The sequence below is a fragment of the Dipteris shenzhenensis genome, chromosome 4, assembly GCF_047967505.1.
Source record: "Dipteris shenzhenensis isolate YYH24624 ecotype China chromosome 4, Dip_SZ_1.0, whole genome shotgun sequence".
Classification (NCBI taxonomy): domain Eukaryota; kingdom Viridiplantae; phylum Streptophyta; class Polypodiopsida; order Gleicheniales; family Dipteridaceae; genus Dipteris; species Dipteris shenzhenensis.
This window is the reverse complement of record NC_141599.1, coordinates 6779404-6851492: the sequence shown is the minus strand read 5'-3', so window position 1 is coordinate 6851492 and position 72089 is coordinate 6779404. Positions and strand designations below refer to the sequence as shown.

At 42.1% G+C, this 72089-nt stretch overlaps 1 pseudogene across 1 annotated transcript; it reads right to left on the bottom strand.

The window, feature by feature from the left end:
* Positions 1-22491: 22491 nt before the first annotated feature.
* Positions 22492-62490, bottom strand: LOC147902396 (uncharacterized; annotated as a pseudogene). Its single transcript, XR_015540893.1, has 7 exons — positions 62099-62490; positions 61860-62005; positions 61639-61781; positions 24028-24207; positions 23591-23922; positions 23256-23498; positions 22492-22989 (listed from the first exon to the last, which is right to left on the bottom strand). The product of XR_015540893.1 is annotated as an uncharacterized LOC147902396 (transcript).
* Between the last annotated feature and the right edge of the window lie 9599 nt (positions 62491-72089).

Genomic DNA, 72089 nt, shown 5'->3' with positions numbered 1-72089 from the left:
TGCCATTCTTCCCCTCTAGAAGGACATGTTTGATGGTCTTATGAAATTCTTTGGTTGTAATTTGTTCATAATTAATTCTCCGTAATCGTAATGACAGGGGATGGCTATCAGAAGCGGGGAGAAGGTCATGATGATGGTGGGGAATGAAGTGGTTGGAATTGGTGGAGTGTGTGCAATAGATCCGGAGGCCTACTGTAGTGGTGTGAAGATTGGGACAGAAAATGTATCGGTGGTAGTGGAGAAGTCTATCAATAGTGAAATGCTCTTGCCATTTCCCACTATGGATGTAGTGCTTGTTGGTGAGGCAATTTGGAGCATTGTCAAGTGGCCTAAGGGCTCTCTAAAACATGTTGGTGATTCTTTAGATGATGCGGTAACTGAAGAAGCTGCACAAAGTGAGCCTGAGCGACCTTATGTTGAGGCAATGCCAGTTTCTTCATTGGAAACTGTCAATTTCATTCGTGAATCTTGGAAAGAGAAAAAGGTTGTCTTATGGGATGAGAGCAAAACAAAGACCGTGGGGGAAGGTGTGATCTTATATGTTTTCCCGGGAGACTCTATAAACTTTGACCTATTGGGTAACGATTGCATTGGTGTGGGTATTGAAAAGAAAGAACAAATTAGAGGAAGTGACTCAGGGTCTTCTATGCAAGATGTCGGCTCTCTCAGCCTAGGAAAGTGGCCCATCAAGCAGATTACCTTACTTGAAGGAAGCTTATTGCAACAATATGTGCCCATGGACCACATTGCTGGTATAGATGAGTTGGTCAATGATCAAATGTTGAAAAGGGATGATCCAACATCAAAGAAAAGAAGGTACACTTTCATTAACAGGGTGCCTAAACAAAGAGAGCCTCCAACAGCAATGTACAAAATGTCACTAGATTCGGTGCAGCAGGTTTCTTCCATCGATTGTTGTGGGAGTAGGTGTTGCCAACATGCAGAGCAAGATCTCTTAATGAATCTAAGGAAGAACTTTTGGGCAGCTCCTTGGAGTCTCATACAAACTTTATATACGATGTGTTGTCAACGGCTTGGCATCATGACTACACAGGGAAGATATGCTACAACTTCAGGATAAATGGTCGGGATGTCTGTTGTAGAGCATGGTATGAGATGCATGGAATTCCAAGGACATCATTTTATCAATACAGGGAGCAATTTGAGAGTGGTGTGCAGCGATATGTGCATGGCAATTCAGGGATTATGAGGAGGAGCAGGGAGCACATAGGTATGGGAAGGGCTCTCATTCAACACTTTGTGGATAATAGCACAGAGCATATGCCTCACAAGAGTAGAACCATGCAGGATGGTTCTAGAGAGACACAGCAAGTGATACCTGAAGTGTATAAGAAGATAGACGTCCTACGTGAGGTCAACACTTCACTTAATCAACGTGGTTATCAGAGCCTATCCACATCCACATTTGGCAGGATTTGGAAATCAGACTTAAAAAATGTAGCCCTTGCTAAGACGAGCGAATTCTCTAAATGTAGCTTGTGTAGCTGGATCAAGGCTCAATTGGCAGCCACAAAAAGTCAAGATGAGCGCAATTCGCTGATGGAAGAGAGAAAGATGCATATGATACAGCAACAAAGTTGTAGGAACTTATACTATGCATGGCGTAGGTACTCCGAGATGGATCCAAAAAAGTATGTATGCATAATCCATGATAAGATGGACCAAAAAAAGATGGCAATTCCAAGACTTCGGGTGAGGTCCAAGGACACCGATTCTGCATGGCAATTACAGGTTTCACTCATTGGAATGATTACCCATGGGCATGGAAACGGTCATTATGGACACTTCACCCTCAATGGTTTGTGGCCATCTGATCCCAACCTGACGATTGGATCGCTCTCTATTTGTTTGCGCAACCTCGAGAGGATGGATATGCATGACCTTGGAGACCTTGCTACCAATGGGATTCCTAGAAGCAATGCTCGCCTTTTGAATGCTCTATGTTTAAGAAACGCTTTGGACTCCCATTACAGTTCTAAAGGTGCACATGTTTCCACAAGTGGAGCTAGCTTGTCTGAAAATGTAGATGTCACGATCACAAATGCAAATCTAGAAATTGTATCGAAAAGTGACCCGAAGTCTATCACGGAGGCCATGACAACTTCCATTGCAAGGGCTACAGACACGTGTGAATTTTTTTCCGTCAAATACAAGAGAAAACCCACCCTCTTTAGAGGGGAGTGTTGCTATTGAGCCACCATTCCAAAAGTTGCCAGGGAAATCTTTCACGGACAGCAATGGATGTCCGGAACTGTGCATAATCCTTTCCTAGACCATTCAAGGTCACAAAAACTAAATCATCATCTTCCACTGGCGACCCAACGGAAGCAAGTGCATCTGCAATTTTCTTCACCTTCATGTGGTAGTCATTGATGCTCATATTTTCTCTCTGCACATTGTGCAACTCCTGCTTGAGCTGCATTTTCCTGGCTTGCATATTTGTGCTGTACATTTTTGCCAAAGTATCCCATGCCTCCTTTGGCATATTTGCATCTTGAATATGCACAATCATAGAATCTGAAATACTGATAGACAGCCAGTACATAACTTTTCTGGCTCTCTCATGCCATCCTTTAAATGCCTGCATTTCTTGTTGATTGGGAACATTAGGAAGAACTGGTTCTTCTTCATTTCCTGTAATGAACTCCCAATAGCCTTTTTCCATAAGGAAATTTGTCATTCTAAACTTCCATGCTTGGAAGTTGTTCTTGTCAAGCTTTTTAGTGACAATTTGTGAAAGAGAATCAGATGCCATTACAAAACACTATAAAATATTTTGTCACTGCAAAAAACACAGCTTCTGCCTCACAAGGGCAAATCTACAAAACTGACGAAAGTGGTATTTGACCACACATTCACTTCCTAAGTGGTGATTTTGCATGAATAGGCAATAAGGATGATTTTGCAACTCCCAATATCTCTGCGCACAAGCATACGATGCAATTTCTGTGGCAACTTTTCACCGACCTACAGAGTAGTGGTCGCACATCAAAAACAGGGCCTCTTTCTCAGTGCTTGCGGAGAACTTCCGCCTCCAAAACAGGGGCCTCGAAATGGCCTAGAATCAGAAAAAATAAAGTCACCAAGGGATTTTCCCTTTCCCGTGGCATATACTGCCCTCTCGTCACAGCGCGATGGGCGTCTCAATCTGAGACAATGCACTCTTGCACTTTCCGGTTATGCTACCTGCAGAGATTTGCTCCCAAACTCGAAAAAGGAAAGCAGCACTGGTCCTCTTACCAGGACACCACGAACTGGGTTTGCTTTCTTGAGCTCCTTACCACGAATCAGGGTCTAATACCATGTAAAGATAGTGGGAGAGAAGGAAGGAGTCTGTTGACTCTGTGCCAACATGAACTTATGAAGAAAGAGAAGGTGTTACAACTTTGTGTAACAACTTTGTGTTACAACTTCTACATGTAGAGAGAGAATGTGTTACAACTATGTGTAACAACTTCAAATGTTGGCTCCTTCCTACTGCTATCATAGGAAGAGGTGGGTATTCTTTGTTTGCAGGCTTCCGAGGCTTTTTGTCACGTACAGATATATTGGGATTGTCGGTTGTAGTATATGTGTAGCTTAGGACCTCGAGTCGTGTTCTGGTGAGAGACGTAGGCTTAAGTGTGGTAAGCAAACAAAGTGCATGCATGTGTAAAAGGAACGTAAATCATCTTTGTTGAAGTAATGAAGGCTTTCGCCTTCATTAGGGGTTGTAGGGTTTAGGAGGAGTTTAAGGGTTAGGAGGTTCCAGGGTTAGAAGGAGGTTCCAGGGTTTAGAAGGAGGTTTCAGGGTTCAGAAGGAGGTTCCAGGGTTCAGAAAGAGTTCCAAGGTTTAGAAGGAGGTTCCAAGGTTTAGAAGGAGTCCAGGGTTAGAAGGAGGATCCAAGGTTCAAAGTAGAGTACATGGTGGAGAACTCGTCTCCCTCGTAGATCATCGAGTTTAAGGGTTGAGGAACAAAGGGTTTAGGGGAGCATAGGAGTGGGAGAGGAAGAAGGTGTAAGAGCATGGGGGAAAGAAGAGAGAGGAGGGAGGAGGAGGAGAGAGGAGGAGGAGGAGGAGGAGGGAGGAGGAGGAGGAGGAGAAAGGAGGAGGAGGGAGGAGGAGAGGGAGAGGGTGGGTTGCAAGGTTGGAGGAGAGGGGAGGAGTTGCAAGGTTAGGACATGCTTTTGGACGTGCAGTGCAAGGAAGCATGGACACTTGAGACAAATGCTTGGAATACCAAAGTAGACTCAACACAATGCCCCAAAGAGTGTGGGCTTCATTCCATTATGGGGTATTTATACAAGTTGGAGAGCTTCTCTCTATGCATGTAACACAAAGTCGTATCACAAAGTTGTAGGAATCCAAATCCACGACCGTATCAAGAGCACCAAATCCAGCTCCTCAAGCAGTTCCAATACATCAATTACAAGCCGAGGAAGTAGACTCGCTATTTGAGTATGAAGCAGAGTACCCAGTGTACTATGTAGAAGGTGCAGAGGGTCTAATAGTAGTCTATGCAAATCAAGTGCGACCAAACACATTTCGAGCACCAATCAAGTGTTACGGTTGTGGAGAAAATCATCGAATCGCAGAGTGCCCTCATCGTGAGTTGATGTGGATGAGCTCGGGAGTTGATGTGGATAGGCTCGGGAGTTGATGTGGATGAGCTCAGCTGCTCATTGCTTGGCGGAGGTGGAGGCACTTGTGCTTTCTTTTTCAGAAGTCGCTTCGGTTGGATTGGAATAATAGGGTCCTTCGTGGCCGCTTTCTATTGGTGTGTAATTACATTGATAGGTTGTGACCTTAGACTTGCCGGACCCAAACTTTGATGGTCCACCCCAATGATGCCGATGGGGACGTCAAGCTTAGCCTCTGTTTGTTCTGGGACCTTATTTTTCATGGGACAATCCATACAGGCATGTCCTATGCCACAATCTCTGCAGAGTGGTTGGAAAGTAGCGGGGCTACCACGATGAGGGCACTCTGCAATCCGATGATTTTCTCCACAACCGTAACACTTGATTGGTGTTTGAAATGTGTTGGGTCGCACTTGATTTGCATAGACTACTATTAGACCCTCTGCACCTTCTACATAGTACACTGGGTACTCTGCTTCATACTCAAATAGCGAGTCTACTTCCTCGGCTTGTAATTGATGTATTGGAACTGCCTGAGGAGCTGGATTTGGTGCTCTTGGATACGGTCGTGGATTCGGATTCCTACAACTTTGTGATACGACTTTGTGTTACATGCAGAGAGAGAAGCTCTCCAACTTGCATAAATACCCCATAATGGAATGAAGCCCACACTCTTTGGGGCATTGTGTTGAGTCTACTTTGGTATTCCAAGCATTTGTCTCAAGTGTCCATGCTTCCTTGCACTGCACGTCCAAAAGCATATCCTAACCTTGCAACTCCTCCCCTCTCCTCCAACCTTGCAGCCCACCCTCTCCCTCTCCTCCTCCCTCCTCCTCCTTTCTCCTCCTCCTCCTCCTCCCTCCTCCTCCTCCTCCTCTCTCCTCCTCCTCCCTCCTCTCTCTTCTTTCCCCCATGCTCTTACACCTTCTTCCTCTCCCACTCCTATGCTTCCCTAAACCCTTTGTTCCTCAACCCTTAAACTCGATGATCTACGAGGGAGACGAGTTCTCCACCATGTACTCTACTCTGAACCTTGGATCCTCCTTCTAACCCTGGACTCCTTCTAAACCTTGGAACCTCCTTCTAAACCCAGGAACTCTTTCTGAACCCTGGAACCTCCTTCTGAACCCTGGAACCTCCTTCTAAACCCTGGAACTCCTTCTAAACCTGGGAACCTCCTTCTAAACCCTGGAACCTCCTTCTAACCCTTAAACTCCTCCTAAACCCTACAACCCCCAATGAAGGCGAAAGCCTTCATTACTTCAACAAAGATGATTTACGTTCCTTTTACACATGCATGCACTTTGTTTGCTTACCACACTTAAGCCTACGTCTCTCACCGGAACACGACTCGAGGTCCTAAGCTACACATATACTACAACCGACAATCCCAATATATCTGTAGGTGACAAAAAGCCTCGGAACCGTGCAAACAAAGAATACCCAGCTCTTCCTACGATAGCAGTAGGAAGGAGCCAATAGAGTCTCACTTGCAGCTTTCTCACATACACAATGGGGGAATACACACAAAGGTGGAGGCTGAAAACAGTTTTCCTCTTCTTAGTTGTGAAAGCCAAAAGAACTCTAGTACAAAGAAATAGAAGAACCCTATATGTGGGTCTCAAACCAAACTCAACTAACTAAGGTGGCATACTAACTGAGCCACGAACTAGAGTACATAAGGATAGCTGTCATCTAGCTATTATTCATGGGCGGTGTACCAACCGCATCTACAGCTAACAAGTCGGTGACATAATTGCACAACGGTCACCCTGACATATCAGGAGTGGAGCTCAATATCTCAACAGGAAGGACGCTTGTATAGAATGCTAGTAGGAAAAGGTGTCAAGGAAGGACGCTTGTACAAAATGCTAGCTACAGTACCAGATTTGCATGTCATGTCATCTCAACCGCAACAGATGCCACTATCCACAAAATGGCACAAGAGATATGGTCATGTTAATTTCAAGAGCCTGTTAGATCTCACGAATCAAAATATGGCAATTGGGATTCCAAAGCTACAGTTTCTTGGAAGCTATTGCGAAGCAAGTTGCTTCGGCAAACAAAAGCAAACCAACTTTGGTAGAAGTACCTCTTGAGCACGAGGTATTCTGGATTTGATACATACAGATGTATGGGGTTATGTGTAGACTCATAGCATCAATAGTTCACTTTACTACTTGACTTTCATCGACGACTACAAAAGATATTGTTGGGTCTAATTTTTTGAAAGAGAAATCTAAAGTCTTTTCTAGATTTCAAGAATTCAAAGCCATGGTAGAGAAAACCAGACAGGCAGAAAGATCAAAGTTATGAGATCACACAGAGGAGCTGAATACATGTCTTCATCATTCATGAACTTTTGCAAAAGTTACAACATTCGAAGACAGTTCACTTGTGCAGATACTCCTCAGCAGAATGCAAGAGCTAAAAGGAAGAATGGTACTTTAACAAACAGTGCTAGAGCAATGCTTAGTGAAAAGCATTTTCTGAATCAATATTGGGCAGAAGCAATAGTCACTACAAACTACTTGCTTAATCGGCTTTCTACCAAAACGATACAGGGTATGACACCTTATGAAGCATTCTGTTCAAAGTGTCTTCAGACAAGTGAAAAACACAAACACATCTCCACCATTCGGAGTATAGTAGACTATAAAAGACTATCACAAGATGTAAAAAGGATAGAGAGGAAATCTTGCAAAAGGTAGTATGCTTCTTGTATATTATGTTTTGACAGAGAGTACATTAACTCCACAACTCAAACTCTCAACAAGAGCTGATACAAGTTTTTATAGCTATCTGATATCAGTCTGACTGTTGTAAGGCAACAATAAGTTACAAAATGTAACAATCCTAGTCAAAAACATTATGTGGTGGATCAGGCCACTAAGGAGTGCTGTTACGGATAGTTACAACTATCCCTTCAGTTACAAAATGATCCCCACTACCTTGTTCTAATGACTTCCTCTTACTAGAGGTGTATTTAACCTATCCCATTGTTAGTGTTCATGTGGGTGGAGGCCATACAAAACATGCCACTTGCCCATTGATTGAGCTTGAATTTTTTGGCCAATTTTTGTGGTGTTTGCTGAGGGGGCATGTCTTCCTTTGCCAGTGGCATGTCCCACAGTGTTTCTGCTAATGACTTACCGTATATGTTATTGCATAACCATGCGAGTTAGCAGCAGTGACCTAGAGGGGTGTGCGAGGGTAGGTTAGTCACAAGGGTTGACGATTCAGATCTCCAAGCGGTTGTAGTTCTCAATGGTTGCTTCTCTAACGGCCAAACAGTTCTGTACACATGCTATTACTAGCATTCCAAGATCATTGTGTACGTAGATGTGGTGCGAGCTATTGCTCCAGAATATAGTGTTCTTCAGTGTTCTATCTCTTGCATATTTGTCTTCCATTCTGTATTCTGTTCTTATGGATGTTGCGCATATCGTTTGTCTATTGCTTCCCGTAGCGTTTGCGTGCATTTATGATGCTACACATTGGCGATCACGATGTGCATTCTTACCATCATGCAAGGAATTCATGATCGGGCAATTGAGCGTTCATGTCATCCATTGCTTGTCATCTTTGCAGAGGCACTTCACATGGAGGTTTGCACGGAATTGCGCTCACTCCAAAGGAGATGCCTCGTTGGAACGTCTGTTGCTATGGCTTGAACGCTTGTTGCTACAGCTCTTCTTGCACAAAAGATGCAGCCGCATCTTGCCTGCTACTGACCAACCACTCTCTAGCCATGCCCATTGTAATGGCATGCCACCATGTTGTGTATTAGTCAAGCAAATCGCACACCAATTCGCATTAAGAGCACACTCGGACTGTAGAGTGACCAAGATTGCGGCAGTGAGTACACCATATCCCCTTCAAGCCTTTAGGTACAGATCCTTCTCCAGAATCCACTGGCGCACCCTTACTTCCTTTGCAGGCTCTCCAGGTCTTCGTCTTAGCTTCTGAGTCAAAATTCGCCGAACTGGTGCTTAGACCTACCATCCGAACTGGTTGCATCTGAATCATCTTCACTATCATTCGACTTCTTGGATTTGCCCTTCTTGGATTTGCAATTTCTAGACGTCCTCTCGTGCAGCAATTCCCTTTCTAGTGTCACTCACATCCGTAAAAAAACACACTACTAGGTGTGTTATCCGATCAAGCACTTATGTGATGGGAATGCCATCTCACAGATACAGACGTGGAGGCAGGAGAGGTGGTCAAAATCGTTCAAAGACCTGTTTGTTTTGTTTGGGCAAAGGCCATTGGGGGAACGAATGCCTGGAGGCTCAGGAATGGGATCAGCAACGTGTAGAGTGGCAAAAGATGGTTGGGAAATGCCCAGCACTTTGATGGTACACATTTTTGATGATGATCTGCTGGTGTGCCCAGAGATTAGCATAATTACCCATGCTGGTACCAAGCTGCGAGGATCGACTCTCCGAAATGGTGACAAGATGCTAGATTGGTCAGCTCAAGAACACGTGCGTCGCCAAGTCTACGAGTTGGTGACAAAGGAGCCCCCATTGATGTCCCTGCCAAAGTCCACAATTCATTTTGGAGGACTATCCAGGCTGAGTACCTTGACATAAAAAGAGAGATCTGGAGCATACATAGAGATGTTTTAAAATGCATAATCTTCAAACGATGCCTCATCTTGTGGAGGCTCATCAACTGAAAGTAGATTTGCATTTTCTGTCTTTGCTTTGGCTCTGCAAAACTTCTCATTATGGTTGTTCTTGCCACAGTGCTTGCATGGATTAATTTTGAAGCAGTCCTTTGAAAGGTGATTTGTCTTTCCACAGTGATTGCAAGGGGTATATTTGCCCTTCTGGACTTTTACAGCATAAACAGTGTCATTGCCTTTCCTTAGCTCCATATGCCTTTCTTCTTCTTGGAGGGCAGAGATAATACCTTCAAGATTAGGATTAGGAAGATTTTTCAAAGTGGTAACTATGTGATCATATTCTTCAGGCATACTCTTAAGTAACACTGCCATAGCATCATCTGGAGTAATAGGAGAGTTGATAGAAGCTCATTGAGTCATAAGACTCCACATATAGTTGACATGAGCTACTAAAGTAGTACCACTAGCCATCTTCAATTCAAAGAAAGAGATTTTAAGTGATAGTTTAGAGATGTGAGAGCTAGCACCAAAAATCATGTCAAGCTTCTGCCAAGCTTCTGAAGGAGACTCCAAGTCAGAGATATGGTGAATATAATCATCTCCTAAAGCAAGAGCAATGATACCATATGCTTTTTCTTCTCTAGCTGGATCCCTTGCCGGTCGTGTCGGAGTTGAGGATTCTCCAGCATTGGAGGCCATAGAAGAAGCGGTAGGAGTAGGTTTGACAAGTCCCCATAGGTTCTCCCTCATCAATGCAAATTTCACCTTCATCTGCCATGTGTGGAAGCCCTTTCCATTGAATTTCTCTAGATTCAATAGGGTACCCATGAGAGGGTCTAACCCAGATATTGGGCAGTGTCTATCTCTCTTACAAGGCAAAAAATAACTGAAAGACTTCCAAAATATGAGCACTTGATGTAGCAAAGACTAGTGACCAATATTCAATCAATGATGCTTCTGCTTACATGCTTCATAGAAGTGGCTAAAATGAATACTTTCCAGTCAAAACCAGGTCTAGCAATTCAAAACAAAACTGAAGCCACACTTGTACTGAAGTTATTGAAAGTTTCAAAAAACCAGAAATGCTAGAGTAGCATTTTATGTAGCATCATCTTCAAAAACTTGTCCAAAACTGTCAAAACCAAAAGGCTGAACTTGGAGGGCTTGTAGCTCACTCTTCAAAGCAAGGAAAAGAGGGCTTTTTGAAGCAAAAGAAAGCTCATATACTAGAGAGGGTCCAGCACAGAGGTTGGACGAAATGCTGTGTGCTTTTGCTCAGGGGAGTTGCTATAGGCTGAACCTGAGTTTTGACGATTTCTCCTTCGTTACTAAACCAAATGAGCTGAAAAATGACTCAAAATCTTCGTCTTAAGGTCGCCCATCCACTCCTAAGAGGGCTCAAGCAATGGCGGAGCAGGCAGGGAGTATTGAGTAATAGAAGAATGGCAAAAAAATGCGTTGTTTGGAGAATGGCAGCCAACAGAGACTTTTTTTTTCAATTGCTTGCATGTGGAAGTTCGCCCATACTAGAGGAGTTTCTAGCTCAGAGGGTTTGGGCAATGGTCGTTTGTAAGCGGAGAACCAAGCTCTCAAAGATTTTGGGAAGAAGGAGGAAAATGGAGAAGATGATGATGAAGAAGAAGAAGGTGATGTGGCAAAAATGGGCCTAAGGGGGATCAAAGGGCTCTGATACCATGTTGGTAAACTGAAAGGAAAGGAAAGAGTGGACACAAACTCAGAATACTTGTATTATGGAATGAAGAAGAGTGAGGTCCTTAAGTAGGCACCTCATACATGCTCACTGACATCACTGATGACTTCAGAGCTCCACAATCATCTCCTCAATCTACTCCTAGATTCTCTCAATCATCCTATGTGGCTCTCCACCACCTAACTGTGCTTGTAGGCACCTAACTGTGCCTCTAGCACTCACACATAGAAACCAAGGTGTGCCTGAGGCATACACCTTGAGATATCCCATCATTATTGATGCAGTATAAATATATTTTTGCATGGCACTACACTAATATGAAAAGGGTAGATCCTAAATTATGTCAACATAGAATCAATCTGAAGACTGATGTAGTACCAATCATACAAAGAAGATATAGGATGAATCCAAATTATGCCAAGCTGGTCAAAGAAGAGATTAACAAGTTATTAAGAGTTGGTTTCATATATCCTCTACAACATGTCACATGGTTATCTCCTATTGTCATTGTTCCAAAGAAAAATGGGAAACTGAGAATCTGTGTAGACTATAGAAAGTTAGATGCAACCACCATTACTGATCCATTTCCATTACCATTTTGTGATTCATTACTTTTGATGTTGTAGCTGGACATGAAATTTATAGCTTTTTGGATGGTTTCAGTGGGTAAAACCAAATCAGAATGGCTCCAAAAGATAGAGATAAAACTACTTTTGTCACATAATGGGGTGTGTTTGCATCAAATGTGATGACTTTTGGACTGAAGAATGCCCCACCTACTTTTCAAAAATATATACAAGAAGTATTTGAAGAGTACCTCACATCCTTCATGAAGATTTTTTTGGATGATTTCTCATTTTTTGGGAAAATGGTGGAACACTTAAATCACTTAGGACTATGCTTTGCTAGATGCAAATTTGCTGTTCTTTGTTTAAATCCAGCAAAGTGTGCTTTTGCTGTAGTAGAGGAATTCTGTTAGGACATATTATCTCACAACAAGGAATGGAGATTGATCCTAACAAGGTTTTAGCAATTCAAAATGCTAAAGCCCAAAAAAACATCAAACAACTTCAAAGATTTTTAGGCCAAATCAAATGGCATTGCAGATTTCTGAGATACCCTGCAGATATTTGTTGTTATCCTCTCATAAAGCTGACTAGAGATATAGAACCATTCATTTGGGGAAGCCCTCAAGAAGATGCATTCAGCATTTTGAAAAAGATGCTGATAGAGGCACCTATCCTACAACCCCTTGATTGGTATCTTCCTCTTGAAGTATTTGTGGATGCCTCAGATTCAGTAGTTGGTGTAGTACTAATGCAATAGAAAACACCAAAATGGTTCCGACCTGTGTACTATGCAAGCAGGATCTTAAGCAAACATGAAAGAAACCATGCAGTTATAGAAATAGAGGCACTTGGTATGATTTATGCATTGCATAAGTTTAGACATTACTTGCTTTCTAACAAGGTGAATTTTCATGTTGACCACTAGGCTTTGATTTATTTGGTAAATAAGCAGTAACTAATAGGAAGACTTGCAAGATGGATGCTTTTGCTACAAGAGTTTGATTACACTATGGTGCATAGACCAAGTAAACAACATACCATAGCTGATTATTTAAGAAGACCAGTCAGGAGAAGCTCCAACTGGCATCCTAGATGAACTCCGTGATGCAGGTATATTTATGGTAAGGATCGAAGAAACACCAAACTGGTATGACAAGATGTTATTTTTCCTTACTGATGGACTGATTCCAGATACATTGAATAGGGATCAAAGAAAAAAGTTAGTATTGCAAAGCAGACCTTTCCTTGTCATTGTGCTAGAGTATTGTACAGAAGAGGTATTGACCAAGTCATCAAAAGGTGTGTCCAAGACCATGAGCAAAAAGCTGTACTAGCCGAGGCACATGGAGTCCCAACAGGAGGCTGCTTCTTAGGTGATATCACAGGAAAGAAAATCTTACAAGCTGGATTATGGTGGCCCACAGTATTAAAAGATGCACACAATTATGCCAAATCATGCTTGTCATGTCAAAGGGATGACAAACCAATGGATAGTGACAAAATGCCACATCAACCCATTCTTCCATTAGGACCTTTTCAAAAGTGGGTATTGGACTTTATTGGACCAATCAAACCTCCAACCAAATTCTCAAGTAATCAATATATCCTTGGTGCTACTGATTATTGCACTAAATGGGTTGAGGCTATAGCATTAAAGACATGCAAAGCTAGAACAATTGCACATTTTTTGTATCACAATATTGTAACCAGATTTGGTGTTCCAATTGAGATTGTATCTGATAGAGGAACCCATTTCATTAACAAAACCATCAAAAAAATGACCAAGATGCACATGATGCTGCACAAAAAATCCACAGCATATTACCCACAAGCCAATGGATTGGCTGAAAGCTCCAACAAGCTCATGAGAAAAGTTTACAGAAGAACAATTGCTGATCACCCACAAGATTGGGATCAGCGTTGAGATTCAATGCTTTGGGCTCTCAGGACAGCACACAAGGTGGCCACAGGGTTAACACCTTTCAAGCTAGTGTATGAAGCAGTGGTACGCATGGAGTTTGTTGTAGGACGTCTTAGAGTAGCAATTGACAACAAACTTTCACCAGAAAACTCCATAAATGCTAGGTTGGAGCAACTTTTACAATTGGCTGAAGATAAATTGGCTAGCTCTCATACAGCTGACATTATTCAAAGAAGAAGAGTAGCCTGAATCAACGGAAATATTAAATTCAAGCTTTTCAAAAAAGGAGACTTAGTGTTGATGTTCAACACTAAACTGGGCAAAATGCCATGTAAATTCAAATTAAGGTATGATGGTCCATTCAGAGTGATTTTGATACCTATGAGCAAGGAACATTTTTGTTGGCAGACCTACATGGCAACTCCTTTGAAAAACTAGTCAATGGTTTTTGAATAAAGCCTTACATTGGCCCTGATCCAACATAGGCAAAGATTAACACAATTTCACTGCAGAACCAGTCTGAGGTACACGATTATTCGATCCTTGTTTCAACCTATCTGCTCACTAATATGGTATCATGCAGCTTTCCAATGAAGCCTTCAAAGATAAATACAGAATAGTTGTCTGACAGCTCTGAGAACGATCCTAGCCAACAATCACATGAACAGCAACTACCAGTACAGTTTGACCCAATTCCACCAACAATGCAACAAAGATATGGCCACACTTTGAATACAGTTCAAGTATACTCACATTACCCTACAATAAACAAAAGTGATGTTGCTGGTGAGAAGATCCTGCCACAAGATTAAGACGTGATGAGCTATGCTCCGAGGATGTTCCAACGTGTTTCCAACCGAAGTCTGAGAAAACCAATAGAGAACTTCTCCACAGTTCTGACGGGGACCACACTATGCCAATCCGTCGACTCTGATCCATCGCACACGCACTGCACGTATCTTTTCTACCTTTTTGAAGTCCGACTGAGGCCTGATGCCTTGTTTGTGTGTTTAGTCTTGCATCCAATCTGCCCACCCTAGTCTGACATCCATCCGACCATTGTGTCCACCCCTATCCGACCCTACAACCCACCAACTTCGATTCTCCACAGGCATCGTAGCAAAGTTCGACTACACTTTGCCTATCCAACGTCACTCCGCCCTCCATCTGCCCATTCACAAAAGACACTGCTCTAGCCGTACCCACTCGACAGCATCCGTATCTACATAGCATCAATGGTATAAAAATCGACAAGGTAGCTCACACAAATGACGCCCTCACCACAAGGAGGAGCATCATTGCCAACCCAAGCCTTACCAACTCCATGATGCATGCTCATATAAACATGGAGGATGGGGTGGATTATACACACACCCAATCGCCACTTCATTCTACCAGTCCAACACATGCAAAAATCCTAGTGAATCTCCAGGGCAGCCCAGTTCCGCACTCAAGCTTCCCTTCAAATGGCTCCCAAACACAGTTTGCACCTTACAACTCCCAAACTCACCTGCCTATCCCATTCCACCTGCACATCACCCTAAAGAGCTTCCAAGAGTGAGCCCATCTGCTCCATGTTAACACTCATGTTTCTTGAAAGAGCCCGCAAATACTCTGCCAATGCATCAGTCGTACGTCGACGTAGCAACTCCTCAATGCGCTCGACACATACTCTGCATGCAATTGATGTGTGGCCTCCAAATGTAGTCTCCTTGTTTTTGAAAGCAATCGTGTATTTGCATGTAGGAATATTTAGTATGCCCTTTTTTTTAAATCATTCATGGCATGTTGTGCTAATACATGCGATGAGGGCCCCTTCGTTCAATTCTACATGGCCTCCCCATCCTCACCTGCTCAACCTCCCCAAGTTCTTCTTCCTCTAATCCACGCAAGCTCCACCCTCTTCCTCTAACCTCTACAAGCTCCACTCTCTTCCACGGCCTCCCCACCCTCACTTTTGTGCCCTCCCCAACCTCTTCCTCAAACTTGTGCTAGCTTCACCCTCTTTCTTTGACCCTCTAAAAGTCCAACTACTCTCTCGGGCCTCTGCTACCTCCACCTCCTTCAATTTTTCTTCCAACATGTTATTCTTCTGATTTTCATGTTGCATTTTTCTTATTCCTTTTGTCGTTCAGATCACTACAATGTGATTAGGACCCATCCATTGATTCTGGACTTTGTTATGACATTGCATTAGGGGAATTTTGATCTCAAAAAGGGCCTCATAAGGGAGAGATTAGGAAAGTGGATTGATTCCTTAATTCTAGGTAAAGAGCTCATGGTAAGGAGGGATTTTGATGCCTTTTAAAGAGGACGCGAGGCATTAAATACATGTTGCGGCACTTTGGAGGCTTCGATGCATTCCAACTCCCATCCAATAGTGCATAATAAGAGGCCCATTATGACCATTGATCTTTGATCTTTGATCTTGATCCTATGGTGGAATTTTGCTATGTTTTCTTATCCATTGGATGAGCAAGTGGATCCAATGGCCATAAATGGAGGCATTTAAGGCTTGATATGTGAGAGGGGTACATCTAAGGGCATGCAACGGGCACCTATTGCATAGCTTAGGATTAAAGTAAGATCTAATGGTGCACGATTGGCACCGAATGCACACCATTAGATTGTCAATACAAGGTCATAAGTACTTTTGGGCAACCGTGTGCCAAGTCGGGTGGCAAGCATGCCATGTGTCTCCTTGTCTACATACAGCTCGCCACAATCATTAGATCTATATTGATCTAATGGCCCAAAGCCAGCAGCCATGCACCTAAAATACCATGTGCATCGTCAAATCAAATCCCCATCGGAGTCACGCCATGTGTCCCTTGCTCACTGTACAGCCTACCATAGCCATTAGATCTACATTGATCTAATATAGCCATTAGATCTACATTGATCTAATGGCCCAAAGCCAACCGCCAGGAACAACAATGATGTGCACGCCATCAAATATGAGCCATCAGATCCTCTGAGATCAACGACGATGATGAATATGTATTTTAGGCCCTTGATGCTCTTCATTGATCCAATGGCCACAATTGTGAGCCTAGATTTTAAATTCCCCTTTAGTGTGGTGAAAGGGGGGAAATATCTAACAAGCCCTTTTGTACACCAATGAGGAGAAGTTTAGAATCCTCGATAATTTAAATGCGTGAGGCTCCTCATTGGCCAACCCTCTAATCAAGTTTCTTAAGGGCCTAATGCAAGAGGCCCTGTTTGAGCTCAAAACTCCCTTATTGTGATGATTGAGAATCTTATTAGGTTTGTCTTATTCTATTTCTTGTTTAGATCACTAAAATGTGATTAGGGCCCCTCTATCCATCCTAACCTTCCTTATCGCAATGTCATAATTTTGAACTTCTTTATTGCATTTAAATCACTACAAGGTGATTATGGCAGGTGATTATGGCCATGATTTCAAGACCGAGTGGGTTTCTAATCACCACAATGCAAATACAGATGCTTCATCAAATCTGAACTCCCTGATCACATTGTGATGATTCCAAGGCATGTCTGGTCTTTAAATTTTTCTTTTGGTTCATATTAATAGAATGATATTAGGGTCCCTCTATCAATTCTAAACTCCCTTACCATATGTTGGTGATTTCAAGTCCTTGTCGGGTTGTTCCTCCTATTATGTCTCTTGGCCTGTGGTCCTTAGCTACCTCGGTTTGCTCTCATGCATACACGCCCAGTGGCTGTAATTATTCATGTTTTTCTAATTTGGCAATTTCAATTAGTTGAATAGGCATCACATCATGCAGCCCATATGCTATAGTTGTCACTGGACTTGACATGTCAAGCATGCTAGAAGGAGATCTAAGCAAAATCAAGAATATTCTAAAATGCACTCTCTTGCAAATTTGCAAAATTTTCCATTATTTTTATAAAATACATTATGAGTATTCATAGAGTATTGCATGGAAATTTTGTAAAACCATTAACACAAAGGTAGCTAGATTTAAACCATAATATAATACATGATTTCCTGAGCTCTTGCAAGAACATTATAGCATAATAAATTTGTGTTGCATAGACAATTATATATGTGTAGATGGATCTTAATTATCATGATCCTCTAACAACACATCCAAACTATCATGTTCATCATGTGCTAAGTCTTCAATGCCACAACAAAGCCTATATCCGCCCACCTAGGTTTGAGTAATGATTCCAAGAGCTTACATTGTTAGTATCTTATGGAGATTAGATAGCAGTTGGATCATGACGTAGGGTAGGGGCATGGGATGTGCTTGCTTCCATTGCATCTAACATGCATTTCGCATCTCTTCGTTGATGTCTTCACCTTTAAAGACACATTGCTTCCTTTGTAGAACTCAAATCACATACCACCATTTTGTGTCCAAATGATTTGATTGAAAAATAACCTAAGAATAACTTATGTTATTAGATATATCAAAAACTGCAAAATATATATTCCAAACTATGCAAGAAGAATAGTACAAAAATGTATCTACCTATTCACAATGATGAGGTAGAACAAATGTAGCTGTAAGGTCATCCCAAATTTGGATAAGTCAATGGCAAAAAAAGCATTCAAATCTTTTCTCACATGTTCTTGAATTCCTCTACAAACAACTTTGAACCATTTCCCATTTCATGTCCAATATGTTGCATTCTTGAAATCTCACTTTCATGATATTTTGTATTATTTCAATGTAATTTAGCTCACTTTCCCCTATTAACATTCATGATATCTTGTATCATTTCGATGTAATTCAGCTCACTTTCCCCTATTAACATTCATGATAGCTTGTATCATTTCAATGTAATCTAGCGCACTTTCACCTATTTGGTTATCGCTTGAACCAACTCGACTCTCTTAGGAGAAATTTTTCATGACTCCCCCATGACCGAATGTATTACGATTCACATCAACCTGCTCTATAGTGATGCCCATGTGACCACAGTGCATTGAACAAAAATGACTAGACTTGAAATCAAAGAAAAATTAGTATTTTAAAGAAATCACAACTTCTCATACATCTCCGCAAGCGAGATGCCTTATCCTTTGCCTATGAAGGAAACGTTCTAGAAATTATCAAAATCTCAAAGAGAATGTGTGTCAATAAATAGAAGATAAACCACAAAACAAAGTGAAGAGTTAAACTGGATATATCTATTGACCTATACCTCAATGCATCTCCTATGTCTCGCAACGATCATAGAATGTACAATCAACAAACTAAGTGGAAGGGATGTGGGATCTATGTCTCAAAACACATGCTCTCTTGTTGTCAATGCATGACCTCTACCGAAAATAAACCCTTGGTATCTATTGGTCACCAATCCCCTAGACCTATCATTGCAAACTCCTCTAGTTGGATGATCTACAAGGACGGACATCTCTACCACGCGTATGATAATTGAGATCGATGAGGAAGAGATACGTACACTAGTTTATATCGGCCATTGGTCCATGGGATCTACTGGATGATCAAGCCCTCACCATCCTACTTTCATCCCTCTCTTCATAATCCTCCCACAAGGAGGGTGATTTGTTTATGTGTGATATCCAGCAATAGGTGGTCTATATGTTTCCTTATCTCAAAAATGAAAAGAGCAAAGTATCTCTATTTTTAATATTTGACAAAATAAAACAAGTCACTAAAACATTCACGAAAAGACAGTGGAACAAATCTTTGACTTCACACTATGCTATACAATCTAAGAGCCAACGGTCCTTAACACTGACCTTGGGAGTCACATTCTCAAGTATATCCTATAATTGGGAAGGATAATCTTCCGGCTTGTTTCAATCCTCGATACCATCCCTTTCAGGTTCACATCTCAAGCATATCCTCTTATTGGAAAGAATAATATCTTGCCATGTTTTCAACCCTCAAGCTGTGCAATTAGACTAAGAGTTGACCCAAGGCAAACGGTAATGCGTGTCATAAGTGGATTTGAAGATATACGGGTCTTTGAATAAAGCCATCCTCAGCAACTTGTTCCTCACCTAAACAAGAAGATCCCTCTAGAACTTACACCCCATAGAAAACATAAAAGAGGGATCAACCAAAGACTAAGGCCCTGTAAGTGCAAAAGGTCTAAACAACCTCTCGTATCTAGGTAGATGCATGGTCTAGGCATCAGCTCTTAACAAGGGTTATCCACCCATTTGTAAACTCAATCTTATGAAACGTCTTGTGACCCCATACACACCCCTCACTCTCTTCAAGGAAAAGTCACGAGAAAACAATACCAAAGTAGGTACTTCTTATTCTCCATCTCAAACTCATTGCATGCATGTGATTTTAAAAGGTCCCATCAAACTCTAGAGCTATGCTTAGAACTTTGCCTACATTATACTGAAACTGAGGCAAGAAAGCATCAAGACTAGTAGTCACTCCATTCTATTCTTTTTTAGCCTCATTCGAGTCATATGTAGCTAATAATCTAACCAATCAATGAAAAAGAGGTATTTTGGCCTAGACACATCAAAGCACAATAGCTTTAGCCTTGCAATTGAAACAATTGAACCACCATCTACATAAAGAACACATGATCCGTACATATAGATAGCATGAGACTATGCAACTCATGCCCTGGTATCACTGAAAGTCTCCATGTAGCTTATCTCAAACAATTAATGACGTGTGGTTCTTATCTAAGCCATCTGCAAAGGACAATGTAAAGCAAAATCAATACCCTGATATAGGCTATCTCTTCTTGAGACTATCAAAGAAAATGGATAACTCCTCGAGGTTAGACCAAACAAGTGTAACCTTTTTTGGACCCTGCAAGGGTCCTAAGGGATGTCTTGGTTTTTAGGTCCATAGTTTTGAAGTTAGTTCATTTGATCAATTTGACCATGCAAATTGTGATTAGTATGAGCTTTGTGCGTGCATTAGTAGTAGTTTAAGAGCTTCTAATGTGTTTAGGGTTTAAGGTTTTTGTTTGCTTGTGGAGGTCCTAAATGTTCTTGTCTTTTGTTGTGGAGATCCTAAATGGTTGTCTTTTGTCACGTCTCTCTCTCTAAAGATAGAGGCTCTCTTTGTCTATTTACATGACACCACTCTTGCCAAAATAGGCACGTCCCCACTTTTATTTAATGGTCCATCCACCACATGCCTCTTTTGCCTCTTTTCTCTCCTCTCTTTTACTCATCGACCATTCCCCATATTCCGTCACCCTCACTTGCGTTGTCTCTTTTCCTTTCCTTCCAATTTACACCCATCGTTTCCCTTTAACAAGTTATTGGAAATATTTATGGAGCTACTTTACACTAAAACTTATAATGTCACTTCAAAAGGCAAGGCCTTAGTGGGATCCTCACCTTGTTTATTCTTCGAACTTGCTTTATTCTTCCCTATAGTACGAAAACTCTCTCATCAAGTACTGTTACTGCCAAGATAGTCACCCTTGATAACTTATAGGTAGATACGAAGCACAATGTCCAAAGCCTTCATTTGATGCCTAGCCTTGCCCTCAACTTGAACAAAAAAATAGGACCAAATTGTGACAAAAACCTACTTTCCCTCGACTTCGATCTTGTTGTGGTTGATGTGTCTCAAAGTCAATGCCATAAATCTCGGCTAAGAGATGACCTATCATGAGACGGAAGGTTGTTTGGTTACCGGACTTAGAGGATGGGCATGATAGAATTTTCTATCCAGGTAAGTGAAACTACAACAAATCACGTCATTAAACAGTCCTACCAAAACTGGAGCCAAAGTCTCCCAACCATATCTAGCACTTACAATTTTCCCTTCATGACCTTTAGCCCTCCATTATGGGCCTTCGATATCTTATCTCCCACATTTCTTGTGTCAAACCAGGTCTAAGAACCATGTAGTGGTTTGGGACTACTTAATCAAGAACCTCATAATGTGCAAGCATGCCTAGACCAAGTATCTAAACTTGTTATAGATGATCTCTGTGAGAAAATCTATCCAAAATTCGTTCTAGTCATTGCCTGAGAAAAGTTGGATCAATCACTCTTTATTCTTGGTGATGAAAGCCCTCTTTGAACGACAAACGAGCGCTCATTCCTCAAAAGCAATGCGTACGACAGAAAGAATCCCTTGCTTCTTCTCTTTGATTTTCAATCTTCCTTATATAAGGCATTCTGAGAACTATTCCCTCAGTGAGGTTTCTGTCTTCTTTGTCTTTTTCTTTTACGTCTCCTCCACCCACCCCTCCCTTCTTTCAACGACAAACTAGTGCTCATTCAAAAGCAATGGATATGATAGAGAGAATCCCTTGCTGCTTCTCTTGACAAAGCTTTATCTCGTAGGGATTTTCAATCTTTGTGATATAAGGCCATCTTAGAACTACTGCCTCAAACAGGTCTCCTCCCCCCACCCCTCCCTTCTTTTAACGACAAACTAGTGTTCATTCAAAAGCAATGGATATGATAGAGAGAACCCCTTGCTTCTTCTCTTATAGCTTTGTCTCGTAGGGAATTTCAATCTTTGTGATATAAGGCCATCTTAGAACTACTGCCTCAGACAGGTCTCGTTCCCCTTTTGGTGAATTCAATGGATACAAGAAAGGACGAGGGGACCCTCTCTTTCAGGATAAAAGCAATCAGCAATTGCTGAGATCTTTTCTGAAAAGGGGTCTCAACAAAAGGTCCCGAAAATTCACTTTGGGGGGGGCGGGGGGGCAGGGGGGCGGGCGGGGCGCGGGGGCTATTTAACCCTTTTCCGCGCATTCTTGGATTGACAATGACATTTTGGCCTACTCCTGCATGGAAGATTCTAGTCCTCCAGGGCAAGCTGGCACCCTTGACGTTATGGGGAGCATATGGCTGCCGTGATGGAAACCTCTTTCGCTTCAAACAGGACAAGTAATAAATGTGTGTGTAACCCATCATGTGGGGAGCATGATGGGTTACAATGCTAGCACCCTTGACGTTATGGGGAGCATGTAGCTGCTGCGATGGAAACCGCTTTGGCTTCAAACAGGACAAGTACTAAATGTGTGCAAGAGAACATAGGTTGGCATTGTAACCCATCATATTCAAGCTAAAATCCATTGGCCTACATGATTAAAAGCGGTCATATGCATTTCAGACCCAGAAGGGTGAGGAGGGGGAAGGTAATATCAACTCATTAACTTTGAAGACAGCAGGTCATCAGATCAGCCATCAGTTTCTTCACAGCCTGATTGAAATAATCAGTTCAACAAAAAGCCTCGAGGATGGCAGAGAACAAAATGACTCACAATGTTCTCACTACAGCAACTCTACATTATGGGAATGACATCTTTCTTGATTATCCAATTGTCACTCAGCTCGCAACTTTCAGAACAATTAGGCATTAGCCTCCTCTTTGAAGGAGAGCCTGAAACCACTCTTTTGTTTGTAGACTCTGCAAGTCAGAATCTTCAGCTACTTCTGGGGTTGAAATTCCATCCACTCGAACCAGTAGGGTCAAGGCATTGGCACAGTCCATCTCCTGGTTACAAAGAGCAGCGACACAGGCAAGATTGTACAGAACGTTGCACTGTTCATCAAATTTAAGCTTACATTCGTTTCGCACATCTGTCCCAAAAGAAACAAAACAAAAAAACTCAGTTGAAACGATTGGGTCATATTTATCTAGTTAAAGGCAGCGCCAATTTCCAAAAACCGCTAGCAACTTGGTGTGATGTAAATCACTCAACTTTCCAGTTACCAGCAATATGGGAAAACACCATTCTAAGTGGTTCAGAGAACATCTAGCACTCCTTTACTTGTAGGTAATACACTAGCAGTCAAAACAAGCAGCTACGTGGCTAACTAATGTCTGTAACCTTTTATTGGCACACCTGCTTTCAAAATTTGAATAGCCCTCCTGTAGGAATGAAAGCTCTGAACAAGATGCTCTTCAGCCAAGGATTGTCTTTCCATACACATGGCAAGTTTGCCAACTGCTAAATGGGCTTCCCCTTTCCCAATGATGGCATCAAGGCATGTAGCATTGATCTTTATGGCAGTGCCAAAGCCCTCTTCAAGTGCACAAAGAAACAGATCTAATGCCTGACAATTCTGCAATGTGAAAAATGCAACAGCTCAAACAAAAATGGCAATTTATAAAATATGTTAACTGTACTATTTATGATAATGGAGATATTTCATATCATATAAAAGAATGAAAAACAACCTGAATTTTCTCAAGTTTTAGGAAAAATAAGTCTTAGATTTAAAAGCTGGGTAGGAAGCCCCCTGACCTCTGCCAAGGATACCAAGCCTGCTCCCCAGTTCTGCAATAGACCAGCCAAATCATCACCCCTGCTTGCATCTGCTAGACTACAAGCATGCCCATATGCAGCCATGGCCTTATTATAGAACGTCTTTGCAATCATCCATGCCTCCAATGTAGGAGAAGTGCCACTGCCAACCAATGTTGCAAGCTCTGCTCTTTTGATGTTGCAGTCACCAAAGTTTGTGCCAAGCTCGACGTCATCTGGAGCACCAGAAAGGGCAAAAGAATACCTGCACTGCATCAATAAAAAGCCATCAGATTGTCAAGTGATAACAAATGCTAACCAAAGTATTACAAGTCTTGTATTCGCCCACTTTAAGGCTACCATACAATACCTCAAATCAGCTTGCACGTAAAGATTTGTTGCAACTTCTGCACCACCACCTCTATTCACAGGCAGTTCAATACAAATATCTGCCCAGTCACACAGAGAATTGCTACTATTAACCGTAGCTTCCTGCTTTAACGCACCCGAATCTTTCGACATGATTTGCTCATACATCTCATGACTCTTCCTGGATCCAAAACCAAAGCCATAGTTCAGTAGACACCCAAAGGTGCAAAAGTAAACAACTGCAGGGGATTTTTGTGAAGAGAGTGAGAGAGAAGTAAGGAGTCTCACTTGCAACTTTCTCACATACACAATGGGAGAATACACACAAAGGTGGAGGCTGAAAACAGTTTTCCTCTTCTTAGTTGTGAAAGCCAAAAGAACTGTGAGTACAAAAGGAATAGGTGAACCCTATATGTGGGTCTCAAACCAAACTCAGCTAACCTAGGTAGCATACTAACTTAGCCACTAACTAGAGTACATAAAGATAGCTGTCATCCAACTATTATTCATGGACAGTGTACCAACCGCATCTGCAGCTAACAAGTCGGTGACATAAATGCACAACGGTCACCCTGGCATATCACGAGTGGAGCTCGATATCTCAACACTCCCCCTCGAGCTCAATCCCAATTCTTACACACCAAGCAGGTCTCTAAACTTGCGTAGCTTCTCTGCGCTCAATGCCTTCGCAAATATATCAACTACCTGATCCTCTGTGCTGACATAAACTAGATCAATAAAACCTACTAAAACCTTCTCCCGCACATAGTAATAATGCACCTCAATGTGATTTGTTCTAGCATGATAGACTGGGTTATTTGCCAAGTGTATATTGCTCATGTTGTCACAACAAATGACAACTGGCCCATCTGTAGACTGATGCATATCATAAAGTAGCTTATGCAACCAAGCTACCTCACATGCAGCCATTGCTGCACCCCTGTACTCAGCCTCTGTGCTCAACAAGGCAACTGTAGGCTGTTTCTTACTGCAACAAGTGACTGCAGCACATAGTAATAATACACCTCAATGTACTTTGTTCTAGCATGATAGACTGGGTTATTTGCCTAGTGTATATTGCTCATGTTGTCACAATAAATGACAACTGGCCCATCTGTAGACTGATGCATATCATAAAGTAGCTTACGCAACCAAGCTACCTCACATGCAGCCATTGCTGGAGGCAGTCGATAGAGCGAGCAAGGAAAAGCGAGCGGGCCCAAAAAAGTGAGCGAGCTTTTCCACAATTTCCTTATCGAGGTACTCAACATAGCTTTGTGGAAACCACTATTTGAGAAGATTCTCGAAAATAAAACTTATGTTACTATGTGTAACTATACCAACATTACGAATTATAGTCTACCTTAACTTCCAATTGGAGCCATACTCACATTATGCAACAATAGTATGTGGATTTGAAAGAAACCGAATTTCCACTCCAAAGCGGATTCCATTACTGATACAACAATTCTTTTGCATTTGAAATGGGTCTTATTATCAAACTCTTTCAATAATCAAAACAAATGCATTGCTTGATATGTTGAACTTAGTAACACTTGAGATATCATCACCTCTTAATACAAAACCATTCTTATGATTTGTATAACACTTGAGATATCATCACGTCTTAATATAAGACCATTCTTAGTATTTGTAGATCACTTTAGATAGCATCGCCTCTTAATACAAGACCATTCTTACTATTTGAGAGATTAATGGATTGAAGGTTTGAAGCTCATAGGAGACAAAGGAAGAGAAAGTCAGTTTCAACATGAGGACAATAAAACTAATTGGAATATTTTGACTTATGTATTATACCTTTTTGAAGACTATGAATTTAAGTCAATTTCAACATTAGGATGAGGAATAAATACGTATAGATATAGATAGACCTATATATATGTATTCATAGATGTAATGATGATTAAAGTTAGACAATCGTAATAATATTATGTGTACTATCATTGGGATTATGACTACTATTGGTAATATTGTATGTAGTAGTAGGAGAACTACCATTAAGGAACACTCTAATAAAATTACTAATGGTAGTGACAAAACTACCACTAGTAGTTTAGTAATTACCCCTAACATCTACAACAAATATTTGATGGGTAGCTAGTATTAGGTCAAAAGGCCCCAATTGTGCTATAATAATGGACCAAAAAAGGAAGTGCTATAGCATCACCTAAGGGTCACTTTTTATCCATGAAAGAAACAAATCGTTGCAACCTAGGTCATACAGATCTAGGTCATGTGGAGTGGTTCCTGTCTCTTTTCTTGAAAAAAATGTTACACTACCTTTGATAGTAACTATAAAGATTGCTGCCATGGTGCCGTAGAGTAGCCCCTAGGTTGCACCATCATCCTTTTTTGCTTTTGAGCCATTAAGTTTGATCCACTGATTTTATGTAGAATTATTCTACTATATGTTCACATGTCCTTAATAGGATCTTGATATAATCCCTTCCATTGTAAGTACTTTTACTATAAGTTTCACATATCCTTAACAAACCACTAGGCTTCAACATAGATTCATTCTTATGTTTCAAGCCTCAAACTCAAACACCCTTGTAAAAGGGATAATGTATTAAAGCTACATTCAATCCATCAAATCTTTTGAATGACAGTTCTATTGAAAATTCATGTATCATCAATAGGATTTCATCCATTATATGTTCATTTGTCTTTAATAGTATGTCTAAAAATTCATGTATCTTCAATATTATTTCTCTCATGTGTTCCAATATCTTCAAAAGGATACCTTTATTTATGTCCAAACTTGAGCATTGATTTGTATTTATCAAACACAATTTCACTCCACCTATTCTTTAGAATGAAATTTTTTCGCCAAAAGTGGGCCAAACATAAGGTCTTTCCACATATTCTTAAGAATGAAAATTTTAGCCTTACGTTGGCAAGTCTATGGAATGAGGGTAAGGCCAATGTCTGGTACGGTGCATTAGGTCTTGATTAATGCTTCTTTAGGCTTGAATATTTAATGCATTAACTTCACGACTATTATTTATGCTTGAACTTGTAATGTATTAATTTCATGACTTAGGATTTTATGAAGTTATATCTAACATGTCTCAAATTTAATGGAAATTAATATCCTACATAACACAACAAAGTATCATCATATCCCTTCCCAAAATCATTGCTACCTAGCAACTCTCCTGGCATTTTCACTGCCTTGCATTTGAGTTAGCTATGATGAAGAATGTTGTCTGCCTTTGGAACCTCTTAAAGTTACCATCAGCATGATCTAATTTCATGTACCCCAAAACTTGAGACTTGGAGATTCCCATATTACACCAGCGGTAGCTGTCTTGTCCACTCTCAATGCTAGTAAGAGCTGGGTCCCATAGACCGGTAAAAGAAGTCTTTTTGGAGGTTCAATTTTTTCCCTCCGTCTTCTGCAGACCCCATGATGAAATAGGATATATTCATCACCCTACATTTAATGCAAGAATTGACACAACTTTTTTTGGACCTGACTATGCAGTTTACATCCCAAAATTGGTGCTAAAATTGCAGACTGGGAGATTCCCATATCACACCAACGGTAGCTGTCTTGTCCACTCTCAACACTAGTAAGAGCCGGTCCCCATAGACTGATAAAAGAAGTCTTTTTGGAGGTTCAATTTTTTCCCTCCGTCTTCTCCGGCCCCATGACGGAATAGGATATATTCACCACCCTATATTTAATGCAAGAATTGACACAACTTTTTTTGGACATGACTATGCAATTTACATCCCAAAATTGGTGCTAAAATTGCATACCGGGCATCTCCATTTGTCGGGGGGTGTCCCTAGCGACCCCTTGGACTTGCTCTATTTGTCTAGTTGAGTCTCTCCACAAAAATCAGAGTGGGGTCTATTTTTCCCATCTAGTAAAACTATATGCATCAATATGTATATATGTATGTATGCATGCATCCATGTATGTATGTACACACACACACACACACACATATATGTATGTGTACTAAAACTATATGCATCAAATAATGTTGTTGATTAATTTTTGACATACCCCACCAAAATCAAGACCCCCATTGCAAAGAAAGGTAAGGAACACAAGTGCTTCTTCTTATGCTCATGAGACAACAAAATGCATGACATAGGCAACCAATGGGGTCTCACTTTTGCTGTTTGTATGTATGTATGTATATGTTGATGCATATGTGTATATATTGATGCATACAATTTTGATATATGAAAAAAATGGACATGAAAACCATCTAAATTGGCTCTTGTCGTTCGATTTGATATATGACATGATCCCGTTTGGATTTGTAAGTCCAAAGATATGGGGTCCTACTTTTAGGGCCTGAATGCCTGAAATAGGCAGCGCGTTAACATCCATTGGCAACACAAGGGGATCCTAGTTTTGAGGCCTAAATGCATAAAATAGACAGCGCGTTAACGCGCTACCTATTTCAAGCATTCAAGCCCTAAAAGTAGTATCTCGTATCTTTGGACTTGCATATCCAAATGGAATCATGTCATATATCAGATCGAATGGCAAGATCCAATTTAGATAGTTTTCATATCCATTTTCTCCATCAACTAAACTATATTCATCAAATAATGTTGTTGATCAATTTTTGACACACCCTCCCAAAATCAAGTCCCCCATTGCAAAGAAAGGTAAAGAACAAAAGTGCTTGTTCTTATGCTCATGAGACAACAAAACGCATGACATGGGAAACCAATGGGGTCTTACTTTTAATGTTTGTATGTATGTATGTATGTATACATACATACATACATACATACATACATACATACATATATATATATATATATATATAATGTATGTATGTATATATATGCATGTACATACATACATACATACATACATACATACACATATATATATATATAATGTATGTATGTATATATATGCATGTACATACATACATACATACATACATATATATATATATATATATAATGTATGTATGTATGTATATATATGCATGTACATACATACATATGTATGTATGTATGTATGTATATACATGCATATATATACATACATACATACATACAAACATCAAAAGTAATATATATATGTGTGTGTGTGTGTGTGTGTGTGTGTGTGTGTGTATGTTGATGCATATATGTATATATTGATGCATACAATTTTGATATATGGAGAAAATGGACATGAAAACCATCTAAATTGGCTCTTGCCGTTTGATTTGATATATGACATGAATCCATTGGGATTTGTAAGTCCAAAGATACGGAGTCCTACTTTTAGGACCTGAATGCCTGAAATAGGCAACGCGTTAATGCGCTGCCTATTTCATGCATTTAGGCCTCAAAAGTAAGACCCCATTGGTGTTATGGTACGGGGTCCTACTTTTAGGGCCTGAATGCTTGAAATAGGCAACGCGTTAACGCGCTGCCTATTTCATGCATTTAGGCCTCAAAAGTAGGACCCCATTGGTATACCAATCACACTAACAAAACACGACAATCAAAATTCATTTGCATATAGACCATTGATTATCTCTACCCCTAGTCTACATAGTTGCGTTTTTTGCCTCAAGAAGTAAGATTATTTTATTTTCACTTTTGGCCTGCCGTAGGTAGCCTTAGTGAAGGTTGTGGTTTTGAGATGAGCAAAATAAAACTGTTGTTATTATTTATGATCTCTTAGGTGTTAATTTGTGGTTGGTATGTCGGTGCATAGAGTATTGATAATTTGGGGTCCCTTGTATTACTTTAGGGCGGTCCTACTTTTGAGGCCTAAATGCATGAAATAGGCAGCGCATTAACGCGTTGCCTATTTCAGGCATTCAGGCCCTAAAAGTAGGACCCCGTATCTTTGGACTTACAAATCCCAATAGATTCATATCATATATCAAATCAAACGGCAAGAGCCAATTTAGATGGTTTTCATGTCCATTTTCTCTATCAACTAAAACTATATTCATCAAATAATGTTGTTTATCAATTTTTTGCATACCTCCCCAAAATCAAGACCTCCATTACAAAGAAAGGTAAGGAACACAAGTGCTTGTTCTTATGCTCATGAGACAATAAAATGCATGAAATAGGCAACCAATGGGGTCCTAATTTTGCGGTATATATGTATGTATATATGTATGTATATACATACATATATATCTATATGTGTGTGTGTGTGTGTGTGTGTGTATGTGTGTGTATACACACACACATATGTGTGTGCACACACACACACATATATATGTATGTATGTATCTATCTATATATATATGTATGTATGTATATATTGATGCATATCTTGATGTATATATTCATGCATACAATTTTGATTGATGGAGAAAATAAGCATGAAAACCATCTAAATTGGCTCTTGCCGTTCGATTTCATATAGGACATGATCCCATTGGGATTTGTAAGTCCAAAGATACGGGGTCCTACTTTTAGGGCCTGAATTCTTGAAATAGGTAGCTTGTTAACGTGCTGCCTATTTCATGCATTTAGGCCTCAAAAGTAGGACCCCGTATCTCATTTGGTCCTACATGGGATCCTACTTTTGAGACCTAAATGTATGAAATAGGCAGCACGTCAAAATGTATGAAATAGGCAACGCGTTATTTCAGGCATTCAAGTCCTAAAAGTAAGACCCCGTATCTTTGGAATTACAAATCCAAATGGGGTCATGTCATACATCAAATCGAATGGCAAGAGCCAATTTAGATGTTTTCATGCCTATTTTATCTATTTAATAAAACTATATGATCAAATAATGTTGTTTATCAATTTTTGGCATACACCCCCCAAAATCAAGACCCCCATTGGAAAGAAAGGTAAGGAACACAAGTGCTTGTTTACTACTTCTTAGTTATATTGTATAATAACCTCCATATGTATGCTCGTGAGACAACAAAAAAGAAACCTGGCAACCCAAAAATGATAGCGCATTCACGCGTTGCCATTTTTGGGATACCAGGCCTCTTTTTTGTTGGCCTGGTATCCCAAAAATGGCAACGCGTCAATGCGCTATCATTTTTGGGTTGCCAGGTCTCTTTTTTGTTGTCTCACGAGCATACATATGGAGGTTATTATACAATATAACTAAGAAGTAGTATTGAAGTAGTTCTACAATTTGGATGCATTAAGAGCATTCATATAGCAAGGAAGAATATAATAATTGAATACATTTTTTTTCAATACATATTGCTAGTGAGACTACCAAAAAGAGGCTCTACCCCTCATGATGTCTCTAGATACAGAATATGAGATTGCTTGATGCTTGGATTGCAGCTGGAAATGTTGCGTGGGCAAAGCCACTATATGTCTCAAGTGTTGGAAATTGATGTATGGCTCAAGTGCTAGAATGTGCAAATCATGGCCAAAATCAAGACCCCTTAGAGATTCCACGAGGGCTATCCTTTTACTACTACACACGTCACCTTTAGTCGAGGGTAGAACCATTCGTCATCACAGGCAGCAGGTTCATGGGACCCCATCCCATGATCCAAGGCATTATTCAAAGACAGTATTTCTGACCATTCCCAAATCGAGTTTGCCAATTCCTAATCTGATTGATTTCATTTACTGGACTTGTAATGCTTGCAAAGCCCTTGCTTAAGCTTGAATGAGCCTCTTGATTTTGGGGGTATAATGGTCAAAAATGGCTTAACACACCCAAAATCAAGAGGCTCATTCAGGCTTAAGCAAGGGCTTTGCAGGTCTTGTTTTTGGGTGGCAAAAGCACGAAAAATGACAGCGCATTAACGTGTTGCCATTCTTATGCTTCCCCCCTCCAAAAACAAGACCCCCAAGCTATTCATTGGAGATACCAAAATGAGAGGAAGGATGACGTGAGGAGTAGAAAAGCTGGCCAATGAGGGGAGGGACGGCCTTGGAATTGCCAGCAACAAGCATGATGCAAGGAGGTGAGAAGGAAAAGAAGCAAGGAGGTGAGGAGGTGAGGAAGCAAGGAGGCGAGGAGGCAAGAGGCAGTATTGAAGGGCAACAAGAGGGTGGAGGTGGCTGAAAGAGTAAGCAAGAAAGGGAGGGATGGAGATTGCTTACAGGAAATGCTTGGATTAATGCTACAAATGCCATTTTTTTGTGTGTGTTTTGCAGCATGAAATTTTTATGGCATATTTCTTTTAAAAAATACAACATTGTTGTGATTAATTACGCTACAAACAACTCAAACCGTAAAGCACCATGGATTAGTACAACAATATACATCACAATACAACAATATACATCACAAATGGATGCATACACTCATAAACATCACCGATGGATGCATACACTTATACTCACATCAATTTTCAATATTGTATTAGATGGACCCTTAGCATACATGTGTGCATAGAAGACCATTTCCTGCATTGATCCCTGATTTCATAGTTAAATTATTCCCTTTCTCACATTCTAACATGTGAAGATTTAATGTACATGCATTATGAGCACATTATATTGCAGTTTATGACTAACTTTTTTTATGAATGCATGATACTTGTATATGGTCAAAGAAGGTATATTATCATTTTTGAATGACAACATTACTCTATGCTCCATTTTATCCTATATTAGAAGCTATGATCACTAGATATTACATAAATGTATTGCTATATTATATCATATACTAAAAACTATTCTGACCCAAATACATAATGCCAATTGAGGTTAGTACTTATGACAAGTGACGAAAACATTCTAATGATATGAATGAGATCTTGTAAATTTTGGATATATAATATGGGTACTATGTTGATTGAGCTATGACCCTTTTCTAAGGGAATATTTTTAACTTAATTACTAAATACATACTTACAATGGTGGCATGATTCCCATCTATATGTATAATCAAGTTTTACTTTGTGTTTAAAAAAAAGCTTTTGCATAATGTTAAAATTCGAAGAGTATTTATATTTGTTTAAGACTACCCATTGAGCTGGCTCCTATCCTTATATTGAACATGATAATGTTCATAAAGATTTTATGAATACAAATAGATAGCATTGGCTCTCTTTTTAGTGGTTGGGAATGAACCCTAAAAGTACCCTAAAACGACTATGTATTCTCTTATTTGTAGCATGGAAGTGATCATGGTAGAGTGGCATAATCCCTATTTTGCTTTTTTCATAGGTTCTTTTGCTACTCATGGTTGGCGGCTACACCACGGCATAGATCCGAATAGATATTTGGTTTTTTGCTTCAACTTGCTTGACTAGACTTTCCTTGATGATTGTTCGATTGAGCCTGATGAGTGATCACTGGCTTAATTGATGCATTAAGTGCAATGTTTTCCTTAAAGTTTTTCATACTACAGGATACGAGTTTGCTTATAGGGGTGGAAATAGAAGCTTGTTAACACCTGGTGCATATTTTTCGTTAGATGCAGCAGGATACTAGTTACAGAGTGTCTTTGCCAATTATTTCACTTGAATCATGCTCCTCTTATGCTTGATTTTGTGGTCACGTATTAAGTTTAACATAATAGTCTACAGGATATGGATGAGCAATCAACATAGTGGTTTAGATGCATTCATTTCTAGTTCCGATAGAACTATCATTCAGACATTGGTCATAATAGAAGTATGGAGGGCTAAAGTCCTTTTTTGGCTTCCTAAGTTTTTTAAAGCATGGTATTGTACAGATTACATAAGTATTTTCACTAAGCAAAATTAATCCTTATGATAAAAATGTGTTTTTTTTCTTTTGACATAGTTGGTTCTGTTTCCATGTTTTTGGATCGAATGTATGGACGATCTTCTGCAAGCATAAAAAACATGATATGTATATGTAGCACATAATCATGTTTACATATTTTCAGTCATATATTCTACCTTGTGATCTATCATTATCTTGCTGTGTGGATGTTCAATCTGAGTAGTGTTTGCTTTTTTTATCGCAAATTTTATGTATTGTTGCGTCTCTACCTCTCCACGACTCAAATGTGATAGTATGGAGATGAAAGAGAAGTTACTTGTGAGTTTCAAGCATGCCTTCATTGTTGAAATATGTTTAATTTACTTATGATCACATCAATTGTTCCAATGATATTGAGAGGAATAAGATGCTGAATGAGGTTCTCGCTCGCTTGAAACATATTTAATATTGCTCGCTTTGGGGCTGCTCACTTTTCTTCGCTCGCTTTTTGGTAATCCTCCCATTGCTGTACCCTTGTACTCAACCTCTGTGCTCAATAAGGCAACTGTAGGCTGTTTCTTGCTGCTCCAAGTGACTGCAGCACTTCCAAAAGAGAACACGTATTCATTGGTAGATCATCTATCAGAAATACTACCAGTCCAATCAGCATCAGTGTATCCATGCAACTGTATCTGAACCTCAGTCTCATAAAATAGCCCATACTACAATGTGGACTTCACATACCTCAGTATGCGTCTACTCGCATCCAAATGCGATTTCCTTGGAGCCTGCATAAACTGACTTTCCAACCCAACAGCATAGCTCAAATCTGGCCTGATAATAGTCATATAAATCAAACTTCCTACTATGCGTTTGTACATAGTAGATTCTTCCAGAACCTCACCTGCATCTGCACTCAACTTCACATTTTGCTCCAAAGGAACTGAAATAGGCTTACAACCTGTCATCCCATATTTGGACAGGATGTCCAATCCATACTGCCTCTGCAAGAGCCATATCCCACTTGTGGGTCTAATCACCTCAATGCCCAAGAAGTAACGCACTTCTCCCAAATCTTTCATCTCAAACTTATGCTTCAATAGCATTTTCACATAAAGGAAATCTGCATTAAAATCTCAAAGCGAATAATGACAAGATACTGTCCTATCTTGTCATACCATGCTCTGGGTACTTGCTTCAAATCATACAAGGCTTTCTTCAACCTGCAAACAAACTCATGATGAACAGCATGAACATAACCTGGTGGCTGCTCCATATAGACCTCTTCTTGCAAATCACCATGCAAGAAGGCATTCTTTACATCCATCTGATGTAAAGACCATCCCTTTGATCCAGCCATAGCAATAACAGCTCTTACGGTTGCAATCCTTGCAACCGGACTGAATGTTTCTTCATAATCAATGTCATATGTCTATGCATACCCCTTGACAACTAATCTTGCCTTGTATCCGTTCACAGAACCATCTGCATTGTGCTTCACCTTATAAACCCACTTACAGCCAATTGCATTATTGTCTTTAGACAAAGGCACAAATTCTCATGTAGCATTTGCTTTCAAGGCATCCATTTCTTCATCCATGGCTTTCTCCCTTTTTTTTTTTCCATAGCTTGCTCAAAAGAAGTGGGTTCTGGTTCATGTATCACTTTGACCATATAGGCATAGTGAATGGCTGTAAATCCATCATATTTCAACCTATCCACAGGATACCATGTACTCTCAAAACATCCCTTTTCTTCCTTACTCCAGGTGTAACAACAGAGAAAATACCCAACTCATCATCAAGGCTCTGTTCTAAGCCACTGAATTCACCATTCACATAAGAATGACCTGCATTCACATCAACCATGGGCTGATCTACTTTCTCTTTTCCTTTTTATGATACTTGCATACCACTATTTGCATTGCTTTGAGGAGATCCTCATGATCTCAATCTGTCTGTCCATGGCGAAGTATGTAAACCACTGCTAGAGAACACTACAGGTCCACTAATATTTTGTAATTGCTGCTGTGAATTCTGTGCAGCATTACCATTTTGTGCATCTATATCGTCAATCACATTTACTAGTTTATACTAGCTGCTCATCCCATCAAAAACATCGCTGCTCACTATAAACTTACGAGTAGAAGAGTTATAGCATCTATACCCTTTCTGCTGCAGAGAATAACCAATAAAGATGCACTTCTCAACTTTTGGATCCAACTTGAATCTCAACTCATCTGACACACAAACATAGGCAATACAACCAAAAACTTTCAAATGAAAAATATATGATTTCCTACCAGTATACCTCTCCTCTGGCGTCATGCCATGTATTACTGCAGTGGGAGTCATGTTCATTATGCAGACTGCTGTAACAACTGCTTCAGTCCAATAATAATCTGACAGATCTTTTTCGTTAAACATGGCACGAGATACCTCTCCAATATGCATGTTTTTCCTTTCTGCAAGTCCATTTTGCTGTGGGGTATGACTGTATGAATATTGTTGCTTTATGCCATGTTCTTATAGGAACCTTGCAAACTCATTTGAGAGATACTCTCCCCCTCCATCTGACCTTAGGTCTTTTATTTGCAAGCATGTTTCTTTTTCAGCCATAGCTTTAAAAGCTTTGAAATGCCCAAACACTTCACTTTTCTTTTTCATAAAATACACCCAAACTTTTCTGTTGTAGTCATCAATAAAAGTGACAAATTAATGACAGCCTCCAATAGATGCAACTTTAGTAATCCACACATCAGAGTGGATTAATTCCAATGGCCTCTTACTCTCTTAAACATGTCCAAGAAATGGTTTCCTTGCATGTTTTTCAAATTGACAGGCTTCACATACCTTATGCATTTCTGCAACCTTAAATTTAGGCAATCTTGCAACAATATTTTGAGCCTGCATTAATTTAAGTCGATGTACATTAACATGACCAATGCGTTTATGCCAGATATTAATATCTGCAACTACACTGGTCCCATGTGCAAACATTGTTGCACTCAATTCAGGCATCTCCGCATCCAACGTAAACATCCTGTCCTTCTTTCCTTTTACTATCAAGCGACCTTTATTTTTCATATCCTCAACAAAGCATCCATGAGGATTAAATTTGACCTGCAAGCCCTACTCAACCATTTGACCAACGTAAACCAAGTTCTTGGTGATATTCGAGACATGAAATACATCAGACAGATATTTCTTTTTTCCATCCTGCATAAACAAAGAAATTTTACCAATCTGCACAATAGGATGTGCAGTATGATCACTAATCTCCACAAATCCTGATCTTTCCATTTTCCTTGCATCCTGCATCCATTCTGCATGACATGTCATGTGATTTGACGCATCTGAGTCAACATATCACACATCATTGCTTTCTTCTGCACTTGTCACAGAATTGATTATGTGCTGCACCATAAACAGATGCTCAGTTCTATCATCACCCTGTCTACTAAAGGATGCATAATTGCCTTGCTGTAATTTTTCAATCATGATGTCATTATGCTTTTTATAGCAGTCTTTAACCATATGACCCATTTTACCACAGTAGTAGCAGTCAACACTATTGTTTGCATTTTGACCTCTCTACCATCCACCACGACCTCTTTGGCTCCCCCTGTCTCTAAAGTTACCACGTCCTCCTCCATAGGATTGATTTTCTTTATTGCATATTCTGATTTCTGCTACGGCCTGCTCTGCCTCTGCCTCTGCCAGCATTTGAGTAGAAGATTGTTTCTTTTGAAGTTCCTCCTGAAAAAGATGCACCACCATTTCTCTGCTCCTCAGAAATTAGAAGAGCAATCAACTCCTCAAAATCAAAAAAAATTTTACGAACGGCAATGAATGTCCGAAATTGTGCATAATCCTTTCCTAGACCATTCAAGGTCACAGAAACTAAATCATCATCTTCCACTCACGACCCAATGGAAGCAAGTACATCTGCAATCTTCTTCACCTTCATGATATAGTCATTAATGCTCATATTTTCTCTCTGCACATTATGCAACTCCTGGTTGAGCTACATTTTCTTGGCTTGCGTATTTGTGCTATACATTTTTATCAAAGTATCCCACGTCTCCTTCGACGTGCTTGCATCTTGAATATGCACAATCATAGAATCTGAAATACTGATAGACAGCAGTACATAACTTTTCTGACTCTTGGGAACATTAGAAATAACTGGTTCTTATTCAGCTCCAGTAATGAACTCCTAATAGCCTTTTTCCTTAAAGAAATTAGTCATTCTAAACTTCCATGCTTGGAAGTTGTTCTTGTCAAGCTTTTCAGTGACTATCTGTGAAAGCATCAGACGCCATTACAGAACACTGCAAAAATATTGTCACTGCAAAAAACACAACTTCTGCCTCACAAGGATAAATTTACAAAACTTACGAAAGTGATATTTGACCACACAGTCACTTCCTAGTGACAATTTTGCATCAACAGGCAATAAGAATGATTCTGTCACTCCCAATATCTCTGCGCATAGGCATACCATGCAATTTATGCGATAACTTTTCACCGACGTGCAAAACAACGGTTGCACAGTAAAAACATGACACTTTTCTGAGTGCCTGCAAAAAACTTCCGTCACCAAAACGAGCCCCGAAATGACCTCGAATTTAAAAAATAATGTCACCTCTCATCACACCGCGAAGGACGTCTCAATCTGAGACAGTGCACTCTTGCACTTTCCGGTTGTGCTACTTGCAGAGATTTGCTTCTAAACTCGAAAAAGAAAAGCAACACTGATCCTCTGACCAAGACACCGCGAACTTGATTTGCTTTCTTGAGCTCCTTACCACGAACCGAGCTCTGATACCATGTGAAGAGAGTAGGAGAGAAGTAAGGAGTCTCACTTGCAGCTTTCTCACATACACAATGGGGGAATACACACAAAGATGGAGGCTAAAAACAGTTTTTCTCTTCTTAGTTGTGAAAGCCAAAAGAACTCTCTAAGTACAAAAGGAATAGGTAAACCCTATATATGGGTCTCAAACCAAACTCACCTAACCTAGGTGGCATACTAACTGAGCCACTAACTAAAGTACATAAGATAGCTGTCATCCAGCTATTATTCATGGGCGTTGTACCAACCGCATCTACAGCTAATAAGTCGATGACATAAATGCACAACGGTCACCCTAGCATATCACGAGTGGAGCTCAATATCTCAACAATTTTCACGTTCCAATTCTTCTTTCCCCACTGCAAAATTACACATCATAGCTCCTCAAAATAATTTGAGTTCTAATCCTACATAAATCATCATAAGACTAGAATAAATCCTATCTTACAATTTATTTTTCTACTGAGTGAGAACAAAGAGGAGAAAAAAAGAAAGAAAGAAAGTTTTGAAAGACCGATGGGTCTATGAGACTGTGAGAAACCATATACAAACAAGTTGAAAGGGTGGAGCTACCGAGCGAATATCAATACCCATAATACATGCTACATGATACATAGTCATAAGAACCTCAATACAAAGCCAAAGCATAATGTCCACGTCAGTGTGGCCCTCATCATCGCCACTATCATCATAGATCATCAAAATACATCGGAGAATCCAACGCAAGATCGTGAGGGACCCAACATCCGAGGGGTAGCATAAAGTCAGAGATAGAGTGTTGTCGACTATCTATGAGCGCCACGCGACGTGATCTCCTGACAAAAGCTCTGCATCAGACCAGGGCTACGGTAAGCCCAGTAGGTCGTACCTCCATCCTAAACATGGAAGGAATGTCTCTAGGATAATGTGCATGTCCATCCTCTATGGGCTATGACGTGTCTCTAGAACAAGGTCTCGACCACATCATAGGTCTGCGGGATGATAACCTGGGCGGTTTAGTTGGAAAAACTATGTGATCATGCTGTGAGAGGAGTCTGCCATTGCATCTCGTCCCTACCTCTATGATCTAAGTAGGTGCTCTCGATGCCTGTTCCAAGAAGGCAAGAAAGCAAGAAAGTAACCGTAGCAGTCTCTTAAGAGACAATAAAAGCAGTCCCAGATCTGAGTGAGCAAAGTTGCTCGGTCCTCTAGAAGGGGTATGAAATCGATGTATGTGAGCAGTGTATGAGGCGGGTAGAGTAGGCATGTGAAAGACTGTGATCGAAGTGTATGTCATGATACATGGTATGAGGGATCGGTGGTGTGTGCAGCACGGTGAGACGGGGATGGAAATACGGAAGAAAAGATAGGTGCAGTCCGCTCCTAGAGAAGGTGGCGCAATAGTGAAATCGGTGATATGAGAGGCGAAGGTAGGAGATCCCATGATGTAGTCAACCATGCTAGAGTCCTCCCCATGCAGGAAACAAGTGAAACCATCTAAAGAGGGCCATCAGTTGAGACCGTTGTAGATAATGAGATCATGCATCCTTCCTAATTCTAACAATGCACGCCCATAAGATGTGACAAGGGCTCACCTATCACCAGAGACTCGTGACATACCTGCGTCATCTAAGTCAATGTCCGGCAACAAGATAGTATCATCTTTGAAATCAAGAAGAGGCACTTGACGCACCTATGTCCTCGCATTGAAGTCCTCAACAAGGACTTCTCCACGGCTCGATAAATCACAATGTCTGTGCTGCATAGGGCAACGTCTCGGTATCCTCTCGGGCATCTCTTGCAAAGTGGGACATCTCCGGTGGAAAGTAGCACGCTGCTATGAACAAGTCTTGGCAATCCATCTTGCCAAAACTAGATCCACACAAATCTGGAGTGGATGTCTCTCCTCTCTACTGAGATCGCCCCGAAAAGGGATGACCTATAAAGTATTGCAACTCCTCCCAAACCTCGAACCCTACCTATATCCCTCGTCTCGTCTCAAAAAGCCGTCTCCCAAGTGTAACCGCTAACAAACTTGTAGAGGGCGTTCTGTACTCTGGTGCGTCTCTATATAAAAGACTATCTCGATCTGTAAATGACTCCGAGAGGTTCCCTGGTTTTGACCATAAGGTACCATTACAATTCCAAATAGTGCAAGACAGGGTCTCGGTATCCTAAGTCTCATAGACCCCGCCCCCCTAGGTGGGAGAAGAGGTGAGTCCTCCACGACGTTGTTAGAAAATACCCAACAGAGGGTACACGCAGCGGAAGACTTATAGTAATGCCCAGGAGCTCACACAGTGTGCGGTGTGGGTGTGGAATCACAGACTTCTTTACTTATGTGCATACAATAGGTGTGCAAACTCATCAATAGACAATGAACCAACCAGATAGAGAAACCACCAAAATATATATTTCCGTCCACAACTATGGACACAATACAAGAGAGACAGATCCAGAGTCCCACCAATGGTGTGGTCCTCTGATCTTACCACAATGTCCTCCTCCTATCTGCTGGCTATCTCTAGACTCGAGTCCGCGTGCTCCACCTTGAGCGTAAGTAGTCTTTCCGTCTAGAATGATCCTCTCCACCTTGCTGTCTGGAAACCAGCCTAGGTGGGCAGCCTCCTGCAAGCTAGGTCTGCAGCACAAGGTACTTCTTTCTCCTCCTGACTATAGGCCCAAAGGTAGCCCTCCTGCTGCTCCTTCTGCTGGTGGATTGGCTGCTCCAGATGATGTAGTGATCTCAGCACCTTGCTGCCCTAGATGACAGCCAAGGTCCCAGCCCTTTCCTGGCTAAGTCTGCAGCCCTTCAAGCACCTCTCCATCCTCCTGAATGTAGGTCCAGAGGGTGGCTGCCTGCTGCTCCTTTCTGCCCTGGATCTGCTGGAAGCTGGATGTGAAATGAGGCCTGAGGCCTCTCTTTTTATAGGCCCCCCAAGGGGGCTGGAAAAAAACCGACCAGCCTGGTACAGACTGGCCGACCAGTCTGTGGCTGGTCCAGCCCTAAAAAGGGCACACTCCCCCAGGGCTTTTGGCCCACACTTTCAGGGTCCTTTGGCCCTCCTTTCAAGGCATATATCCAGCCTATAAAAGGCCTGTCTCCTGCCCACTGACAGCCACAGTTCCTGCTGCAGATCTGGGCCTGCACACCCTGCCATATCTGCGCCTCTGCAAACAGTGCGCCTCCATGTCCTAGATCCATCGCAATCTGTCCCAAACTATCTTGCCTCTGCTCCAGGCTTGTTCCAGCTCTAGATGTGCTGCCCACATGACAGCCATGATGCTGTCTATGTGGCAGCCCCTTTCTCTCTTTTTCTGTTGGGTACTGCCCTAGGTCTCCCTCCCCCATGCTCTCCTCATATGGGGGCTTACAGATGGGGAGGTGACCTTTCCAACAGACGTCCGGTGAGGAGTCTCCTATCTCATACCACCACCCCTTCCCCTCTTTGCGGGCCAGATCCCGCTACTGCATAAGGGTACGCCTCTCCTCAACCTGCAAAGGTGTCAAATCCTAATCCATGGAGATCGATGAGAAATCCCGTAAAATCGATCTACGACGTAATGCTTCCAATCGACCCTGAGCATCGTGAATCCTATAATGAGGGGCTACCATCCACCCGCATCTGCTCAAGCCACAGGCCCACGGGGAGACCACCTTGTGCGACCATCCTAAAGAAATAGGATATCTTCCGTGGACGTAGGCTAGACCACAAGCGGGCCCAAGATCTGGATCTAACCTCCTCAGGCACCTGCTGCGCACTCCGATGTCTCTCCCGCGAAGGGGTCAAAGCCATTGCATCCATCTGGATGCGACGTCCTATCCACGTGGTGTACGAGAAGAAAGGCACCTCCTCCACTCTTTCTGAGAGACCTACTCTCACCAGCCATAACCACTCTCCGAGGTCCCACTGTATCTCGCCGAGAGGGCGTCCCTCCCATAACCGTAGTCTCCAACGGGGGGCATCTAGGTCTGTGATGCAAGAAGGGTCGATCGACCACTCCTTGCCCAAACGTCCCACTACTCTGACCCTCTGCCAACCCACTTGGCCTAACACCCCATCCATCTCCTAATCCCCTGTGATCCACAACTGCAGTAGTCCGCCCGGTCCCACATCATAGAACCGCGCGCTCTTGGGGACTGGCGGCTGGAAGCACAGCTGAATCCTTAGAGGTACACCCCTCCTAGAGAATTGTCCTAGCCAGTGTGCCGGTGTGAAAACTTGCAGTCCCTCCCTCCATGAGTCCGGAATAGCTGCCTTTATCTCCACCATCCTTTGGCCGGCCCCTCTCAGATGAGAAAGGACCTCCAATCGTGCCTCTGCCTCTGCTGGGAGTCTGGACCATGTCCGCAGGGAGAAGCCGGGCCGCTGTCCCACTGTGCCCATCCAATGTGTAGCCGCTGCCCTAGCATCAAACCATACTGGTCTCTGACCTCCGGGTGCCAGATGAGCGGCTGGCTTGCAAACTTCTCCGCGTACCGGGGGCTGACTCGGATGAGACCTCCTGAGATCCGCTGCCAAACCCTCAAGAGACTCCTCATCAGGGGTGAGCCCTTCCCCATGAGAGGGGCCTCCGAAAAGATCCACCTATGGGACAGCTGCCACTGACCACCTGTGCGGGGGGTGTTCCTCAAGAGATTGCGCTACAGGAGAAGTTTCCAGGGCTCCATGCTTGGAGTGAGACCCCTTACTATCAACTTGCCCAACAGGGCTCTGCTCTGCATCTCTGGATCTATAATACCCAGGCCTCCCTGTGCCTGTGGTAGTATCACTGTCTGCCACGCAACTCTAGCTCTGGTGTTGCGAGTGCCATCTGATCCTACCCAAAGGAAGTTACGCACCAAGCGTCTCAACTGTCCCATGCAACCCCTGTGAAAACACCAGCAAGAGGCTATATACCAGGCTGTGGCCAACAGGACCTGGTTAGCCACCAAGGCCCTGCCTGCCAGAGAGAGTTTGGCTGAGCTCCAGTAAAGAAGCTTGCACCTCACGCTCTCAAGGACCGAGGCTATCTGTTGCTCTGCGGATATGTCAATGCCCACACGGCATCCCAAGTACCTCACCGACTGGCCACTCGAGATCCACCTAAAGCCTACCAATGCGCCCCACCGAAGAATCTCCTGGGACTCCTTAGTCACTGAAAGAAAACCGACTGATTTGCCCCAGTTGATCCTTGCCCCTGAGGCGGTGCAATAAACCTCAAGAGCCCCCCTGACCGCATCCAGGCTCTCCTCCGAACCCTCCACATACAAGGCTGTATCATCTGCAAACTCCGAGTCCAAAAGCTCCTCCTTCATTCCATTGCGAGAATCCGAGAAGTTATTCTCCGAGTGAGAGAGAGATCATTGAGGGATTTCATTAAGTTTCATCAAAGATCTATGCTGAGAGATTTCTCTGAGAGAGAGTGTGCTTAATGCTCTTACATTGAGAAAGAGAGAGGTGTGACAGTCTGGTTCTAACTGCTTCTCCATCAATATCAGGCCTTATGCCATCAACAATATCAGCAAGGGAAGCTCCAACATCCGGCTTCCAACAGTCGAGACTAAGATCCAAAGCGGCTCCAACACATGCTTCTCCACACAAAGCTTAGGCTTGCATAGCGCAGCTCTACCTCAACTCCTAGCCTCCAACAGCTCCGTCAGAAGCCAGCCTCACGCCTCCAATGCCCTCTAGCAAGTAGCCTTGCCACCATGCTCCAGCGACTCCACGTTCAGCAAGCACTACTCCATCGACAGCTCCAACAACGAGCAGTGTAGGCGCATCCACAGCCGCCTCTACACCAACAAAGCAGCAGTCCCGAGCTCCAAGCAAAGACATGCCTCCGCCATCAACAGCGACCACTCTCCAAGCGCAAGCGACACCCTAGACAGCACGGAGCTCACGGGCTCTCAGATTCATCAGGCAGCAAGGGCTGCTCTCCAACGCCCGTGACTCAATCGGCCGACCAACAGCGACTATGGCCTCCAATCGTCTCCTCTGATCGCAAGCATCTCTCCAGCAAGCCTAAACGGGCCTACGCATTCGTCCCTAGCGCCTCTCCAAATGGAACTGCACCAGCACCAGTCCACCGACGGCTCCATCTCCAGCAACTAGTCTGAGACAGCCAAGACAATCCACACAGCTGGCTCAGGAATCTTCGAATGCCGCCTCCAATAGCAAACGCCTCGTAGACGAATCTCCCAGGGCCAACGAGCCGCTCCTCCAGCAAAGTCACCTACGCTTCAATCTCCAAAGCGACTGCAGCCGCATCAAACCGATGCCACCGACGAGCGACAGAATCATCACCCAAGGTTCACTTACCTAAGGAGACTAACACGTGTCCAGTTATCCTGATAGGGTTGGTCAGCCTAACCTTGCTTAGTTTACCCAGATAAGGTTCGGTCCCCTAACTCTGGTTAGGTAACTGCGGTTAAGTGAACCCCCAGTCAAGTTAACCCAAGGCTGGGTTACTCAAGGAAGGGTGGTCAAAAATCAACCACGTGACACTAATCCACTTGCCACATCATCCAGCTGACATGTGGCAGCTTACTGCCACATCAACAACCTTATCGTGCCACGTCATCAAGGCAATCAGCTTGCCACATCATCTTGCCACGTCATCAAGACATGTCATCCTGCCACATCATCAGGCCACGTCATCACAACCACGTCAGCATTGCCACATCATTTGCTGACATCATCATTTGTGCCACCTCAGCTGTCCAGTCAGCACTGACCTCTGCAGGCACACACAGTGCTTCACAGTCACTTCATGTGACCTGTCCTGCCACCTCAACACAGGCTCCACTAGCACACCTCTTGCTAGGCACAGTGCCACATCATCACTGCATGTGACTCACAGTGACACATCATCATTGAGCACATTTGCACTCCTTTTGCCCCTCCACCTAGATCAAGTCGTATCTCTTGATCCAGGAAGAATTTGAGGGCACTCCAAAAAGGAAAGTCGCTCGTTTTTTCGTGCTCTACGCGCTCGTCACATCACACGCACATTTCGGCGCAAGTTACACTCACATTTGAGCCTCGTCGACAAAACCACTTCCTTCACGTACATTTGCCTCTACATCGACGCATCTAACCCAGCACTTAAAAAGAACAAAAGAAAATGAATTATTTGCTGTTCTTTCATCGACGGTTGGTTTAGATCTAGATCAGAGTAGACTAGATCGCCATAGAGGGGACGCTTTGAATTTTCCCAAGTTGCCAATCTAAGCCATGCCCGAAATTCCCGACTAGTACCTACTCGGAGTCAGTCCATACGCTCACATACAGTTTCACATCATTACATTACCTGAAAACCTTACGTTCATCAGTTCAGTGAGCAGACTTCAGAGTTCAGAGGCATTGCAAATTGATTCAGTGGGCAGATAGCATTTGATTTCACACACACATGCCACCATTGTAAAGCCTATTCGGCTATTTCACGGCATCGTGCACATCATTTCAGCCTTGTAAAGCCTCTTGGCTATTCCCGGCATCATTGCCACAAGCCTTGTAATACAGATCAGATTTTATATACTGTAGTTCTATCTTCACCGACGGTTCAGAGATTTCACTTGGCATAAACAGTGTATTTGCAGTTGATTCATACAGAGATCTTCACGACACTTTTGAGTACATTTCTTGCACCATGTCGACTAGCAACCTCAATCTGGAGGCATCTGCTAAGTTAGACAACTCCAATTACGGTACATGGAAATACCGAATGGAAACCATTCTTGTACTTCAGGACAAATGGGAGTATGTCGATGGGTCTACACCTAGACCATTGGCCGATCCAGCTACCAGTAGCTCTACTCCATCTGTTGTCACAGCACCAGCAACGGGATCTACATCTACACAAACATTTTCCGCACCAATAGCAGATCCTGCCATTACCCGAGCTCACGCAGAATGGGATAAGAAAGACAAGTATGCATATCACCTAATCAAGCAGAATGTGCAAGATGTCATGCTAGGACAACTCAACACAGTCAAGACATCAAAAGAAGCATGGGATATGTTCGCAGCTCTCTACGAGTCCAAGAACACATCCAGGATTCTCACCCTGAGAAACCAGATCAACCAGAGTTTCCGCAACAGCAGTGAAACCGGTCATGCTTATGTACTCCGCATAAAAGACTACAACAATCAACTTGCAACAGCAGGAGAGAGTATGAACCCCGCAGAAATAGTTCAAGTCATTCTGAATGGACTAGGAGAGGAATACGAGAATCTAGTCCAGAGTATTGCCATCCAACGGCAAATTCCGACACTGGAAGAACTTCAGTCAGTTCTACTTGGTGAAGAACTCAGGACTCGGGCCATTCAAGCACGTAAAGGTCATTCTAATGATTAGGCATTCACAGCTTCAGACAGAAGCAGAGGCAAAGGTAGAGGCAGAGGTAGATCATACCAGAAAAGTGGTCATCATCAACAAAATCAAAGTCAAAATCAGCCTCAGCATCAGCATCATCCTCAGCAACATCAGAATCAGCAAAGAGGAAATCATTCCAATCGAGGAAGATTTCAAGGACGAGAGAATGCATCCACCAATGTGTCAAACATTCTGTGCAACTACTGTCACAAGTTTGGACACTATGAAAGAGATTGCCGCAAGAAGCAATACGACCAAAGCGATCAATCCAGCAGTAATCGAGGGAACAATCATTTTGCAAATGAACATGGAAATATGTTTCTTGCAAGCGAGAAATTGCATCAGACTGATACAGTGTATCTAGACACTGATTTCAATCCCAAAGAGGATTTCAGCTATCAAGTCGACCAAGTGAAACAGGATCCTTGGTACATCGACAGCGGTGCATCATCTCACATGACAAATCATCATGAATGGTTCAAGAGATGAAACCATTAGAAGGATAGAAAAATGTCATCTACACAGCAGATAATACACCGAATCCAGTTCAAGGGACAGGTGTTATCCCTATGAACAATTTCACTGGTACAAAAGGATTAGTCAAAGATGTGCTCTATGTTCCGAAGCTCAGCACGAACCTTTTGTCAGTAGGTCAAATGACGAAACACAATCACAAAGTCATCTTCGACGGTGATGAATGCACTATCAGAGATATGGTCATGTCAACTTCAAGTACTTGTTAGATCTCAAGAATCAGAATATGGCAATTGGGATTCCGAAGCTATAGTTTCTTGGAAAGGTTTGCGAAGCATGCTGCTTCGGCAAACAAAAGCGAACCAACTTTGTCAGGAGTACCTCTCGTGCATGAGGTATTCTTGATTTGATACATACAGATGTATGGGGTTATGCCCAAACTCGCAACATCAATGGTTCACTTTATTACTTGACCTTCATCGACGACTACAGCAGATATTGTTGGGTCTACTTTCTGAAAGAGAAATCTGAAGTGTTTTCCAGATTTCAAGAATTCAAAGCCATGGTAGAAAACCAAACAGGCCGAAAGATCAAGGTCATGAGATCAGACAGAGGAGGTGAATACATGTCTTCAGCATTCATGAACTTTTGCAAAAATCACGGCATTCGAAGACAATTCACATGTGCCGATACTCCTCAACAGAATGCAAGAGCTGAAAGGAAGAATGGGACTTTAGCAGACAGTGCTAGAGCAATGCTTAGTGAAAAGCATTTTCCGAATCAGTATTGGGCAGAAGCAATAGCCACTGCAAACTACTTGCTTAATCGGCTTCCTACCGAACCGATACAGGGTATGACTCCTTATGAAGCATTCACTGGACACAAGCCACACATTGAGCATCTCCGCATATTTGGTTGCATAGCATATGCCCACATACATGATGATCATCACAGGAAATTGGATGCGAAGTCACGCAAATGCATCATGGTTGGCTACAGTGAAGAAAGCAAAGCATACAAATTGTATGATCCCATCAACCGCAAGGTCATTATCTCCAGAGATGTAATTTTTTTATAAGGAATCAGAATGGAAAGCCTCACCTACACAGGAGAGAGAAGCATCGACTTCACAATCTACAGAACAGGTTGATGAAGAAGAGCAAGAATTGCCAACAACACCCCAAGTAGAGCCACAACAGCTCAAACGGCCTACTAGGGAAAGCAGACCTCCAGCCAGATTGACATATGCTCAGAAAGGCACACTGGAATGCAGCCAAAAGAGTCTTGAGATACATCAGAGGTACAAGACAGTTTGGGATAGAATACAAAGGAAGTCATCCACGCTTGCATGGATACTATGACAGTGACTATGCCGAAGATCATGAGACCAAGAGATCGACACAGGGATATGCATTTTTCCTTGGTCAAGGTGCTATATCATGGTTGTCAAACAAACAACCAACTGTTTCTTTGTCTTCGACTAAAGCAGAATATAGAGCACTCACTACAGGTGCATGTGAGGCTATATGGCTCAGAAGACTATTGTCAGAAACAGATTACTTTGATGAGTCAAAGCCAACAACAATATACTGTGATAATCAATCGGCTCAAGCATTGACCAAAAATCCAGTATATCACTCCAGGACAAAGCACATTGATGTCAGAGAGCACTTCATCAAAGAAAGAGTGTTACTTGGTCACATCACACTGCAGCATTGTGATAGCAAAGAAAATGTTGCAGACATCTTTACCAAATCACTCGGTAAAGAGCTTTTCGAGAAACACCGACTAGCTCTTGGTTTGACGCAGAGGAAGGACATTCCCATTAAAGGGGTGTGATGGAATGTAATGCTCAGTCCTTCTTCGATTCCCCAAAATCATCATCTTGAGGGAGGGCCTACTTCATGATGTTGATCTTGAGGGAAGGTGTTGAGAGTTCACGCTCAACATCATGTGATCATGTGTGCATAGCACCATCACGTGATCATATGTGCATAGCAGTAACCTTATAGAGTGCTATAAAGGAAAGGGTTAGATCCCCTAACCCTAACCCTAACCCTAAAAGGGTTTGTATATATTCTATTTTTTCAACTAAATCTAGTGTACAGTTAGTCATTTGTGGTGTGCTATCTAGTTGTGCCCTCTCTCCTCATATCCACTCTTCTCCTCTCCCCTCTTCATATTTTGTCACCCTGTTGCTAGCGTCTCTCTGTCTCTGCAACTGGGCACCTACTAACCTAGGCCCTGTGGCCTGAAAGAACTGGCAGCTCATCTTATCCCCTTGCTGTACCCAACAAGCACGAGCGGAATGGTAAGAATACTCAGCCCTCCTCAACTCCGTGTCCTAAAGCTCCAAACGTTAGATGCAAAAAACACAGTAGAGCTACATATACCTTTATAGTCTATTACATCCACAGTTCACATTTATTAAAGCCACCCAATAACATACAAAATGTACTTTTATTCCAAATCCTCATCTTTACATAATCCCAGATAAAAAACTTCCTCAGGAATATTCTCCTGATCTGGCAAACTCATATCAATCCACTCTTCATCTTTTACATGCAATATCAGATGCCATGTATCTCCTGACACAACTGAGAAGTACACCTTATATTAAAAAAACCACAACTCACAAGACAACCACCCACAAAGTGACTGACACGAACTCTAACTAATCCGTTTGTTTTTCTCGTCAATCACAAGTAAGCCAGATTCACACATCTCTCTTTTGTTTCGTCGATCACAGGTAAAAACATAGTCACAGGCATAGGCATCCGTATTTCCTCCCAGCCTATCTCATGGATGGCATGCTCTCAAAAGATACATAACTTTATTTCCTTCATGCTTATCCACAAGCCCTCAGTTTCCTAGATGGTTCCCTCTGCCACATGTCATCATTCTAGACCTTTAGCTTGGTATACCATTTACTCCTCTCTTGGGGCACAATTAAAACATTTGCCCCTGGGCATTATTACACATTTAGGTGCACCTAGGCCTTAGCACTCAGAACCACCTAGTCGATGCCAATACACCCTCACCTAGGACCTTGGCAGTTACTTCCCTTGACCATTTTATTTACGCACATAAAATATTACAAAAGTCGGTCATCTAAGAGAAATTGCCCACCGATCTTTCCGAGGTCATGCTATCTCGGCTGGAGCATAACATTCCTTCCCTCTTCAAGCATCAGCGTCCTCGATGATGAAATCTGGGAATACTCTCCGTAACTGGTATACGGATTCCCAAGTAGCTTCTGATAGAGGTAAACCATGCCATGCAACCAACACCGTGGGTATCTTCCGATTTCGCACTTGCATTATTCCTCGGTCCAGGATTCTTGTTGGTTTGCGTCTTGCATTATCCTCTATCTCCTGAAACAAAACAACACCTTCGATTAGTGAGTCACCAGTATGCAAAAATTTCTTTAAACGAAAAACATGAAACACTGGGTGCACCTTACACCCCGGTGGTAATTCTAATTTATAGGCTACCTTGCCTATTCTTTTTAGAATTAACCATGGCCCACAATATCGAGGTGATAGCTTAGCATACTCTCCTGCAGTCAAAGACTTAGAGTGCGAAGAAACTCTGAGAAAAACTTTTTCTCCTTCCTTAAATTCTCTAGCGGATCGATTTTCATCTACATACGCCTTAGCTCTATCCATAGCTTGGCAGATGTTAGCTCTCGCAAGTGCTGGCATTTCCCGCATCTGAACCACAAAGTTCGCGGCACTAGGCACTTTCTAAGGTATTCTAACTATAGTTGGATTCGTTGGTCTATAACCATAGTTCAGTTCAAACGGACTGAACCCTGTAGAGGAATGTTTTCTATCATTGTAGGCAAACTCTAACAATGGCAACCACTTGTCCCATGTATGTTGCCTCAATGACACATATGCTCTAAGCATATCCTCTAAAATTTGGTTGATTCTTTCTGTCTGACCATCCGTTTTTGGATGATCCCCACTACTCATTCCCAACTCAGTCCTTAGTGTCTCAAATACCGCCGTCCAAAAATGACCGGTAAATTTGACATCTCGGTCTGACACTATGGATTTTGGTAATCCATGCAGACGAAATATATGTCTAATAAATAAATCCGCCACTTGCGGGGCACTAACAAACTCTTTAGTTGAAATGAAGTGAGTCATCTTGGTAAGACGATCAACCACCACAAGGATAGAATCATATCCATCTTGTGTCGTAGGCAGCCCTACAATAAAGTCCATGGAAATGCTCTCCCACTTACTTAGTGGTATCTCCAAGGGCTGTAAAAGTCCGGGTGGCTTCACCCGCTCGGCCTTACTTACCTGACACGAAAAACAACGTGTCACATATTCATGAATATGCTTTTTCATCTTTGGCCAAAAGAAATCTCGCTTCACGAGATCATATGTCTTCTCGACTCCTGGATGTCCCGCACATGGACTATCATGGCACTGTCGAATGACTCTCTGCCTGAGATCATTCTGATTAGGTACTACTACCTTGCCATTTCTTTTCAGCATACCATCCCTTATGGCATATCTTGCATAAGTTTCGCCTTTTTTGGATGCCAGGGACTCTGGACAAACTCGTCCACCTTTTGAGTTTTTCTAATCTCGGCCATTAGAGCACTCTCTAACACCGTGAAACTCATGTTATGCATAATGCGTGACAATGCATCAGCAACTTTATTATCTTTTCCTCTTCGGTACCGAATCGTCAAATTAAACTCCTGCATGAGTTCTACCCACCTAGCTTGGCGGCCTCTCAAGTCAGGTTGTTTACAAAAATGTTTCAGAGTATCATGATCAACATCCACATAAAACTCTGATCCATACAAATAATGTCGCCACGTTTTCAAAGCATGGACAACAACATACAACTCTAATTCATGAGTTGGCCAATTCCTTTGAGAGGGAGAAAGCTTCTTGCTTTCAAAGGCTATTGGCCTTCCCTCTTGGAGGAGAACTGCTCCTACCGCAATGCCACTTGCATCGGTTTCAAGAAACAACGGTTTCTGGGGATCAACTATTTTTAACACCGGTCCTGTGACCACAGCTTGTTTTATGGTGTTAAAACTTTCCTATTGATTCTGTCCCCATATAAAAGGTACTTTATGTGAGGTCATATCAGTCAATGGCGATACTATTTCGGAATATTCTTTGATATGCCTTCGATAAAATTGGACAAATCCCAAGAATGATCGCAAAGCGGTCAGAGGGATTGGCCAAGTCAGTATCGCAGCCACTTTCTTTGGATCCATTTCTACCCCCTCTGGAGTAATTATGAATCCTAAGTATTCAAGTCTAACCATACACAGTATAGTTTTCTTTTTATTTACATAAAGACTGGCTTTCCTCAAAGTACTGAACACTATTCTTAAGTATTCATGATGCTCAGTAATACTTTTACTGAATAGCAGAATATCATCAATAAAATGTACTACAAACTTTCCGATATACGGACGTAGTAAATCGTTCATAAGCATGACGAATGTAGCTGGAGCATTGGTAAGTCCAAAGGGCATTACCAAAAACTCATAATGACCAAACCTGCTTCTAAAAGCGGTTTTATGCACATCCTCGGCTCTAATACGGATCTGATGGTAGCCACACTTAAGATCTATTTTGCTGAAAATTACGGCCCCATGTAATGCGTCTAGCAAATCATCGATCCGAGCCATCGGATACCTATGCTTAACAGTGATATTATTCAATGCTCTGTAATCTATACAGAGGCGAAAAGTATCATCTTTCTTCCTCTTTAATATCACTGGCGAAGCAAAAAGTGAAAAACTGGGTTGAATCTGCCCCAGCTTGAGGTATTCTTCCAGTTGTCTTCGCACCTCAACTCCTTCTGTAAAGCTTAATCTATAGGGAGGTCTATTTACAGGTTTTGCCCCCGGGATAAGCTCAATTTTATGTTGAACATTCCGCTCTGTAGGTAACCCATAAGGTAACTCATCCCTAAAACAATCAGAGAACTTCTCCGATATTTCTTTAGCCAACTCAGCCATTTTCCCTTCTTGGGTAGCCTCAGTGCTAGTCGATGCATCATCAATCGACTCTACCGATGCTATACACAGACACAGAAACTCTTTCAGAGTTTCTGTGACTCTACCGATGCTATACACAGACACAGAAACTCTTTCCATGGCTGAAATCAACGGTCCTCGAGGTAAATCCTTCTCACCTCGCAAAACATATTCTACCCCGTTCATCTTGAACTAGTAAATATGCTTTTTCCAATCAATGGCTAGATTTTTCCAAAAATGCCAAGCCATGCCTAGGGCTATATCTGCGTGAGCAAGCCTGGTCAATTCAAAGTCCAGCTTCTCAACATAGTCCTGAATTCGAAGTTCCAACTGGATAACCCTTTGGTCCCATACTTTAGTTGAACTTCCGTCCGCCATCCTGACCGTATAAGCATAGTCACACGGACTAGTTTTCAACTTGAGCCTCTTAATAAGCTTCGAGTTGATTACATTGTGCGTTGACGCTGAGTCAAACAACACAATCACATCATGATTGGCTACTTGTCCTTTCATTTTAATCAACTCGGGCTCATCGAAAACCATATACCCCGTTGCTGCGGGCTTTGAAAGAATGTTATCAGGTGCACCGCTTACTAACTTAGTAACAAACACACTTAACAACACAGGTACTAACCTCTGAGAAGGTCCCGCCAATTGCATCTGCATATGTTCCGCATTGGGACTCTCCTGCATTTCCGCGTCGCATTCAAATATTATCATATTGGCCGTGCGACAGTCTTTGTTCAGTGGACAATCTTTCCACTGATGTCGCTGAAGGCAGCCGAAGCACAATCCTTCTTTTCTAGCTTTCTCTTTTTGCTCAGGGATCAACGAGGACTTTGACCAAGCCCGGGCTGCCAGTGGAGTTACTTTTCTTTTCACCCCAACGGTGGTACTTGTCTTTGCTTGTCCCTCAACCGGCTTCACCTGCTTGGTTTGGCCGCTTGGCTGCGAGACACTTGTCTTTAAAGTCCATTTCCTCTGAAATCCCCCTTTTCTCGGGTACTCATGCTGAGTCCCTGCCTACACAAACCCACTAGGTCTGCCTCTGGCATCCTCATAGTTCAGGGCTACTGTAATAGATTCATCTAATGTAGTCACATAGTTAGCCCGAACTTCCATTTTAATCTTGTCATTCAGTCCATAGATATAGTCTTTTAACTAAACTAACATAGGGAGAGGGTCTGTTATCTTCATAACACATTCCCTGAATTTGTCAGTGTACTCTGCCACCGACAAATTCCTCTGGCGAAGGTTTCTATAAGCATCCCAAGCTCGGGACTCTTCGTCAGATGGAAGAAAGTATTTCTTAAATTCAGTCTTAAACCCTTCCCAGGTGGTAGGGGCAACTTGATCTTTCTGTTGCTTTATCCACCATCTATCCGCTGCCTCAATAAACAGGTGAGTGGTCTCGCAGATTTTCTTTAGATCAGATCTGATTTCACAAATGGCGAAGGCTTCTTCCCACTTGTGTAACCAAACCTCGATCACATCAGAACTGCGCTCGGTCATCCGACCAGCGTACTTCTCCGGTCTATAGTTGGCAATATTAGGTACCTTGACCTTCGCACGCTCTGATGAGTGTGTATACTGGGCTCTAGCTCTGCTGGAGCTTTGCCCTTTTCATTTCTAGATGGTCTAGCCGACAAGGCTTGCACCATCTCCCTCATTTCATTTTGACCAGCGTTCACTTGAAGCTGTTGGTTCATGATCTGCTATAAAGCATCTTCTAATACAAAAATCCTACCCACCAGAGTAGGTGTTGTGTGATGGGACACTTCTTGCATAGATTGCGCTCTAGATTCACCAGGATTTACCCTGGAATCTTGTCCCTCTGCCTCCATTCTTTCAAAAGGGAAAATTTTTAATTTTTTTTTCAACTTCTTTCCGTATGTCAAAACCCCAAAAGTATATCACACTTTGAATTCCCCTTTTGCTGTACAGGAATAATAAACTGCAAATTGAAAATTTGTATAGAAGAGAAAAGAAAACTGCTCCCTGGAAGCTCCACGTAATTCGAGTTCGTACGCCCTTCTTTCTTAGACGTAGTCCCACTCTTTTGGAATCAGCCTGGTCTTCTTCAACGGTGATGACGTTCAAAACCTCAAACAGCTGTCCCTTTTCTGGTTATTGCAAATGGCATTCAAATGCATCTGACACCCTTTTTCTCTATGTTGCTGCAAAACTCTGTTTTTCTGACAGGAAATTAACTGACAGCAGATAAGTGGAAACTGGTGGCCAAAAAACTCTCCTTTTTTTTTCTCTTTTTTTTTTTTCACAGTAATTGGATGGATAACTGTCTGGTTACACTAACTGGACCAACTGGCTCTGGTTTGGTGAACAGGTTGGTACCAGATGAATTATCTGCAGTTAGCTACACCAGGGTTACACTAACCAAAGGTCTGCCACACCAGCACTTGCACGTGAGGCGCGTCGTCAACTTCCCTGTGCAGAATGTTTAGGAAATGGCGAAGGGGACGGCGACCTTCTTCCAGTAATTTTTCTGCTAGCCCCTTCCGAAATAGTTAACTCTTATTCTGTTTCGTCAGACGTGCGCCTGCATGAAGGTAATCTGTGCCTTCATCAAATACGATCAATGCCTACAGCTTCTCAGAGCACCTCATATCATCCACCAGGTGCCTCTCAGGTCTACCCCGTCGCATGGAGGCCACGAGCCCCTGGAGTCGCCATCACGTCTCTCATGAGCCCTTTGTTCACAAACACCCCCTGACGTGCCTTCGACAATACCGTCTGTCACCCATCTCATTGCCTGGCGAATTCAGCCGTCCGTGCGCTCTTGCTGCTCGTCATCAGCCTCATGCGCCACCATTCCCTGGCTCCAAATCCTTTGCCAGCGGCAAGCGAAAGCAATCCGTGGCAAGAAGGACTCGATGCGACTGCTCTTGTGTATCGTCACAAATCCCGCGCTCCCTTCTCTCATTAGCCGCTCTGATACCAAATGACACGAACTCTAACTAATCCATCTGTTTTTCTCGTCAATCACAGGCAAGCCAGATTCACACATCTCTCTTTTGTTTCGTCGATCACGGGTAAAAACATAGTCACAGGCGTAGGCATCCGTATTTCCTCCCAGCCTATCTCATGGATGGCATGCTCTCAAAAGATACGTAACTTTATTTCCTTCATGCTTATCCACAAGCCCTCAGTTCCCTAGATGGTTCCCTCTGCCACATGTCATCATTCTAGACCTTTAGCTTGGTACACCATTTACCCCTCTCTTGGGGCACAATTAAAACATTTGCCCCTTGGCATTATTACACATTTAGGTGCACCTAGGCCTTAGCACTCAGAACCACCTAGTCGATGCCAATACACCCTCACCTAGGACCTTGGCAGTTACTTCCCTTGACCATTTTATTTACGCACATAAAATACAAAAGTCGATCATCTAAGAGAAATTGCCCACCGATCTTTCCGAGGTCATGCTATCTCGGCTAGAGCATAACAGTGACCACGGTCAAAAATCTTATTATATCTTCCCCAAGATCATCAACAAGCACTAGAAATGATGTAACCCACCATTCTTTGCTCATCTCTGCCTTCAAGCTACAATAGCTACCTCATAGCTATTCTCCTGCTCACTCTATACCCACCTTATATAGTAGTGACACCCACGGCCAGACAAGAGCTCCCCACACATTAGCCTCAGCTAATACCAAAACGTCCATTTTGTAAGGGAGATTAAAGTAGCCACACAACCTCTCCACTGAACACCCATGCCATCGATCGGGACACTCTCAGCCTACTACTTAGGAACGCCATAGTCAAGTCTCTACTTTCATGATGATCCTAGCTTTATGGCTTTCTCCCTTGCATCACAGAGCTTCCGCCTCTTGCATGCGATCTGAGCATTGCAGCTTCTCCAAGCTGCTCTCTGAACACACACCCCCTCCTCCCAGGCTCCGAGTAAAGCAATAGCCCGCTGGAAAGCAACACCATCACACAGTTTATCTTCTCCTCATGATATATGCTCTCCCTCTTCCAAGGTGCTTCCACCCGCAATCAAGATCCACACACCACCCGAAGTTCCCCGTCCCTGAGCTCACGTATCACCACTGCTATCTCCTCGTTGCCTCTGAGCTCACCTCCTCATGTGCTATGAGCCTATGATCCCTTCTCCAGCTCACTGTTGCACCCACCGTCAGCAAGCTCTCCATGTCGCCCCCCAAGCCTTTGGAACCTCCAAGCAATTCCCCACCACCCTCAGCTCGCAGAACAAATGACCCCCTCGCTTCTTCTAAGCTCGCATGCTCCTCCTTCCAAACTCCAGCAGCTTCTCTATCCTCTCCAACCAAGCTCCCCAGAGAACAGCCCCTCCGACGGACCTCCAAGCCTGTCGTAGCAACGCCAACCCACTCTCCAAGCCCCTCCCTTCACAAGAAGCTTCCCCTGCCCATCATCTCGTCTCCTTGTTGCCTCAAAGCTCACCTACTCATTCTCTGTGAGCCCACGATTCCCTCAGAGCTCTCGTGGTCTCTTTGTCTCCCTCGTATATGTCCTCCACCCGCTGTCACGATCCCATCACCCAAGACCGTGAAGCCCTCCACACTGGCCACCGTCGACCTCTCCAGCAGAACCTTTGCTCATGTGAACTCCTTCCCCTTCTTCTAAGATCCTCCTAGCCCACACAGTAGCGACGTGCGCACCCTTCCGAATCATTCTCCAACCACCTTCCCCACGTAACTCCAACTCACCATCTAGAAAACTCTTCTTCCATCACGTAGCACATGGCATGCATGGCTTGCCTTCCTTGATATAAGCCATGTCACCTTAATTAGCCACTTCATGCTGCCTTTTTACCACTCCCAAGGATTCCCACAAAACTTAGACCAAGGCCTCTACCCACATTCCAACCTTAGGCACACCAATGCATGCCACAAGCGCTTAGCATCTAATTGCCCACCGACCATCCACATATGATGAACACAATCCGGACTCAATGGGTTTACAAAACAACCACAATCAACACTCACACACTCTGGATACCATGCTCTCGATTGTCTGGTGCACCCACACTGCACTTCATCATTTCCCAAAAGTTCCCGTAGAAGTATCTACCATCTCAAGAAAATATATACATCAATGTAGAGTCCTTTATGAGGGTGTCCATAACTCAAAGCCACCACCAACTAGCTATGTACATAGCTATGCACCTAGCCATCAGCATGCAACAAGCGGAAAACATATTCCACACATCTCTAGCAACCCCACTCTTCTGCTGTGACATTCATGTCCAGCAGCTAAAAGAAAAAAATCAACGAACCACCTGGATCAAAAACAAAGCAAGCTTGTACTCTATGCCTCTGCTTTTCTCTTCCCGGATCAAAAGGACAGCTCTGAACCCTCCACTGCCAGATATGCATAATCCACCATCCCCCTGGATCAAAAGGAATCAACAACACACCAAATTGATGTAGCCACCAGCTCCTTCCATATACCCACATCCTCACTAAGCCTCCAGGATCCTATAGCTTATCCTGCCAAGACATCACACAACTCCACTGGCTATTAGCCATCACACTTGTATCATGAGTCTTGCTCAGCTTCACATGAGCCACATCTTTTGAGGTCACTACCTCACACATAGATCTCACGGGAACAACCAGCCCATAATCTGTGATTAGGGACTTTTCAACAGACCCTATTGCCTCAACCTTATAAGTTGCAATTTTTGACTACCAGGGCAGTCTGTGGGCTATTGGTGGGCTGCCAAGGCTACCGGAAGCTCAAAAACGAAATTCGTTTTTGTGCCAGGAGCCTCCAGATGAGTTCGTTTTTGCTGCATGCCCGCTATTCATGCCTTCCTAGAGGCCCAAGAGCTTTTTAGGCCAGAAGCCTATCAAAATCGCACTTTTCCAAGCAGTTTGGAGCTTCCAAGTAACTCAATTTGCTTCCAGACTTGGTGATTCTCTTCCAACAGGTTTTCCAGGGTTGCTTTTGCTGATTTTCACCTACCAGGGTGCCAGAGATCTTGCCAAAGAATTTCGTTTTTCCATGTTTGCTGATTTCCCAAGGGTTTCCTGAGCTTTTCAATCGGTTGATTGCTTTCCGGGAGCTTTCCTACTACCTGAGAACCTTCACATCCTTTGCTTTGCACAGCTGGCTTTCTGTTTGCAAGGAACAGCCAGGTGTCGTTGTTTTGCTGGCCTGTCTTGCTAGGACTCCCTTTACAGGTATTCAAAGCTACCAAGACGGATTGGGCTGATTTCTCTCATGCAAGGACTCCCCTAGTGGGTATCAGAGCTACTAGGCTAGAACCCTCAGCCAGATTCGGAAGAAGGGCTGCCATGGAATGTTGCACTGGACTGGGATGCCTTTTCTATTATTGCATAGCAGGACGGAAGTGCCTGTGATCGGATTATTCAGTTGGTTGTCTGTGGGCTGATGCACTGTGGTGCTATTCTTGTATTTGCACACCTTCTCAGTAAAAGATAAAGAAATACCGAAAGGGCCCCTAAATTTAGGGCCAATCTGGTGTCCGGTGCAAGACGGGGGCAATCTAGTTCTCAGGTGTTGTGTTCTAAGTTGATTTGGCTTGCTGTGGAAAGTTCTAAGTGGCTGTAAATTGAGTATTTGCCGGTTGTTATCTGTTCACTGCCCTTTGGAGATCCCAAAGGCCGGTTACAGTTTCCGTGAGATCCCTTGCAGTTTGTCTCAGTTTGTGTGTGGTGTGGTTTGCTCTCTCCTTTTTGTTCAGTTTCCACTGCACTGCTCACATGGCATCAGAGCATAAGGTTGGCTAGAGACCCGAGAGTTTGGAGCCAGCAAACTGTGTGGAGATTAGGGCTGTTGTTCGGAGGTGTTATTAGAGGAGTGTGGAGGTGTGACAGTTCGAGTGTCAAGGAAGGCACGTAGTCTTTGAAGGGTGTTTTCAGATTTGAATGGAAGTGTTTTCGAGGGACGGGACAGCGACGGTGTGAAGGTACCTAGGCCCCAAGCCTCTTCACCAGCCCTCTTCACTCTTTCTCTGCTGTCAATCCCCTTCTCTACCTTCTGTCCCATCCACCCTCTCTTCTCAGTTCTACTCTTTCTTCACTTTGACATTGACACGTCCCAGCACTCCTGAAACCTCTGATCTGCAAGCAAAACACAAGAACACACACAACGTGAGGAAACTGAGCAGGCTGCTCACCACCCAACCATGACATCTACGGGATGTGATCCCGAATCAGGAGATGTCCCCTCCGAGCCACGAGCTGAGCTACTGGCACGAACTCCCATCCAGATCCTAACCAACCTGGTGTCCCATACCACCAGGTGGCGCTGTGAAGCCTGGGATCTGCTGCTGGGCCTTGGGCTACGCTATGATGCAGACGCGCGTCCGCGACTCAATCCAAGATTAGACCTAGCACCTGGGAATGAAACTTGCTCCCATCGGCTCCCTGAGAACTGAACCCTCTGGGCCCCTTTTATAGACTCGAGCCCCAAGCACCAAAAATAGCGAAGACCCCTAACTGGTTCGTACCCTTGCCACTCAACCCGAGAATCAAGCCTGCCTAGCTCTAAGCCTCCCCAGGCTACCTGAGCTAGTCTTGTGTACCCAGTATACGTCGGATACCAATCTGTGCACATGACAGACATGGTAGTTTATCACTACAATTCTGAGCTACCACGAAATGCCTTCACAATCACTAGCTTATGATGCATGAAGAGCACTTGCAGAACCAATAACAGTATGAACAGGAGTTCCAAATGGCCAAGCATAAGGAGCAGCTTGAGGGCAGCCATAGCCATCTGATGGGCCAGCCTTCAAGAATGTACACAGCAACAGCAGAGCCAACGATGGACAGCAGCAAGCAGCCTTACCCCTTCAGTGACCCTATACATTCAATCACATTTCAACCATCCAGCATGAAAGACTCAGTCCGCCTTAACGCTTGAAGGATGTTCTGGGGCAACTCGTAAATCTTCTAAATATGCGTTCAACTCTCACTGGTGAAATATGTGCTTTCCTCTTCTCAGCGCAAAAACATGCCCTGTTGAGCATCACCGTAGATCATTTCTTTTGCAATTCCAGCACGCCATGCTGCTCTTGCAAATAGACAGAAGCTACCTAGGTAGACTGCTTTTCATTTATCAACCATCTTTGTAGATAAATGTGATAAGCAAATTCTGCTGCGTGTCATTGGGTGTAGCATTCAAAACACCTCGTGTTTGAGGTATATACCACGGCAATGACAGTTTTAAATTTTGCAAGTGAATCGAGTTACCAGAAGGGAGTAAGACGGGCTTTAAAAATCTCTAATAAGACTTTTTTTTTTAAACTCGCTCAAAGAATACCTGTAGAAGTTGGCTGATCGCTCCAAGGCATCTAGCTGAATTTTCAATGCATTGACCTTAAGCAAGCTGCCACTGCACACGCTACCCAAATTCTCATACATTCTAACTTGAGCAGAATTTCCCAAGGACGCATAGACTTCTCCCTGCATTGAAAAGGGAAACGGTGAATATTTGCAATTGAGCTAGCATAGCCTATCAAAAGCACAAGCGAAGATTCATACCAGGTCAAAAAAAGCTTCTTCCTCTTCGTGCAAAGAAAGATTCGATGCTAATGCTTGTTCAAGCAATTCAGCACACTGACCAAGGAGCGACTCCCTGATTGCACCGTCTGGTTTTCTCTCGGCCTGGTGTTTGATTCGTTCCACTTCTACATACAAGGAATGATATTCTATGAAAACACATCACACGCAGAGACAGCTAAGCTAGGCATTCGTAGAATCAACCAGAGAGAAAAACTCACCAGAGAGGAGGGCAGAGGAACTCTGATTTGTCATGGAACGCGAAGGGTGACGCCCTTTGCCTTTGGCTGGAGCCATGATGGAGCTTGCAAGTAACAAAACTCTTCATGTATAAAACAAGCAATGCACTCGTTTCCAAAGAATTAGAGATTGGAGGATGGCGACCAGTGTGGTGGTTTAGACCAGCCCGCGGCCCAATCGTTCTCACTTCCTTTGACGAAGTTGTGATCTGCGGACTCTCGCGTCAAAATCACTGACAGAATTCTTCCCTTGCTTTGTGGACTCTCGAGCCAAAATCACCGACATTGCTTCATTGGCTGCTGGAACTTGGAAGTAGGTCACTATCACCTTGGAAGATGATGGAGGTAAGTTCGTGGTTCACTTTCAAAGCCTCCCCCGGGCCCTCGACGTAAGGACCATGACCGCCCACAGTGGAGATGCATTGAATGAAGCTTGGGCGCCCACAGTGTGTAAGCACCCTTAGTTTATGTAACAATTGGAGAAGTTGGCCATGGAGTAGGTGGCCTTCATGAGCTGGACACAAATCTTTTGTGTGAGTTGTCGAGGCCCTTTACTCCTATTAAACCACCTAGACAATAGCCTTTCACACCACCTTTTGGAGAATGGTGAGGGGGCGGTGTAAACCCAACCTTAGATGCACTTACAAATAGGTCCCCAAACAAGAGAGTATTAATTAGTGAAAATTAAACAATTTGAATAACATTCAAGGGGCCTAGATTGTCGTGTATAGAAGCGAATGGTCGGACTAGTAGACGAAGTTTATACTATATTTTTATTTTTTTTGCTACTAGCCATGGACTTTTGTGGGTGCCTGAATTAGTTGTTGCATGTTGTGTGCAAACATGAACTTTTACAATGCGTTTCGGTTTTTGTTTCTTTTTTATAGTCAATATTGATATTGAAGTCACCCAAGATGTATGTTGGTGTATTCGTCTCCGCGATAAGAATTTCCATTGAGTGTGGTTATTGATGCTTTGGGAGATTTGTAGATGTTGATGATAGCTATCTTTTATGAATTTGTGAAGATGAGATTGTGAGTAAGCAATGTATACCTTCTTTGAAGTAGTATTTCTTTTTCTATGGTTGTAGTTCTTCTTTGTAATATGTTGCAATTCGTAATCCTTGTTGCAAATGGATACTTTTGAATCCTGGTATGTTCTCATTATTTTCATTTGCATCATGCATCTCTTGTAGGCAAATTGTTTTTTATGCTTGTATGTTGTTGCTTGATAGGATGTCTTTTTTGTGTTTTTTGCATGATATTGTGTTTAACGATTGCAAGTATCAATTTCCATGTGTTTGCATGGAGGAGTTGATTTATTGAGTTTGCCATGGTCTTGAACTCCTCAGTCTTTCAATCTCTTGTAGCACAATCTTGTCTACTTTAATATGTTTCTACTTCAGTTCTATTAGAAGGTATAGGTATATTGGGTCACATATGAGTGAGAGTGTTGTATAAACTAGACCATGCGACTATATCTTTAAAGAATCGAATGTCAACGAAGTCATTGATAGTCCTCGGGACCGATGTATTCTTCTTGCTCTGCTACTGCTTGAATTGGAAATTGTTATCTGCATATTGTATTAAGATTGTTTTCTCCTGTTTGGAATTCACGTGCAATTTGGTGGATTGGTGTCCATGTTCTTGGAATGTCCTTAGATTGCATTGTTTCTTTCTTATTTGTTTTCCTGTGTTCATGCTATTGAATTGCACCCATGCAATTGTAGTTTTGTTTATTGTACTTAATAGCTTAAAGATGCCGTCATGCGGTTTATGAGACCATCAATGATGTCGAGGTTACCAAAACATATTTCTATAATCACTCCCTGTTTTAGTTTTAATTCACTGTGAAGGCCTCCTATACAATTAGGGTCATTTGAGACACTTATATTTTTACTATATGTTTTGTGCTAGACATCCATAATTTTTAAGATGTATGATGGTGTTTGTAGCATCTCGAACCTTCTCATTGTGCTTGTCTTTGTTAACGTTTATGTAGTAAAGATGAGGTATTGCTTTTTTTCAAGTTGTTAAGGTCTTCTTAGCTGTATGTGCCTACTCTTATTTTGTTCAAAATTTCTATGAGGTATTTTCCTAATTGTCTCATTTGTTCCCTCAACTCGTAGTAAAGAACATGGTCCTTCCACACTGATGGTAGCTTGGCTAATGATGCTAGTCTACCAGAGAACACCCAGGAGTCTTTTATAGGGCTAGCTTGGCAAAAGTCTCGAGCGTCCGCAGTATAGTACATTTACACCGCCGAAGGGGTCCAAGTGATTGTGTTTTATTTCTCTCATTCTCATGTGAGCAATATATGGAGAGGGAGAGGAGAAGAGTGGAGATGAGGAGAGAGGGCATAGCTAGAGGGAGAGGGAGAGGATTGGAGAAGAGAGGGCACATTTAGAGAGCACACCACAAATGACTAACTATACACTAGTATTAGTTGAAAAGAATGAATATATACAAACCCCTTTAGGGTTAGGGTTTCCAACCCTTGTGCCTTTTAGCACTCTTTTGTATTAGTACTATGCACAAAAGATCAGATGATGTTGAGATGAATCCTCGACACCTTCCCTCAAGATCAACATCATGAAGTAGGCCTTCCCTCCAGATGATGATTATGGGGACTGGAAGAAGGATTGAACCCCTTTAATGGGAATGCCATTCCTCTGTGTCAAATCAAGAGCTTGTTGATGTTTATCAAAAAGCTCTTTCCCAATGGTTTGGTAAAGATATCTACAACATTCTCTTTGCTACCACAATGTTACAATGTGATGTCATCAAGTAACACTCTTTCTCTGATGAAGTGCTCTCTGATATCAATGTGCTTTGTCTTGGAGTGATATATTGGATTCTTTGCTAATAGTTGAGTCGATTGATTATCGTAGTATATTGGTGTTGGCTTTGACTCATCAAAGTAATCTGTCTCTGACAATAGTCTTCTAAGCCATATAGCCTCACATGCACCTATTTTGAGTGCCTTGTATTTTGCTTTAGTTGAAGTCTTCTGAGCCATATAGCCTCACATGCACCTATTTTGAGTGCCTTGTATTTTGCTTTAGTTGAAGACAAAGAAACAGTTAGTTACTTGTTTGACAACCATGATATAGCAACTTAACCAAGGAAATTTTCATATCCTTCTGTGGACCTCCTGGTGACATGATCTCCTGCATAGTCACTACCACAGTATCCATGCAACCTTGGATGACTTCCTCTGTATTCTATTTTAAACTATCTTGTACCTTTGATGTACCTTAAGACTCTCTTGCGTGCATTCTAGTGATACTGTTTTGAATTTGTCATAAAGTGTACAAGTGAGCTTACTGCATAACAAATATCTGACCTCGTGATAGTCAGATATATAAGAGATCCGATGAGTTGCCGATAGTACTTGTCATTGATCGTAGGCTTTTTTGGATCTTTGGCAAGTTTCAAACTCTGCTCCATGGGAGTGGATGCAATCTTGTGATCTGCCATATGAAGCATTTTTTATATCTAGCCGGTACACATTCTAGTTGTTAAGTGTCACTAGTGATATAGAAAACCTTATGGAATCCATCTTTGCTCTACTGGAGGATAAGTCTCATAATAATCTTGACCATGTTGCCGTGCAAAACCTTTTGCAAATAGTCTAGCTTTGTATTTTTCAATGCGTCCACCTAGATTGTACTTCACTTTGTAAATCCATTTGCTTGCTATGGCCTTCTTTCCTCGTGGAAGGTCACATAAATCCCAAGTATTTTCTTAATGCAAAGCTTCCATTTCTTCATTGATAGTAGCTTGCCATTCCAGCTTATCAACTACATCTTCAAAGTACATTGGTTCTTCTATGGCCATGATGGTAGTCATAAGAGCATAATTGGTGGTTTCAATATGAATTTTTTTCCTTTCTGAGCATATATCAACCTTGCTGGTGGTTTGCCTTATCTAGTAGACCATCCCTATTGCTGCTCTTCTCAGGGAGGATCCTCTGGCAATTCTTGCTCTTATTCATCAACCTTTTTTATAGGCGATTGAGTAAGCGGTGTGACCATCTCCTATGTATTTGATGTTTTCCATTCTGATTCTTCATCAAAGATTACATCTTTGGAGATTATGACATTTCAATTGATTGGATCATACAACCTATATGCTTTGCTCTCTTCACTATAGCCAACCACGATGCATGTATGTGACTTGCATCAAACTTTTTCGATGGCATCATGTACGTTAGCACATGCTATGCAACCAAATATGCAGAGATGCCCAATGTGTGGCTTGTATCCAATGAATGCCTCATAATGTGTCACACCCTCAATCGGTTCGGTTGGAGGTCAATTAAGCAAGTAGTTTGTAGTGGCAATTGCTTTTGTCCAATATTGATTCAAAAGATGCTTCTCATTGAGTATTCCTCTAGCACTGTCAGCTAAAGTCCCATTCATATGAATTTCCTCTAGCACTGTCAGCTAAAGTCCCATTCATATGAATTTCCTTTGAATGCCATTACTTTGTAAAAGTTCATGATCAATGTTGAAGACATGTATTCACCTCCTCTATCTTATCCATCGACTTTGATCTTTCTGCTTGTCTAGTTCTCTACCATGGCTTTGAATTCTTGAAATCTACAAAAGACTTTAAATTTCTCTTTCAAAAAATAGACCCAATAATATCTACTGTACAAGAATGCCTCTTCCTTGAGAGGTTCTTCTCTAAAAGTTTGCTCTTTTTTGTTTTCCAAAGCAACATGCTTTGCAAACTTTTCCTAGAAATAGAAGTTTTGGAATGCCAAGTGCCATATTCTAATTTCTCAATTGCATCAAGCTTTTGAAATTGATATGTCCATATCTCTTGTGCCATATTAGCATTGGTTGTTGTTGAGCTGACATGGCATGCAAGTTTGGTATTGAAGCTAGTATTTTGAACAAGTGTCCTTCCTTGACTACTTTTCTTAGTTAGCTGATATCCTTTGGATATATTCCTGATCACGCATTCATCTCCATTGAAGATGGCTTTGCCTCTGCCTCTGCCTCTACCTCTACCTCTATCTAAGGCTGTGAATGCTTGATCATTCGAATGACCTTTCCATGTGAGTCTTGAGTTCTTCACCAAGTAAAATTGACTATAAATTCTTCCAGTGTTGGAATTGGCCTTTGAATGGTAATACTCTGGACTAGATTCTCATATCCCTCTCCTAGTCCATTTAGGATGACTTGAACCATTTCTGCGGGCTTCGTAGTCTCTCTTGCTGCTGTAACTTGATTATTATAATCCTTGATTCTGAGTACATAAGCATGACTAGTTTCATTGTTGTTACAGAAACTCTCGTTGATATGGTTTCTTATTGTGAGAATCCTGGATGTGTTCTTAGAATCATAAAGAGCTATGAGCATATCCCATGCTTCTTTGGATGTCCTCATTGTGTTGAGTTGTCTAAGAATGACATCATGCACATTTTGCTTAATTAAATGATATGCATATTTGTCTTTCTTGTCCCAATCTTCCTGTGCTTGAGCAATGGTAGGATCTATTGTAGGTGTGGACATCGTTGGTGTAGGTGTAAATCCTGTTTGCGTGTGGTCCCGCAATGGTGGGAGTTGTTGTTGGTTCACTAGATGATCTAGGTGTAGACCCCATCTACATAATCTAATATATTGTGAAGTACAAGAATGATCTCCATTCGATATTTCCATGTGCCGTAGTTGGAGTTGTCTAACTTAGCAAATGCCTCCAAATTGAGGTTGCTAGTAGTAGACATGATCCAACTGTCTCAATCAATTGCAATCTCGATTGCTGGTGAAGAAAGAACTCCAATATCATCCAATTTGATACAAGGCTTATGTGACAATAGATGCTGGGAATATCCAAAATGGCTTTATAAGGCTCACATTAGAGTGCAAAAATGCCATTTAAATAGCCAATACGTCTTTAAAATGAAGGCATGTGAGTGCAAATAAAATGATGTGCAATCTGGTTACTAGTCAATCTGCCGATACCTCTGAGCACTTTGAAGTCTATTCACTGATTTGTAGGCAATCATGTTTTAAGACATGTGATGATGTGAACCGCATGTGAGCGTGGGGACTGACTCCGAGTAGGAACTAGTCAGGAATTGTTTTTGGGCATGTCTCGATTGGCTACTTTGGAGTTGTCTCCTCTATGGATAAACTAATTTATGCTAATATAGAGCTAGACCAACCATTAAGCGATGAAAAGCACAAAGTATTTTCTTTTACTTTTTTTCCTTTTAGGTGCAACTTGGAGTGGAGGGAGGCACATGGATCTTGCAAGGTCAAACATTGTTCCTCCTAAACCCAATTTCATTGCCCATTAGCAAATGGCTGCTGCTGCTGCATATCACCGAGACTATATGACAACATGGAATGAATTGAATCACATGGATTCTCTATATATGCAAGCAAGTATATTTGATTTCAAATTTCTATACAAATTTTTTCTTTAAGACGGAAGGTTTTGTTGGCTCTAAACATAAGCACTCATCAACATTGAAAAAACACTAGCAAGTCAACTAAGCACTTTGAGAGCAAATGCTAGAGCAAACAATAGCTTGCATGAGAGACGGATGGAGACCATAATAGAGAACAATGATAGGTTGAATAATTTCAAGACCAAGGTTATACAAGACATGAAGATGATGCTAGAACAATGTGCTCAAACCCATGAGCTTGCTAGCATTGTGAACTGGGATTCTGATGCATTTCTTTGGGTTGAATCCCAAATTGGTGATGTTCATGCACGGTAAGCAAACATGTGCTACAAGACTAAGGATTTTCCAATGATGTCAGTGCATCACAAATGGAAACATGGGATGCATTATGGGCTATACATAAAAGTAAGGTGACCCTCATACGATCTGATAAGAAGAACCTTAGAATTGAGAGTTGGGAGAAGAAGTCACCCTTAAAGTTTGGGATGGTGGACGAGCAAGATGAGCAAGATGAGGAAGTGGGCCTAGTGGTCTTGAAAGAAAAGGTGCCTGGAGGTGAAATGCAAAAGCTACAACACCAAGCTAGTCACATAAGAAATGTTACTTTTGTGACATACATAATAGACCAAGAGATCTTCTTGGATGAAAGGATTGGATCAAGAACATATGGAAATATCTATTCTCATAGGTTGTCTTACGTAGGAAAAGCAGTCAAGGAAGGATGCTTGTTTAGAATGCTAGCTTCAGTACCAGATTTTCATGCCATGTCAGCTCAGCCACAATAGATGCCACTTTTTGCAGTATGGCATAAGAGATATGGAGAAGTCAATTTCAAAAGCTTGATACAGCTTAGGAATCAGAATATATGGCAATTGGAATTCCAAAACTTCAATTTCTTGGAAAAGTCTGTGAAGGATGTTGCTTCGGTAAAAGCGAACCAATTTTGGTAGAAGTATCTCTCAAGCACGAGGCATTTTTGTACTAATTCATACAGCTGTATGGGGTTATGCTCAAACCCATAGCATCAATGACTTGACTTTGATCGATGACTACATCAAATATTGTTCACTTTACTACTTGACTTTCATTGACGACTACAACATATATTGTTAGGTCTACTTTCTAAATGAGAAATCTAAAGTCTTTCTAGATTTCAAGAATTCAAAGCCATGATAAAAAACCAGATAGGTAGAAAGATCAAAGTCATGAGATTAGATAGAGGAGGCAAATACACATATGTATTCATGAACTTTGCAGAAGTAATGGCATTTGAAGACAATTCACTTGTGCAGATACTCCTTAGCAGAATGCAAGAGATGAAAGGAAGAATGGTACTTTAGCAGATAGTGCTAGAGCAATGTTCAATGAGAAGCATCTTCCAAATCAGTATTGAGCAAAAGAAATTACCACTACAAATACTTGCTTAATCGGCTTTCGACAGAACCGATTCAGGGTATGACACATTATGAAGCATTCACTAGACAAAAGCCATGCATTGGGCATCTCCACATATTTGTTTGCATAGCATATGCCTACATACATGATGATCATTGTAGAAAATTGGATGCAAAGTCATGCAAATGCATCATGGTTGGCTATAGTGAAGAAAACAAAGCATACAAGTTGTATGATCCCATCAATAGAAAGGTCATTGTCTCCAGAGATGTAATCTTTGATGAAGAATCAGAATGGAAAACATCAAATACATAGGAGATAGACACACCAATTACTCAGTCACCTCTAGAAAAGGTTGATGAAGAAGGGAAAGAATTGCCAGAGACACCCTGAGAAGAGCAGCAACTTAGACAGTCTACTAGGGAAAGTAGACCACCAGCCAAATTGAGATATGCTTAGAAAGGCAAAGCAATTCGGGTTGACACTACCAATTATGCTCTTATGACTACCATCATGGCTACAGAAGAGCCAGTGTACTTCAAAGACATAGTTGACAAGCCAGAATGGGAAACTGCTATGAATGAAGAAATGGAAGCTTTGTACAAAACAACGCTTGAGAATTATGCGACCTTCTACTAGGACAATAGTGACACTTAGCAGATGGAATTTGAACCAGCTAGATGTCAAGAATGCTTTTCTCAATGGTTACCTAGACGAAGAAGTCTACATGAAACAACTAGCAGGTTATGTTGAACCAGGGAAAGAACTTCAAGTTTGGCATCTCTACGGCTTAAAGAAAACCCCCAAAATTTGGTATAGTAGAATCGACAAGTATTTTGCTAATCTAGAATACATAAAGTCCAAAGCATATCATACTCTCTACTATAAAGTGAGTACAAAGTTCAAGGGAAAGACATCACTATTGCACTTTTGTACATAGATGATCTGATTGTGACCGAAAGCAATGATAGCTTCATCAAGAAGGTAACACAAGACTTATCTCAGTAGAGTTTGACATCAAAGACCTTGGACTTATGCACTATTGTCTTGGTATTGAGATCTGGAGAGATTCAGATAGCACCTTCACGAGTCAGCTAATATATGTTAATAGTCTCCTGAAGAAGTTTCATATGGTAGATTGCAAGATTGTAGCCACTCCCATGGAACAAAGTTTGAAACTTACAAAAGATTCAGAAAAGCCTATAGTCATTGACAAGTACTATCAGTAGCTCATTGGATCTCTTATATATCAGACTATCACATGGCCAGATATTTGTTATGCAGTAAGCTCACTAGCACAATTTATGGCAAATTCAAAATAGTCTCACTGGAATGTAGCCAAAAGAGTCTTGAGATACATCAGAGGTACAAGACAGTTTGGAATAGAATACAGAGGAAGTCATGAAAGGTTGCATGGATACTCTAACAATGACTATGCAAGAGATCATGAGACCAGGAGATCCACATAGGGATTTGCATTTTTCCTTGGTCAAGGTGCTATATCATGGTTGTTAAACAAGAAACCCACTGTTTCTTTATCTTCAACTAAAGCATAATATAGGGCACTCACAACAGATGCATGTGAAGATATATGCCTCAGAAGACTTGTCAAAATTAGATTACTTTGATGAATCAAAGCCAACAACATTATACTGTGACACAACATATTCCACTGGTATAATGGCCTCCATTCCGAATGCCAACTTGAATGGTGTCAGCCACTTTGAATGATGTGCGGTATGCCTGGACTGCGGAAAGCATATTTTTATCCCAATTTGTGCGATGACTATTCACAACAGTGTGGTAATATGCTTGAACTGCTTGTTGGAAGACTCTGCTTGGCCATTCGCTTATTACTAGTAGTAAGAAGATAATTTTTTATGAATCACCATGTAGAAGGTTGTCATCTCCTTCACCACCAGTGCCATGAAATGCTTTCCTTTGTCATGGACCAGCTCGATCGGACATCCAAACTAGCAGAACACATCTTTATATAGGCATTTTGCTGTGGAGCATGCGGTGTTGTCCCACAATGCCCAAGTTTCTACCCATTTGCTGTAGTAATCTATAGCCTCTAGCACATGGAAATTCTGAGTTCGTGCTGGGCTTGACGAGACCCATAATATCCAATCCCCACTTCTAGAAAGGCCCA